The sequence below is a fragment of the Cydia strobilella genome, chromosome 8 (assembly GCF_947568885.1).
Source record: "Cydia strobilella chromosome 8, ilCydStro3.1, whole genome shotgun sequence".
Taxonomy (NCBI): Eukaryota; Metazoa; Arthropoda; class Insecta; order Lepidoptera; family Tortricidae; genus Cydia; species Cydia strobilella.
The window spans coordinates 212972-284256 of NC_086048.1; the positions used below are offsets into that span (position 1 = coordinate 212972).

At 50.3% G+C, this 71285-nt stretch overlaps 3 protein-coding genes across 4 annotated transcripts; 1 reads left to right on the forward strand and 2 right to left on the reverse strand.

Moving 5' to 3' along the window:
• Positions 1–11526: 11526 nt before the first annotated feature.
• Positions 11527–14981, reverse strand: LOC134743427 (NKAP family protein CG6066). 2 transcript variants are annotated; one of them, XM_063676818.1, is made up of 5 exons: positions 14367–14981; positions 14022–14181; positions 13420–13634; positions 12317–12569; positions 11527–12146 (listed from the first exon to the last, which is right to left on the reverse strand). In XM_063676818.1, exons 1-5 carry the CDS (start codon positions 14752–14754, stop codon positions 11972–11974), a joined length of 1191 nt encoding a protein of 396 aa, XP_063532888.1. In that variant the 5' UTR covers positions 14755–14981; the 3' UTR covers positions 11527–11971. The 2 variants fall into 2 exon arrangements, with proteins under 2 accessions (XP_063532888.1, XP_063532887.1); XM_063676817.1 differs by having other exon boundaries at positions 12317–12572.
• Positions 14982–15507: 526 nt separating this feature from the next.
• On the forward strand, positions 15508–17224 carry LOC134743301 (transmembrane protein 138-like). Its single transcript, XM_063676692.1, has 4 exons — positions 15508–15771; positions 15851–15923; positions 16357–16528; positions 17076–17224. The coding sequence occupies exons 1-4, from the start codon at positions 15644–15646 to the stop codon at positions 17186–17188; spliced, it is 486 nt and encodes a 161-aa protein (XP_063532762.1). The 5' UTR covers positions 15508–15643; the 3' UTR covers positions 17189–17224.
• A 2461-nt stretch (positions 17225–19685) lies between these two features.
• Positions 19686–34758, reverse strand: LOC134743368 (E3 ubiquitin-protein ligase listerin). The gene is made up of 5 exons (XM_063676760.1): positions 34554–34758; positions 34285–34517; positions 25390–25563; positions 22994–23161; positions 19686–20797 (listed from the first exon to the last, which is right to left on the reverse strand). The coding sequence occupies exons 1-5, from the start codon at positions 34756–34758 to the stop codon at positions 20738–20740; spliced, it is 840 nt and encodes a 279-aa protein (XP_063532830.1). The 3' UTR covers positions 19686–20737.
• Positions 34759–71285: the final 36527 nt, after the last annotated feature.

The following is a 71285-nucleotide window of genomic DNA, read 5'->3' on the forward strand; positions in this document are numbered from 1 at the left end:
GGCAGTGGACTGCAGGTACTATACTAGGAGTCGGCAGAGACAGAACCGAGGTGGAGCGCACCCCGCTGCACCTCGCCGCCCACGCCGGACACGAAGCCGTCGCCGCAGTGCTGCTCGACCACGGGGCGGCAGTGGACTGCAGGTACTATACTAGGAGTCGGCAGAGACAGAACCGAGGTGGAGCGCACCCCGCTGCACCTCGCCGCCCACGCCGGACACGAAGCCGTCGCCGCAGTGCTGCTCGACCACGGGGCGGCAGTGGACTGCAGGTACTTTACTATACTGCACTCGGACTCGGAAGGTTCATACTCCGAGTCGGAGTCGGCAGAGACAGAACCGACATAGAATATACCCCGCTACATCTAGCGGCCCACGCCGGGCACGAAGCCGGAGCCACAGTACTACTGGACCATGGTGCGGCTGTCGACTGCAGGTATCGGTATTGTTGCACTGGAGGCTGGGACATGTGATAATAAATCTTTCGTATGGTAGAATTATTAAACGATCTCACTTCACTCGCACCCTTAGGTATATCAAAGTAATCGACTGGCGGGCTATGATTTCCCAAATACTAATATAACACTTGGATCGGCCAAGCTACTATTCAATTTGTCTGGATTTGTAGTAAAATGACAGTCGGATCGAGTAGCGGAGCAGATTAGCCAATGAAACAATATTTGATCCAAAAACACAGTTGAATAATGTAATGTAATATTCGTTATCAGGGACATGCTCCGCATGACGCCGCTGCACTGGGCGTGCGCGCGCGGACACGCGCGTGTGGCCGCGCTGCTGGTGACAAGGTGACGTGACCCCAGGGCGCGGTGCAAGTTCCGGCGCACCGCGCTCGCGCTGGCCGGCAGGGACCCTGCTGTACGAGCGGCTGTGGAGGAGGCCATGGCGGACAGGGACCAGGCGGCCTCTGTGCGCGCTATACAAGGTGACGTGACCCCAGGGCGCGGTGCAAGTTCCGGCGCACCGCGCTCGCGCTGGCCGGCAGGGACCCTGCTGTACGAGCGGCTGTGGAGGAGGCCATGGCGGACAGGGACCAGGCGGCCTCTGTGCGCGCTATACAAGGTGACGTGACCCCAGGGCGCGGTGCAAGTTCCGGCGCACCGCGCTCGCGCTGGCCGGCAGGGACCCTGCTGTACGAGCGGCTGTGGAGGAGGCCATGGCGGACAGGGACCAGGCGGCCTCTGTGCGCGCTATACAAGGTGACGTGACCCCAGGGCGCGGTGCAAGTTCCGGCGCACCGCGCTCGCGCTGGCCGGCAGGGACCCTGCTGTACGAGCGGCTGTGGAGGAGGCCATGGCGGACAGGGACCAGGCGGCCTCTGTGCGCGCTATACAAGGTGACGTGACCCCAGGGCGCGGTGCAAGTTCCGGCGCACCGCGCTCGCGCTGGCCGGCAGGGACCCTGCTGTACGAGCGGCTGTGGAGGAGGCCATGGCGGACAGGGACCAGGCGGCCTCTGTGCGCGCTATACAAGGTGACGTGACCCCAGGGCGCGGTGCAAGTTCCGGCGCACCGCGCTCGCGCTGGCCGGCAGGGACCCTGCTGTACGAGCGGCTGTGGAGGAGGCCATGGCGGACAGGGACCAGGCGGCCTCTGTGCGCGCTATACAAGGTGACGTGACCCCAGGGCGCGGTGCAAGTTCCGGCGCACCGCGCTCGCGCTGGCCGGCAGGGACCCTGCTGTACGAGCGGCTGTGGAGGAGGCCATGGCGGACAGGGACCAGGCGGCCTCTGTGCGCGCTATACAAGGTGACGTGACCCCAGGGCGCGGTGCAAGTTCCGGCGCACCGCGCTCGCGCTGGCCGGCAGGGACCCTGCTGTACGAGCGGCTGTGGAGGAGGCCATGGCGGACAGGGACCAGGCGGCCTCTGTGCGCGCTATACAAGGTGACGTGACCCCAGGGCGCGGTGCAAGTTCCGGCGCACCGCGCTCGCGCTGGCCGGCAGGGACCCTGCTGTACGAGCGGCTGTGGAGGAGGCCATGGCGGACAGGGACCAGGCGGCCTCTGTGCGCGCTATACAAGGTGACGTGACCCCAGGGCGCGGTGCAAGTTCCGGCGCACCGCGCTCGCGCTGGCCGGCAGGGACCCTGCTGTACGAGCGGCTGTGGAGGAGGCCATGGCGGACAGGGACCAGGCGGCCTCTGTGCGCGCTATACAAGGTGACGTGACCCCAGGGCGCGGTGCAAGTTCCGGCGCACCGCGCTCGCGCTGGCCGGCAGGGACCCTGCTGTACGAGCGGCTGTGGAGGAGGCCATGGCGGACAGGGACCAGGCGGCCTCTGTGCGCGCTATACAAGGTGACGTGACCCCAGGGCGCGGTGCAAGTTCCGGCGCACCGCGCTCGCGCTGGCCGGCAGGGACCCTGCTGTACGAGCGGCTGTGGAGGAGGCCATGGCGGACAGGGACCAGGCGGCCTCTGTGCGCGCTATACAAGGTGACGTGACCCCAGGGCGCGGTGCAAGTTCCGGCGCACCGCGCTCGCGCTGGCCGGCAGGGACCCTGCTGTACGAGCGGCTGTGGAGGAGGCCATGGCGGACAGGGACCAGGCGGCCTCTGTGCGCGCTATACAAGGTGACGTGACCCCAGGGCGCGGTGCAAGTTCCGGCGCACCGCGCTCGCGCTGGCCGGCAGGGACCCTGCTGTACGAGCGGCTGTGGAGGAGGCCATGGCGGACAGGGACCAGGCGGCCTCTGTGCGCGCTATACAAGGTGACGTGACCCCAGGGCGCGGTGCAAGTTCCGGCGCACCGCGCTCGCGCTGGCCGGCAGGGACCCTGCTGTACGAGCGGCTGTGGAGGAGGCCATGGCGGACAGGGACCAGGCGGCCTCTGTGCGCGCTATACAAGGTGACGTGACCCCAGGGCGCGGTGCAAGTTCCGGCGCACCGCGCTCGCGCTGGCCGGCAGGGACCCTGCTGTACGAGCGGCTGTGGAGGAGGCCATGGCGGACAGGGACCAGGCGGCCTCTGTGCGCGCTATACAAGGTGACGTGACCCCAGGGCGCGGTGCAAGTTCCGGCGCACCGCGCTCGCGCTGGCCGGCAGGGACCCTGCTGTACGAGCGGCTGTGGAGGAGGCCATGGCGGACAGGGACCAGGCGGCCTCTGTGCGCGCTATACAAGGTGACGTGACCCCAGGGCGCGGTGCAAGTTCCGGCGCACCGCGCTCGCGCTGGCCGGCAGGGACCCTGCTGTACGAGCGGCTGTGGAGGAGGCCATGGCGGACAGGGACCAGGCGGCCTCTGTGCGCGCTATACAAGGTGACGTGACCCCAGGGCGCGGTGCAAGTTCCGGCGCACCGCGCTCGCGCTGGCCGGCAGGGACCCTGCTGTACGAGCGGCTGTGGAGGAGGCCATGGCGGACAGGGACCAGGCGGCCTCTGTGCGCGCTATACAAGGTGACGTGACCCCAGGGCGCGGTGCAAGTTCCGGCGCACCGCGCTCGCGCTGGCCGGCAGGGACCCTGCTGTACGAGCGGCTGTGGAGGAGGCCATGGCGGACAGGGACCAGGCGGCCTCTGTGCGCGCTATACAAGGTGACGTGACCCCAGGGCGCGGTGCAAGTTCCGGCGCACCGCGCTCGCGCTGGCCGGCAGGGACCCTGCTGTACGAGCGGCTGTGGAGGAGGCCATGGCGGACAGGGACCAGGCGGCCTCTGTGCGCGCTATACAAGGTGACGTGACCCCAGGGCGCGGTGCAAGTTCCGGCGCACCGCGCTCGCGCTGGCCGGCAGGGACCCTGCTGTACGAGCGGCTGTGGAGGAGGCCATGGCGGACAGGGACCAGGCGGCCTCTGTGCGCGCTATACAAGGTGACGTGACCCCAGGGCGCGGTGCAAGTTCCGGCGCACCGCGCTCGCGCTGGCCGGCAGGGACCCTGCTGTACGAGCGGCTGTGGAGGAGGCCATGGCGGACAGGGACCAGGCGGCCTCTGTGCGCGCTATACAAGGTGACGTGACCCCAGGGCGCGGTGCAAGTTCCGGCGCACCGCGCTCGCGCTGGCCGGCAGGGACCCTGCTGTACGAGCGGCTGTGGAGGAGGCCATGGCGGACAGGGACCAGGCGGCCTCTGTGCGCGCTATACAAGGTGACGTGACCCCAGGGCGCGGTGCAAGTTCCGGCGCACCGCGCTCGCGCTGGCCGGCAGGGACCCTGCTGTACGAGCGGCTGTGGAGGAGGCCATGGCGGACAGGGACCAGGCGGCCTCTGTGCGCGCTATACAAGGTGACGTGACCCCAGGGCGCGGTGCAAGTTCCGGCGCACCGCGCTCGCGCTGGCCGGCAGGGACCCTGCTGTACGAGCGGCTGTGGAGGAGGCCATGGCGGACAGGGACCAGGCGGCCTCTGTGCGCGCTATACAAGGTGACGTGACCCCAGGGCGCGGTGCAAGTTCCGGCGCACCGCGCTCGCGCTGGCCGGCAGGGACCCTGCTGTACGAGCGGCTGTGGAGGAGGCCATGGCGGACAGGGACCAGGCGGCCTCTGTGCGCGCTATACAAGGTGACGTGACCCCAGGGCGCGGTGCAAGTTCCGGCGCACCGCGCTCGCGCTGGCCGGCAGGGACCCTGCTGTACGAGCGGCTGTGGAGGAGGCCATGGCGGACAGGGACCAGGCGGCCTCTGTGCGCGCTATACAAGGTGACGTGACCCCAGGGCGCGGTGCAAGTTCCGGCGCACCGCGCTCGCGCTGGCCGGCAGGGACCCTGCTGTACGAGCGGCTGTGGAGGAGACCATGGCGGACAGGGACCAGGCGGCCTCTGTGCGCGCTATACAAGGTGACGTGACCCCAGGGCGCGGTGCAAGTTCCGGCGCACCGCGCTCGCGCTGGCCGGCAGGGACCCTGCTGTACGAGCGGCTGTGGAGGAGGCCATGGCGGACAGGGACCAGGCGGCCTCTGTGCGCGCTATACAAGGTGACGTGACCCCAGGGCGCGGTGCAAGTTCCGGCGCACCGCGCTCGCGCTGGCCGGCAGGGACCCTGCTGTACGAGCGGCTGTGGAGGAGGCCATGGCGGACAGGGACCAGGCGGCCTCTGTGCGCGCTATACAAGGTGACGTGACCCCAGGGCGCGGTGCAAGTTCCGGCGCACCGCAGTTCAAAAGCACACGCCTGGATCTAGTAATAAAGATAGTAAGATGCAGGGGGGCAATTTGGACTGCGGGAAATTTCAACTAATCGAAATATCTTCCATGTTTAACATTATTAACTTGAGTGCCATATATGTCAAGATAGCGAACTCAAACATCATCAAATCAAAATATTGAAAAAATATACTAAGTAGGACTTAAAATCGACGATTTGCCTTGCCGGAGATCGATCAGTTTACCTATTAAGATATCAGAGAAATAAAAATAACCAAGTCAACGGTTTTTTCAGTGCGTAATAACAAATTACTTAATTTTTTTTGTAACTTTTCAGAAGAAATGGCGGTGGACGACGTGGAAGAATCAAAGACGTACGAAACCGTTCAGATGCAGATCCCCGTCGAGGAGAAACACACACAACCCACCATCAGAATACCACACAAACTTAACAAACTGAATTTAGACAATGAGGTAATTACTTTAACAAACTTTGAACTTTGTATCGTTTTACTTAGTTTACATTCTAAAGCAACCATTGCATATTGCAATAATTTATAGTTTGTCATTGTTTAAAAGTACAAAAGACTCCTGAAAATCTATGTATATATTGAATAGTTTCAGATTTTCATTATAGTTTTTACATCGTAAGGCGTGTGTTTTTTAGCCACTTATTAAAAATTAACCTAACTGGATAATAAATAATACGGAATACCTTCCTCCTGTTTCCAACCGGCCTCACTTTTCTCGCCCATTGTAAGTCACATTTAGGGAAATATTTAAGCTATTGAATGACTTGTGCAGCAACAGCGGCAGCACCTTGGGAACAACGCGCCCTCTCACGCTCACGGCGCTGCAGTGCTGCGGCACCACGGCATCACGCTGCTGCCCGCCGACGACGGCAGCACCGTGCTGTCGGCGCTGCAGAGCGGGCGCACTGTCGTGCTCTCAGGTATCTATAACATTAGGTAGTCTTCGAAAAGTAAAACGATTCCTACGCCAGTTTTCCTCAAAAAAGCTCATTGTGTATTTTTTCCAGACGCCGGCAAGCTGATGCTGAAAGAGAACAGCTCCCCCGCCCCCGCCCCCGCCGTCCCCCCTGCGGCCCCGCGGGCGGGGGTGTTAGTGAGGGCGTGCCCCGCCAGGTCCCCGCCCCGCCCCGGCGTCAAGGTGTTCACCGTCAACAAGCAGCCCGACAAGGACGTGCAGGTATAGCGCTCTCCCTCCCTCCCCCCCCTCCCCGCGGGCAGGGGTGTTAGTGAGGGCGTGCCCCGCCAGGTCCCCGCCCCGCCCCGGCGTCAAGGTGTTCACCGTCAACAAGCAGCCCGACAAGGACGTGCAGGTATAGCGCTCTCCCTCCCTCCCCCCCCTCCCCGCGGGCAGGGGTGTTAGTGAGGGCGTGCCCCGCCAGGTCCCCGCCCCGCCCCGGCGTCAAGGTGTTCACCGTCAACAAGCAGCCCGACAAGGACGTGCAGGTATAGCGCTCTCCCTCCCTCCCCCCCCTCCCCGCGGGCAGGGGTGTTAGTGAGGGCGTGCCCCGCCAGGTCCCCGCCCCGCCCCGGCGTCAAGGTGTTCACCGTCAACAAGCAGCCCGACAAGGACGTGCAGGTATAGCGCTCTCCCTCCCTCCCCCCCTCCCCGCGGGCAGGGGTGTTAGTGAGGGCGTGCCCCGCCAGGTCCCCGCCCCGCCCCGGCGTCAAGGTGTTCACCGTCAACAAGCAGCCCGACAAGGACGTGCAGGTATAGCGCTCTCCCTCCCTCCCCCCCTCCCCGCGGGCAGGGGTGTTAGTGAGGGCGTGCCCCGCCAGGTCCCCGCCCCGCCCCGGCGTCAAGGTGTTCACCGTCAACAAGCAGCCCGACAAGGACGTGCAGGTATAGCGCTCTCCCTCCCTCCCCCCCTCCCCGCGGGCAGGGGTGTTAGTGAGGGCGTGCCCCGCCAGGTCCCCGCCCCGCCCCGGCGTCAAGGTGTTCACCGTCAACAAGCAGCCCGACAAGGACGTGCAGGTATAGCGCTCTCCCTCCCTCCCCCCCTCCCCGCGGGCAGGGGTGTTAGTGAGGGCGTGCCCCGCCAGGTCCCCGCCCCGCCCCGGCGTCAAGGTGTTCACCGTCAACAAGCAGCCCGACAAGGACGTGCAGGTATAGCGCTCTCCCTCCCTCCCCCCCTCCCCGCGGGCAGGGGTGTTAGTGAGGGCGTGCCCCGCCAGGTCCCCGCCCCGCCCCGGCGTCAAGGTGTTCACCGTCAACAAGCAGCCCGACAAGGACGTGCAGGTATAGCGCTCTCCCTCCCTTCCCCCCCCCCCCTCCCCGCGGGCAGGGGTGTTAGTGAGGGCGTGCCCCGCCAGGTCCCCGCCCCGCCCCGGCGTCAAGGTGTTCATCGTCAACAAGCAGCCCGACAAGGACGTGCAGGTATAGCGCTCTCCCCCCCCCCCCCCCCGCGGGCAGGGGTGTTAGTGAGGGCGTGCCCCGCCAGGTCCCCGCCCCGCCCCGGCGTCAAGGTGTTATAGCGCTCTCCCTCCCTCCCCCCCACCCCGCGGGCAGGGGTGTTAGTGAGGGCGTGCCCCGCCAGGTCCCCGCCCCGCCCCGGCGTCAAGGTGTTCACCGTCAACAAGCAGCCCGAAAAGGACGAGCAGGTATAGCGCTCTCCCTCCCACCCTCGGTGCTATGACAGAAATTCTGATAAAAAGGTGCACATGTTATCACAGATTTTTAAATTTCAAATTACGATTTTCTATTCTCCATTTCCACAGATAAAATACGTCCAACTACCAGCAGACGCGACCATCCTCTCCCCACACAAAGCGGCCATGAAAGCCAAGAGCAAAGTCCTCCGTGCCGCCGCCGCCACCGGTACCGTTACCGGAACTGGAACCGGTACCGGGACCACCGGGAACCGGCCTGGCGTTAAGATCATCATGAATAAAGCTAGCTTCAGCAAGTTGTTGGCTACTGCCACGAGGGCACATGGCTCAGGAGATAATGAGGTAAATATGCATGATGTAACAAAAATTGTGGGGGTCCGTGTATGATGGAAAAAAATATTGGGCCCTGGAGGGAAAGTGCCTTAAAACTGCTTGCGGGTGTCCATGGGCGGCGGTAATCGCTTGAAATGATTTTAAGGCACTTTCCCTCCAGGACTCATTATTTTTTTCCAACCTGTTATACTGTGTGAGCGGTGCATGTTTGTGATCTGGATGTATTTTTTTTGTTATGTATAAGGACAAAAATGTAATTGAAATGTATATATTTTTGTTTCAGCCCCTTTCCCTGGGCAATGCCCGCGGCGAAGCGGTCGTGTGCGTCCCGGAACAGTTCGTGCGCTCCATGTCGGCGCGCTACCTCCGCGCACAGCTCCTCGCCGCGCACGCCGCGCTGGCCGAGCTGCAGCGCCAGCTCCAGCACGCCCGCGCACAGCTCCACCAGCCGGGCTAGCTCCACCAGCCGGCCTGTCCGCTCCATGTCGGCGCACAGCTCCACCAGCCGGGCTAGCTCCACCAGCCGGCCTGTCCGCTCCATGTCGGCGCACAGCTCCACCAGCCGGGCTAGCTCCACCAGCCGGCCTGTCCGCTCCATGTCGGCGCGCTACCTCCGCGCACAGCTCCTCGCCGCGCACGCCGCGCTGGCCGAGCTGCAGCGCCAGCTCCAGCACGCCCGCGCACAGCTCCACCAGCCGGGCTAGCTCCACCAGCCGGCCTGTCCGCTCCATGTCGGCGCACAGCTCCACCAGCCGGGCTAGCTCCACCAGCCGGCCTGTCCGCTCCATGTCGGCGCACAGCTCCACCAGCCGGGCTAGCTCCACCAGCCGGCCTGTCCGCTCCATGTCGGCGCACAGCTCCACCAGCCGGGCTAGCTCCACCAGCCAGCCTGTCCGCTCCATGTCGGCGCACAGCTCCACCAGCCGGCCTGTCCGCTCCATGTCGGCGCACAGCTCCACCAGCCGGCCTGTCCGCTCCATGTCGGCGCACAGCTCCACCAGCCGGGCTAGCTCCACCAGCCAGCCTGTCCGCTCCATGTCGGCGCACAGCTCCACCAGCCGGCCTGTCCGCTCCATGTCGGCGCACAGCTCCACCAGCCGGCCTGTCCGCTCCATGTCGGCGCACAGCTCCACCAGCCGGGCTAGCTCCACCAGCCGGCCTGTCCGCTCCATGTCGGCGCACAGCTCCACCAGCCGGGCTAGCTCCACCAGCCGGCCTGTCCGCTCCATGTCGGCGCACAGCTCCACCAGCCGGGCTAGCTCCACCAGCCGGCCTGTCCGCTCCATGTCGGCGCACAGCTCCACCAGCCGGGCTAGCTCCACCAGCCAGCCTGTCCGCTCCATGTCGGCGCACAGCTCCACCAGCCGGCCTGTCCGCTCCATGTCGGCGCACAGCTCCACCAGCCGGCCTGTCCGCTCCATGTCGGCGCACAGCTCCACCAGCCGGGCTAGCTCCACCAGCCAGCCTGTCCGCTCCATGTCGGCGCACAGCTCCACCAGCCGGGCTAGCTCCACCAGCCGGCCTGTCCGCTCCATGTCGGCGCACAGCTCCACCAGCCGGGCTAGCTCCACCAGCCAGCCTGTCCGCTCCATGTCGGCGCACAGCTCCACCAGCCGGCCTGTCCGCTCCATGTCGGCGCACAGCTCCACCAGCCGGCCTGTCCGCTCCATGTCGGCGCACAGCTCCACCAGCCGGGCTAGCTCCACCAGCCAGCCTGTCCGCTCCATGTCGGCGCACAGCTCCACCAGCCGGGCTAGCTCCACCAGCCGGCCTGTCCGCTCCATGTCGGCGCACAGCTCCACCAGCCGGGCTAGCTCCACCAGCCAGCCTGTCCGCTCCATGTCGGCGCACAGCTCCACCAGCCGGCCTGTCCGCTCCATGTCGGCGCACAGCTCCACCAGCCGGCCTGTCCGCTCCATGTCGGCGCACAGCTCCACCAGCCGGGCTAGCACTCCGGCCTGTCCGCTCCAATATAAAAACAATTTTGGAGCGCTCACATTACCCATAGATCCCGAATCAATATTTATGTTGTTTCCAAACAAAAATTCCTACTTTGTCGTTTTAACAGGTTATTCGTATTTCGTATAAATAAAGCAAATCTTGTCCTTATGGTAAGCGACAAAGTGGGACTTTTAACTAGCCTTGACACATTTCTCGGCAAAGAGTGATATTAAATTTCGAGACTTTTTACTGATTTAATATTGAATCGATGTAATTCGAAGCAAGAAAACTCCGATAAACACATAAAAGCAGTCATCAATACAGCAATAAAAAACTCCGCCTCTACATTGGGAATGAACCAAAAGCCACAAAAATATACTCGCAAAAAAGCAGAAAAATAACGAAATAGGCTCTGAAGACGTATATACACAATGATTGAATAGTCTTATATATGTTAATACTTTTTCTTCCTTCCCGTGATTTACAATTTAAACGAAAACAAAATGTATGTGTATTAATGATAACTTTGTTTTCCGCTTACTGCTCCTACACTAGCTACTTTAGATTAGAAATTATTTAATTAAGGTAGGGCACTCAAGGTCTATTAACACATTGCTTATTATTACATCATTTTTGTATATGATGCGGATGTTTGTTGCCTATATAAATAAATAAAAAAATGTAAATAAGATTTAACTATTGCAATAGTTATTTTATATAGAGAAACTACAATATTTTTGGTCATAAATACAATTTCTGGCGCTTGTTTCTAGTTTTAAATGACCTCTCAAACAACGGTTGCATAAAATACTATTTTAGAACGATGGTTTTTAAAGATGTTTGTGAACTCTAGTGAATGTACAACTGTACAACGACCGAAAGAGAATCCAAACTACAGAATTACATCTAGTTTTGATTAAAGGAGTAATGATTATACCATTTGACAATATGTCGCTATGTTAATTTGTGTGAGTGAGACAGTTCTTGGTCTAATGCTCTCTTTCGGATTGCTTTTTTTTAGATTGATTTTAATTGGCAAAAAGTAACCGTACAATCCACTTTAGGTGTACATTTGTGGTACAAACACGTTATAACTTAGAACGAATTAGTGTTTGATAAATACTTTGTATAACGATTATTAGAAAACAAGAATTCGGGTCTGCATTATTTAAAAAAAAAACGCGAAAATCGAATTTTGCATATTGCGGGGATCTTTCTCTTTTACTCCAATGAAGGCGTAATTAGAGTGACAGAGAAAAATGCCCGCAATTTGCGTACTTCGATTTTCGCGGTTATAGCCCAGTCGGGCTGGCACATGATTGGCGCGACAGTATCTCGCCGCGAGATAGACTACCTATCCCTCTTTAACTAATACAGTTAGAAAATGACGGGTAGTCTATCTGTGCTTGGCCTACAGGTATGTTAGTAAATCCAGGCTAGATAAGTAGATAGACCACAATTTATTATAAGAAAAAGAAACCTAATGTTATGTTTTTTATGTTGTTCGTAAGAAAATAAAAATTATTCTTAAAATGTTGTTTAATTCATTTTTACAGATTATATTACATAACTATAAATTATTCACAATTAAGTAACTGATTTTTAACAGATCAGTGAATCTTCTTCATCATACTTAGAATTTATCTGACAAAGCATTTTAAAAGTAACTAATATTAGTTAAGGATGCAGTATCAAAAATTGAGTCCACATTTCACATATCGCACCATTTAGGCCTTCTCTACACTATAGGAAAGGAAAGAGCAACAAAGGAATATATACGTGAATCGTATATTTCAAAAACTTGAAAAATATTTATTCCTCCGTGGCATCATTCATAGAACTGGATTCCCACAGGCTGTTACGTATTATCTTTTCTCGAAGTCCTAGCCCTGAGAACGGTCCTAAACTGCGCTAGTATGGGCAACATTCTCTCTCACTTGGCTCTCTCTGCTAAAGGCGCCGTATACAGCTTCCATATTATGCGTCGTCTCTTCTCGCAGTTCGAGCCCTGAGCACAGTTCTGAATTGAGCAAGTATGGCGCCCTCCCGCTTGGCCCTCTCCTCTTTGCTGAATGCGGCCAAAGCTCGTTTTTCGTCCGCGGAGTAGATCTGGTTCTCCTTGCGGATACGTACGGCTTCCATGCGACGATGTCTGGGGACAAAATGATGTTATTTAAATATTTTGTCGGGTAAAATTCTCGACTTCGACTGACGAAGCTACGATATTGGAGTCTACCGAGGGTCTACACGGTCAAGATGGGAGGATTCGATAGAGGCATCACACAATCAGATGTGAAAATCGTCGAGACAACGGGGACTAACCTGCTCCCACTCATGACGTATCCCACGCTCTCGTAGGCCGCGATCTCGTCACTGGTCAGGCCGATCTCCCCCCTCCTCGGGATCCTCTTCCCGTCCTGCACGAAGGCGGCCATGGCGGCGCCCTCGCCGGGCAGCAGCGCGCGCCCGAACTCGCGCAGCGGGCCCGTGCTGGCGCTGCACGAGTCCACGGCGGGCGAGGGGCCCGGGGTGGCGTCTTCTTCTTCCATGGATGTGCGGGCGATCACTTCGTGCTCTTCTGAAATAAAACGTTTAACCATTTGTATTTTTCCACCAGTGTATAGCTTCCGAAAGTCAAAAGTCCTCCTCTTTCAATTATTGTAAGAATGTAAGGATACAAATATTTAGTTTGACCCTGTTTAAATGAAGACGAGTCCATGAATCAAACAAAAACATTGGTCCCTAACATTCTTACGATTGCCTTTTATACACATTTTCTATTAAAGCTGTAATGATGTTAAAACTCCCCGGAGTAATATTTCTCCTGTCCTATGGTAATATTGTAGGTAAAACAAAGTTTTTAACTTTTAGATAATTTATGTTTCTCCAACGTACAGAAACAATTTAACTAAATAGACTATGATGAAAAACACACCGATAGTTGCAATAATAATAAAAAAAATAGTGACAGGGGTGGAATATAGGTTGTCATTTAGAGGCACCAGTACTAAGAATCCCTTTGTGGGCAACTGAGCCAAAATTCATCCCGCGATGAGGCTTTGGTTTCATCATGCCATTGCCTTTACATGTCCTAATTTTCAAAACAACAGTCTCAAAATGCCTAAATGTCAAATTGTTTCCTTGCATAAAATAGCACTACATAATGTAGGTAAATTTGACATTTAGGTATTATGACACCACATCGATTTGAAGTTTAGGCATTTTGGGAATGTAGTAAATTGAGAAAAAATATTAGACATTCCGAGATTCACACATTTTGGCACAATTTCTTTTTGAGATGTAGTAATTTTGGTAAATGGGTAAAATTAAATTAAAATACAATGAAACCAAAGCAGGATGAGGAGGTGGCAAACAGTTTAAAGATTTATTAAGCAGATAAAGGCAGGACATAAGTTACAACTTACTTCCTTTCTCCACCCAAACCTCTTCTTCACTCGTACTGGAGTCACTGGAGGAACTCTTGGACTTTTTCTTAGCTTTCTTGCGTGCCTTCTTTACTTTCTTCAGTTTCTTCTTTAACTTCTTTAGCTTCTGCTTGGTGTCCCCTTTGTCTTTGGACTTTTTCTTTTTCTTGTCTTTGCTTTTTTTGTTGTTTTCTGGTTCAGATTCTTCATCAGAACTAAAAAAAAGTTCTTGTTTCAATTATATATATAATACACATACAATAATATAAAAATAATTATATATATTATACATTTGAATGCAATAGCGTGTTTTCATTAGCTTATCATCATTTTATAACATTCTATAATTTCAAGTTATTCAACTAACCAAGAACGTTGATACCTATTTGTGTAAAATACAGTTTATGGGCAACCTCTAATTGCCCATGTAACATCAACATTACTTTTTGCTCAACATGCTAATACCCAAGAGTTCATGCACCTCTACTGCTAATGAAGTAAGTTTCAAGTTGTCTGTACTGGGCCAGTTAGGAGCACTCGGACGTCATCATAGATACAATTGTTAGCTTATGCATGCTATTAAGTTGCTATATAGTACTCACTCTGGCCTCTGAGGTGACTTGCCCCATACAACAGGAACTCCTAGCTCGCCGATGCGCTCGCGTTGCACGCGGCGCGCGTCCAAGAAGTCATCTTCTTGTGGTTTGTAGCGTCCACGGCCGCCTACACCACCGCTTGTACCGGTCGCACTGCTACCTAGGCCTGGAACAACATCCACGACATAAGCACTATTTTAAACAAGCAAAATGCTTGAACTAACATTGTTTTACGCAATAAATTCCTAACCTGTCTTAAAAATGAATTGATTGCCACTTTATTCAATACAATACCAATAAAGAAAAGTACATATATACAAATGGTTAGTCCCAAATATAAAATTCTCTTACCTCCTCCAAATCCTCCACCAGAGCCAAAACCCCCGCCTGAGCCCAGCCCTCCTCCACCACCGAAATCTTTGTACGAGCTACGAGCCCTATCATCCCCACGGTGCTCATTTTCCCTGTCCTTATGAGGCATGTGCGATCTTTCCCTGCTGTGACTACGCTCCCTGGGCTTCCGATCTCTCTGGCGCTCTTTGCTGTGTCTGTCTCCGCTACGATCTCTTGTGCGCTCTCTCCGGTCTACACTTTTGCCTCTGTGTCGATCTTTGCTTCGCTCTCGTGATCGGTGCCGCTCCTTGCTACGGTCCCGCCCTCTGTCGCGGCTTCTGCGGTGCTCGCGACTGCGGCTGCGACTGCGGTGCCGCGAAATACTACGATCTCGATCTCGCCCCATGTGTGCTGTTTGATTCACAAATCCCAAATAAACAAACTGTAATCTGTATTACGATCTGTTATAAATGGTCAAAAAGTTTGGTGTAAGAAATATCAGACGCTAGAATTATTTCTTGAATACGAAAATACTGTAAAAGGCTATTTCAGTAGATTTTGGCGATATCCTTTTTAACAACTTTTTAACCACAAAGTTGTGAACAAATATGACAATTGACAACTATGACAAGAACATGACAAGAATCATAGAATACAAGAACAAGATTTTTTTTTTTAATGGCATCGCGCCACCATCGCGCTCCTGGTGCATTCAGAGATTCATTTCATTTCACACAGTTGACAAGACAAATGGCAAAATACATTCTATTTCACGGTGTATAACAAGGTGCGTCAGGCTTTAGATTGTTTTAGATGAAATTATTACAGGCAGGTAAGCCTAAATTATATGCTTAAAGTAAAAATATGTTTTTAAATATATAAACCAAGCAATAAAATATATTACATTATATAATTATGCAGTACATATAATTATAAAGAAATTCTTTATTTAGAATAATGCAGCATGCGTGAAAGGATATGTAATATGCAAGTTCCATTTTGCGTTTTGTTTCACAGTTAAAACCATTTCAATCATCTTTTTTCTACAATATTTATAAAATAAAATAATAGCCATTCATTGTATTAAAGTTTCTATGTATATTTCAAAGACTAAATTAGTAAAACTGCAATAATTAAGTTTATAAATATACCTTCGACGTTTGGTTTCATACTAAAAGTTTCAATCAATAATTTAGACGTTTACGTCACAAATGACGTCACGTTTGTTGATATGTGCGGTTGATTTGATCGCCTCTCAGTGTTAATATTTTAAATACTGATTATAGAATGCAAATATGAAGATATCTACGCCCAGATATACAGTTTGTCTTTTCTTTCAACTAACTTTTTTGCTCTGTGACTTAATATTTAACTGCGCCAGCCTTTTTCCTAGAAGTCGCGATGGGCTCCTCGTATTATTTATGTAAGAATAAGAAGTGAAGCAAATACTGTGAATATTTTACAAGGGAAGTGACGAGAAACAATAATTTGTATTTATTCAGCTTTCAGGACCTGTTCCTTGTGCTGTCCATCACGTTGCTGCTGATGACTTTCTTTTCCACCTATTTATTTCAGGTAATATGAACAGTTTCAATAAAATTTGCATAATGAATTATATGTGTCGTTTTCAAGCAAAAGGTACCACATTGTCGCCTTCTATAAGGACGCTCTGACAGGTTTTTCGTATAAAGATACAAGCAATTTTCGTCCTTGTAAGCGACAATGTGGTACCTTTTGATTGAAAACGTCACATATTTTTTATGCATTATAACCGATATGAACTTGTATTGGTGCGAGTGAAAAAGGCAGGATTTAAATTTTTCTTCATTTATTTGAATACTCTCATTCAAGACTTTCTTAAAATTTCTTTATATTTATTTATTTATTTTATTTATTTGGGGCATCAACAGCAATACAAAAAGTAATACAAAGCATAGTGAACAGAAAACATAGCCAATAACAGATGTCCACAAAAGTTTCATTAAATTATTGTATTTAACCTATCCAGGCAGGTCTGGTGGAAGTTCTCGCGCGTCGTTTCCGCGCAGCAGGGTGCGCCTGTGCTATATACGCGGGTGTGTGTGCAGCGCTGCACGCTGCATGTCTGTTGCATGCTTCTTCCACTCCCGGTCCGAGCTCATCACCAACATTAATGCTGCTGTTCACACTGCAGCGGTGTTGTGAGTATAGATTTTACCGATACTTTACCATGGCAAGCAGCTTTAGAATTTTTTCTGTAAAGGTTTTTTTGAATTTAACAAACAGTGGTGTATTTTAAGATTTAGCACCCTAACTCTATAATGGTTTGCTCCCCTCACAGCCTGGCGCCGCGAGTCATATCCCTTTTTAGGTCTAGATTTATACCCCTATTTATCAAGTGTGTATTCAGACTATTCAGAGGCAAACTCGTCTTGAAGACTCCAACCTTAAGAGGGACAAGATTTAACCTTTTAAGGTTTAAAAAAATCTACAATTCAAGCCAAGCTACAGTCTGGCAAAAAAGAGTAAAAATTAAAAAGTGGCAACACTAGTGTCATTCCTTTCAAATCAATCTAAGAAAAACGGGACTACACTACAGTGTTGCCACTTTTTAATTTCTACTCTTTTTTGCCAGAATGTAAAATGTTGATAAGCATCTGCCGAATAATTATTTTTAGCAAAGTAAAATCAAGTTGTTACTATCATAGTATAATAAAAATCTACATTGTATAATGGTTTGTTTGGCAGTATCTCCATGGTACTACTTCCTATACAAGCGCGCGGCACTGCGAGTTAGCGATCCGCGGCTGTATGAAGACGTGGACTGGCTGCCGCGCCCGCAGGCCAGGGACCCGCCCTAAACTAACACTAATTATACAACTCATAATAGCTAGCCATACACGAACGGATTTGCCCGTCGGATCTGTCTGAAAGATGTGTCTGGCGGACATATTCGTCAATGTGTGGCGAGAAAACACAGATGGGCAGTAGACGGGCATCCGGTGGACAAATCTGTGTCTATATCTTGCCACACATTGACGGATGTGTCCGCCAGACACATCTTTCAGGCAGATCCGACGGGCAAATCCATGCGTGTATGGCTAGCTAATACCAACTGATCATTTGTAAATCTAATTGCAGTGATGGAAGGTTTAATAATGATCAGTTGAACATGTTGAAGTACAATCGCCATCAGATATATCGGAGCGGCTAAGGCGCTCACAAATATCTGTACACGCCTCTATTGTCAAGGCGTTAGACTGCGTGTTTAAATATTGTGATTGATTGGCCGTACTAAAGCGCTTTGTTGTTTTGTGCGGCAAACGCGTACGTTAAACACCGCAAGCGCATTGTCATTTTTCCTATGTTAAAACAACAAGAGCTATATTGTAGGCCTAGACAGAATTAACTTTAAATAATTGTGTTTATGTTTTGACTTATGGTCCAATTTACGAGGACCGTCTTAACGGAGACACGACACGTCACGAAACATGTCGAGCTATTCGACTTAATAATACGTGAGTGACCCGGTTTAAAATAATCTAATATATAAATATAACTTCAATTTATTGTACCTATATGTGTTTTTTAATTCACAAGTCTCAAGTTCTCGATGCAATAGTCAGAAGCATAATTTATATTTAGTTAGTCAAAGATATTAAGAAAGGTCTATGCACAAATGATAAAATAGTTATTTACGATACAAGTGCGGAAAAGAGGAAATTCGAAACGAGTGGCGATAAATTAAAACACGACCGCAGGGAGTGTTTTAAATCGACACGAGTTGCGAATTACCTTTTCGCACATGTATCGTACAACATTTTACAGTACATATGGCCCTTTAAACTTTCGACATATGCACGAAAAGTGCTCATTCCCGCACTAGTGCGAAAAAGTAGCACCATATATACTGTAAAATATATTTGTTATTGATCGTCAAAGCAGAGTTATTAATAGTTGAAGAGTTGTAAAGTTTAAGAATATTTATTCCCTCAAATTGGCAGCTGAAGTATGTGCCGAACTGTACAATTTTCTAATTAACTTTTCTAAATTAACCTTTATAGCCCTTAACTTGTGGGTATGTCTACAGGAAAGACTCGAACACAGTTTTGTGTTTGACCCACACTAGAGAACAAACATTTGTGTCGTTTTCAAGCAAAAGGTACCACATTGTCGCCTGCTATATGGACGCTCTATGACAGGTTTTTCGTATAAAGATACAAGCAATTTTCGTCCTTATTGTAAGCGACAATGTGGTACCTTTTGATTGAAAACGTCACATTTATAGGTCGACTATTTAACTGAGACGGGTGGTAAAAAGTTGTTATGGTTAGCTATTGGCCTGTCCAATTTTCCAAGATTAAGTTCGCCAGTCTTACTATGGCTATGGCGAACTTGTTCTGAGAAAAGCGGACAGGCTATTGAAACCAATTGAAAGTTGTATTAAAGTAACTAAATGAAGTAAAAAGATTGTCCCAAAACTACTATATTCTGCCAGAAAACAGAAAAAATATGCTAGCGCCCAAGCACACACCACGCAACTACTTTATTAACCACCTGAGTTAAGTGGAGGTAACTTAGGGGCCAATATACATGAAAGAGTAAGGGAAATGATTTAAATCTTGTCTATAAGTTTATTGTATAAGTTTCTTCACATTAATGTCACTCGAGACGGGCGCCTTTCGTAAAATGATTTTGGTGGAGGAATTGATCTCATATCTTTAATTATAATTAATAACATAGATAGGTTGTTAACTGTGTCTAATAAGATTCTATTTGATGTGAACGATTTTCATGTTGTATTGAATAAAGCAAGGCATATATTTCTTTTACTATTCCTAATGATACACACTACACCTACTTAACACATTCAGTGCCAGCGCGAGCTACGCGCTACGAGTGTAGCCGACAACATGGGAAAACCCGTATGTAGCGAAAAGCGCCTACGAACAGAGAACCTGCCTAGAGGGTCGCTGGCAGTGAATGTGTTAAACCCCAAAAATCCCACATAATTTTTTTATAACACATTTTTTTTTTACTAGCCTAACTTAGTGTCCCACTGCTGAGCAAAGGCCTCCCTTCGTTTCCTCCACTCGACCCTGTCGTTTGTAGTGTCCCGCCAATCCGGATAAAATGCGTCCAAGTCGTCCCGCCATCTCCTTTTCGGCCTGCCTGCACCCCGGCCAGCACCATCTATGGTGTTCCGTGGGTCCCACTCGGTAACCATTTTGGCCCACCTTTCAGGGTGCATGCGGCAGACATGCCCAGCCCAGTCCCACTTAAGCTTAGCGGTCTGGACACCTACATACAGAATAATAAAAAGGGTCTAGTTTTTAATAAATTCAATATGTATTTTGTTTGAATCCATACTTTATTGAAACAGACTTATTTATTATTTACAACATTACTTAATTATTTAATTTAGCACATTTTTTTATATTATTACGATCAAAATTTCTCAATAAGTCAATAGCCGAAAGATTTGAATTATTGCTCGTTTTTTTCCCATCTTAATTTACTCTAATCAAAGATAGATATAACTCCGTAATAGATAGATACAGTCTAAGGAAAAAACGTGCCTCGGAAATCAAGAAAATTTGATTCTCGTCCAGAGGGCGCTACTAGTTTTGGCCTACAGTCGTATAGATGGCGGTGACGATTTCGTTTGTTATTTAACAATTTTAACGCATATCAGTGAAAGAACATGGGTCAAAATCATACAAATAATTAATGCAAATAAAAAAATAATTTATCTATATTTAAATACATTCTATCGTATTTTTATAAATCTTCATTTTTAGTTTTAAAGTGTGTCGACAGATGGCAGTGAATTTACTAGGGTTACAAAATTTACTATGACAGTACCGCTCTAGTATAAGTTACTCTATGCTTGTCAGTAAGGCGCTATTTCCATATAGCTTCAATTAAAAATCAACTTTATCGACAACCGACAATGTGGTACCTTTTGGTTGAAAATGTCACATTTTTTCGCTGGCGAGGCATCTATAGTCAAAGGTGAAAATTTTGGAAATCAAATCCTAGACTGTAGGTATAGATTCTTGAGAAACCAACAGTCACTATGCAGGCTTAGTATGATTTATCGACAGATATTTACGATGTAAATAAATTCAATCTGTGACCTTTGCTTTAATGCCAAATCGGATTGCACTTTCGCAAAAAATCACATTTCCTTGATTTTTGTAAAACCATCTACACCTTTTCGACCTGAAAAAGGGTTAACACGAACGCGATTGTTGAAACATGATGATTTTAAAAGTGTCTCGATGGTGTTAGCTCAGACGACACTAAGTTCCAAAACCCGGGTTGGAGTAAGCATGTAAGTGAAGTGATGAGCGGGCCTCACAAAGACCTTGTGCACTTGTACAGGCCTCATGCAGGCCTCGTGGGGCCTAGAAGTTGGCGCGACACAGCGGGCAGTTGGATTTGCTCGACGTTTGGAACCACTTGCGCTGCGGGTACAAACAGAATATGTTAGAATACAATAATCCAGGAACCGGCCCGCTATTCCTTATCGGGGTTTTATAAGGGTATTGCATAAGGCTTAACTCACCATACCCTTTGCCAGACGAAACCCTTTGTTTTGGTTTTAAAAACCCTTATATAAAGCTACCACATTTGAGTAATCGGTAGCCCAAATACCCTTACAAAACCCTTATCATCCGCTCACCAACACCTTGCATATTGCTTATAAGGGTTAGCCTTATAAAGGGCTTCCCTTTTAGCATATAAGCGTGCTAATTTAAGTCGTCTACCTTGTTCATAAAGCACACATTACTTCGAATCCGAGCGATCGTCGGCGGCGACGGCGGCGTTCTTTGACTAGGCACGTATTTTCTTTCCTTTTCATACACTACCGTAGATATATACTAATCCTGTCTCTTTCATGCAAAGGGAAACCTTTATAAAAAGCGCTTAGGGTAACCCTTATTAAGAGCTAGCCTTATTTTTGGTTAGCTTTTCGGTAAGGGTTAGTCAAAGGTAAGGGTATGAATGGGCCTGCAGTTCAAAAGGGAAAGTTTCAATGTGTTAGCCGTGTTTAAGTGTCGCCCATTGAAAGGGTTTTATCGCGGAAAGGGTTGTCCGGTCCCTGCAATAATCACTACAATAAGTTTGAAAACGTCTTATTTATGACATACTGTACACTGCTGCTGCTGTACAGTCGAAGGCAAAAATAGCGATCCAGAGAAATGGCTCAAAAATATGTGAACACGACTTTATTATCTAAGGTGTAAGAACGTACACATATTTTTGAAACTGGGAATGTATATATATTTATGCCCTTGATTGTACAAGGCTAACTGACTGCTACCCAGCTGGAGGTAAATTTGACCAAAGATAGATATAACTCCGTAATAGATGGATACAGTCTAAGGAAAAAACGTGCCTCAGATGGCGCCACTATGGCCTGCTCTCGTATAGAGGGCGTTGACGGTTTCGTTTGTTATTTATTAATTTTAACGCATATCAGTGAAGTAACATGGGTCAAAATAATTAATGCAAATAAATAAATAAAACATTTATCCATATTTAAGTAAATTTTATCGTATTTTTATAAATATTCATTTTTAGTTTTAAAGTGTGTCGATAGATGGCAGTGAATTTCCTTACAAAATTTACTATGACAGTACCGCTCTATCCTATTATATCCTCTTTGATTTGACTTACAATCAATGCCCCTCTACCCTTCCCCTAGGCCTCCAAACTTGCCCCCCCACCCCCCCCCCCTTCCCGTGGTTTATTGACTGGCTACGCCCTGGATAGTGCGAGATAAACGAACAACCGGATATATATAATAAATAAAAATAATAAAAGAATTTTATTTCGGACATAAATCCATAGTTGTTAGTTACATATTATATTAACTTATAAAATATTTAATCTTTAAATCAAATCAAATCAAAATTTATTTATTTGTAAACATAGGTTAAATATAGTTCTTATACAATAATTTATGTTTCACTATGTTTTGCCATTTGGCATACAAATATAAACAAGAAGAGATGGAGCATGCACTAATTATAACAGATGTCAAACGAAAGTAATATGTTAAATGTCAAACAAAATAAGAGTGTACTAAATTGAAAATTAAATTAATTGAATTATAAACTAAGAGTGTACTTAAAACTAAAACAACTTAAATTCAAAATATGTCGAGTAAATATTCCATTATCGAATAGTATGCTTTTTGTACCAAAAAGTCATACAGGCATTTCTTAAATTCAGTTACATTATCTATTGCAATAATATGTTTTGGCAACTTATTGTATATTTTGGGTGCCATCCCAAAGATACTTTTAGCAAGCTTTTTAACAAGCAGAAACGTCTGCGATCGATGCTATTAAGCTTAGAATAAATTTAAAAGTGGAAAAATTAACCAAGGCAGTAATTTTTCCACTTTTAAATTTATTCTAAGCTTTATAAAATAGTGTTAGAAGGATTACACAACTAATCTTAACCTACATACCTAAGTATAAATGAACCTATTTTACTGCAGTGTGGTGTTTTGTCCACTGCTGCAGCAGAGGGGAGTCCCACCTATCCAACAACGCCATCACGATACTGTTAGCGGCTAAGTAAAGAGGCGCACCCCGGAACAACCCCGAAACATCCCGGAGGCGCTACAGGGACGACATGCATACACTCACCAGGCATTCGGCGTGGAACTTGTTGCGGCACTGGTGGCAGACCACCTTGGGCAGGCGGCCTGTGGAGGGCTGCAGGCGGCAGTAGCAGATGTAGCACTGCGGGGAGGCTTCCACGCGCTTGGCGACGGTGTCCATCCACATGCGGATCGCGTTTAGGACGGTGCCATTCTGTAATTTAATGGTTAATAACTTTTATTAGACTTTTATTTTGTAAAAGGACTTTAAAGGTGGTTGAATCTGTAGTCTATGTCACCTTCGCCATTAATCTATGAAATTGACGTTTCATTCATCCAAATTGGCTTCGTAGTTGCGAAGCTATTGTAGTTATTGATGGGTCGTTACCAGTAAGTTACTCAAAAGTGGGAATATTCCCAGTAATGCTATACTATGTTACTGAACATTACCCCGATCGCTAACATAGAGATACTATAAAAAAATTATTTGAAATGTATATGCTTTTTTCGTGTTAAATACTTAAATTAATAATAATGCTATTATTTATAGTCATAAAACAGTTAAGGAATCTGTGAGAGAGTAAATTCCCAATGTTACCGGTAACATTCTCAATATTACCAGGTATTTTTCCAAAGTTACTGGGAACATTACTATCTGGAACTAATGATTAAAATAATGCTTAACTGTGTAAAGTAAAATAAAATATGTTTATAAAGTAGTTTAATTATGAAAATATAACAATAAACATTTTGTATAACCTTTCAAGTGGCATACGTAATATTTGAGTTGTTGGAATTTAGATTTTATATATAGTTAATCAAATTTGAAATTAGAGTAGTAGTAGTACAGTAAAGGGATAATAAATAATGATCACAGGTTCATATAAAATACTAGCTTTTGCCCGCGACTTCGTCTGCGTGAAATTAGTAAATTGGGTAGCTTATTTTAAAGGATGAGTTCTGGGATAAAAAGTATCTATCCTATGTCCTTTCCCGGTATACAAACTGTTTGTTTACCAAATTTATAAAATTTATATGTTAGCGAATTAAGAACTATGGGACATATTTTTGAGTAAGTTGTCTACACCCATATTTTTACACTTGACTTAATTTGAAATAACTTGTTGTACTAAAAAAATAACTTTGAACCTTATTTTATCCCATATATGTCATCACTCATCAGTTTCGTATGTTACCATCTTTTGGGAATGTTACCGGTAACATTGGTAACTTACTAGTAACATTCCCAAATGGAAACTTACTGGTAACGGGAATGTTTCCGCTGCCCATCACTAGTAGAACATAAACAATATAAACATTCCTATATTCACACTTAATAATGTTAAAATGATTGGGAAAACATTACATCTTTATTATCACTGAGTTATTATAACTATAGAGACGACATACCAAACAATGAAATTGTCGCAGTTACAACCTGTACCACGCGACCGAAACGTCATAAGCGCCGTATAATTCATGGCGCTTACGCGTTTAGCAGCAGCTTACATAGCAGTTCCACTATTAAATAGTTTCGGAGTGTAACTCAAGGTGACAATCGCTATCGCTTCGACAACGAAACGCTTCGTGTCTCTATCACTCTTCCATATTAGTGCGACAGTGACAGTTGCGTTTCGATCGCTACGGAGCGTTAGCGATCGGCGTGTCGGCTACGCGGCCAGTTGAGCTCGAATACAAACCGATGCTAAAAAGCGATTGTAGGAAAACAAAGCACGGAAGCGAACCGACGGCCAAGTGAAAGCGAGGCTGAAGGCCGACCTCGGCATAAAGCCGAAGACCCGAAGGCCACCTGAGGAGGAAGCGGGTGCATTTAGCGACACGGACTACAGTAATAATATGGCAGATGGTAGTGGCCATCGCCTTCGATCGAGTGCAAATCTTGCACTGGCAACACCTCATCACAAATCTAGTGCGTATGGTAAATCTTTTGCGGTACGAGCGGTTCAGCTTTGGAATGAGTTGTCTCCCTCCTTAAGGAAATCGCGGTCCGTTGCATCGCTTAAGGGGCAGTTAAGGAAACTGTGGCTATCGGACCAGAATTAACTGTTTGTGACTATGGATGTATATTTATTATATAAAACGTAGGTATTATATATATTTGTTATACTGTTACTTAAATTTTTTATCTTATTTTATTTATTTTCGCCCCCCTCTTTTATAAATTTATTGACTTTCCTCTAGTCTATTGTACGCAGTGCTATATTTGTCTGCCGTTCTTCATCAATTCTCATCTACTCAAAGGTTAACTGGAAGAAATCCCTTAAAGGGATAAGTTCGCCTTTGTACTGCCTATTTCTGTGCCATATTTGTGTTCTATGTCTTTGTACAATAAAGAGTTTATACATACATACATACATAATAGCAACATTCCAAACTTATCATTACCGGATTTCACTATAAATAGAATGAGTGATCAGTTACCTGATAGGCCAGATACACGGCCAGCCAGTGCGTGGTGTGTTGCGGCGCGCGCGCGGCCGTGACGCGCGGGGGCGGCAGCGGGTGCGCCGCGCCCAGCGACACCGACAGCTCCAGAGGACGGTCCTCCACCAGGTACGTCACCACCACCTCGTTGGTCGACGGGTGGACGGTCACCTGCGGAAACTCTAGCGTTTGTATTGTAACGTTGCACGTACATGTTTTAATTATAAGCTTTAATTATTTTATTTTTACATTTTAAATTACTAAAATTTTAGGATTTAACTTAATTATAACAGATTTTAAATTATTATTGCATGAATTATTATTTTATTTTAATCCTAATCAATTATTATTTTTATTAATTATTTACATCAATTAATTATTTATTTATACAATTTTATTAATCAAATTTTATATTTACATTAATGGTCTTATTCTACTTTACTATAGTAAAGTAAGATTAGGAAAACATGATGATTAGGTATTGCATGTTTTCGGGCGTTCGCACTTTATCCGTACTGACTATACTCGCGACTGGTTTATTGAGTGACGTCATGGAAAGATCGAGAAGCCGGTCTGTCGATCGCTGCCTCCGCGCCGTCGTCCGCGGGCCAGTCAGTCCGCGCCACCCACCTTTGCATACGCACGTATCGCCGCGCACACGGGCCTCCGTGTCGTCTAGCGCGCCGTACGAATTTAAATTCTTTTAATTTAATTCAGGTGGGCGCGGACACCTATTAATTATAATTTTCATTTGCGACGTTTTCGTTATAAGTGTATTCCCGCACCCACGTACTGGTAAGTGAAAAGTGTTGAACGTTTTAATATTAGGATAAATAGTTTAGTTTTAGGATAAAGTAGCTCTCTTGTAATTCACTTATTATTCAGTCTTTAACGTTTTAAATCATACATTCCCATTTTATGCTAAATGCCTTTGCCAGCAAGATATTGCAAATTCCTTTGTTCTATAGTGGCGGGTACGACTAAGTATGTATGCGTACCCCCCAACTTATTTAAAGTTCACTTCTTTGTTCTTCTTACTTTCTTTACTCTGTGCTTTTCCTTCGCTTTTGTAACTCCGCTCTGCTTGTGAACACAAACACGCTTTCTGCTCATGGTGCACCGGCTTTCCCATGGTCCCATCATCATCATCACAGGGTGTTCACAAAAGCAGAGCGAGCAGGAACACATTTCTAAGACGTCTGGAAATTCACAGGGTGCGTCGTTATAATTACAAGAAGACCGTCGGCCGACAACAAACACGCCACCTACCACCTCGACGGCAGGGTTGGAGCCATAGTCGTTCGCCCGCCGTCGCCCCCCTGTTCCTCTAAAGCGCTGCCGAGTGTGAACTACCTGCTCCGGTTCCGGACCTTCGGCCAGCCAGGGCAGTACCGGATCTCGGGTGCAAATTTAGACGGGCCTTGACCACCCACGACCCTATTCAGTTTTAGTTGTTTTTTTTTTTAAATAAATTAATTTGTTAACGAGTTGGTAATTACTTATTTACTTTCCCTACCAACTTAGGGACATAACTGCCCGTAACGTTACATTGGCGCCTTAAACGTGGTCTAAATGGTCTAAATTTGCCCCGCAGAATTATGTGTGTTTGCTGTTTTTATTTTTGTGAAACGTTGTTTTTTTTTGGTTGCATGTAACTAAGGTGTACCCCAATAATAATAATAATTTTAATTATTTATTAATAATCAAATTGTAATTTTAATATTCTATAATAATTTAATTTGTTCTGTGTTTTAATTTATTCTGAATTTTTATATCACCCTGTGCTAGTGCAGTGTAACTAGTACAGTCAATCAAATAATTTATAAATATTTTTTTATTGTGCAATAATTTATTTTGTAGTTTTGTGGTACACACTAGTTGCAAATATTTAACGTTTTATTTTTATTTTTGTGCTTGTTATTTTTATTTTTAATTTGCGTTTTTTTATTTGCCAACCAGAACGTTACGTAGTTTATTATTGTAACAGGCGGAGTAGTGTTATTTAAAACCAAGCGTTCAACACTTTACACGGTTGCCATTTTGCACGTTATTATTATTAGGTAATTTTTCTTTATTTTTTTATTTAAGTTTAAACAAAATGGAATTTCCCGTGAAATTTTTGTCACTTACAAAACCGGAGTTGGAGTATGAAGTTAGCATACGTGGTGACACGCCGGCTTCCACTGTCCAGGACTTGCGGAAACAAATTGCGAAATTAGGGCTTTTGTTTCCTTCCGAGGACATTTTAGAAAGCAATTTCTCGGTCTCCGCCGACTTGAAGGGTGTCAGTGATGCTCTCGCTAAAGTTCAGTCGAATTTAGATTCACGACCAGATAGGAACGCTTTGCTTCGCACACAAAACCTTTTAAATCATTTGCATCACCGCCTCAACCGAATAGTATGTGATGAATCGACCAAGCCCATGTATGAAGTTTGCGACCAGGAATTTCGAGCTCTTACAGCTAGATTTAATTCCATCAAGGACACGGCTGCCGCGACCGTTTTGCGTGCTCCGAACGCAGAACCTGTTGTTGGCACGGCGCCGATAAGCGTTAATGTTACTTGCGACCGTGGTAGTCACAATGAGCTTTGCAAGATCAAGTTTGATGGCAAGTCTTGCGTCCGTGCTTTTGTGGTACGCATAACGGAATTTTGTGAGGCTAGGTCTATTTCGGACTCAAAACTTTTGTCGTATGCCACAGAGATTTTTACTGGTGATGCACTACACTGGTACCGAAATATTAAGGGTCAGGTGTCAAGCTGGGTCGAACTCGCCACGTTGCTTAAACAAGATTTTGGTCACAAGGACTATGATTATAGGCTGGGTAATGAGATTCGGTCACGCACGCAGGGTGAATCTGAAAACATTACCGTGTACCTATCAATCATGGCTGGTTTATTCTCGCGTCTCTCAAAACCTTTACCGGAGGACGAGAAATTAGAGATCCTCCTCCATAACATCAGGCCTTGCTATGCCAGTACTTTAGCGTCAGCGGCCGCGATTACTGACATAGATACGTTACGTAATCACTGTCGTAACTACGAAAGTATCCAGGCACGTCTTGCTGACTTTCGCGAACCACCCAGGCGGACAGCTGACACCTTGGCACCTGAGTTTGCCTATACTAGTAATAGTTGTAACAAAAGTAATAACAACAATAATAACAAGAATTTCACATTCAGGAATAACAGCAACAAACAGTATAATCAATTTAATTCTAATCACAATAACAATAATAAGTCTTTTACTAATACCCATAATTTTAATAAATATAACAACAACATAAAACAGGTACATGCAGTTACTTCTACACCCTCTTCCAAACCCTTGTTTTGCCCTAGATGTCGCAACAATAGCCATAACTTGCGTCAATGCCCAGCTAGTAAGGATGAAGTTTATTGTTTTAAGTGTGGCCATAAAGGTGTTAGGTCTCCAGATTGCCCTAATTGCAAAAAGGTTAAGCCCTCCACCTCAAAAAACTAAATAAACAGAATTGTGCCTACCATCTAGTTAATCATTTTGATCCTGTAGATTGGAGCAATTGGCTGAAAACTATTAACTTCTTTTTCAGTTCGTATAAGATCGACGCAATTCTGAATGATGATCCCAGTATTGATAATCGTCCTTACGTAACGGTACAAGTTAATGGTATTAATATGACAGGTTTACTCGATTCTGGTGCTGCTATATCTGTGTTAAAAAGTGAGGCTCATCAAGCGCTCCAAGGTTTACCTATTCATAAGGACCAATTTATTTCAGCCATAGGCGCTGGCAAGCGTGTTATGCGGAGCAGGGGTTACATTGTCTTGCCTGTACATTTTCAAGATAAGTTCCGTTTCATTACCGCTCATATCGTACCAGATGTAAACACGGATTTCATATTAGGCATAGATTTTTGGCGTAAATTTAATATTCTTCCTAACTTAAGTAGCATTACTTTTGCTAAAGCCACAGTAGTTGAAGAGGAACCAAAGCCAAATAACCCTACGTTTATTCATGGATATGATCATTTAAGCGTTTCAGAGAAGTCCATTGCTGACAACATCATTGCACAGTTCGAGGATATTTCTGCCGAACGCAAAGGTTTAGGTAAGACCAGTCTCATAGAACACCGTCTGGATACCGGGGATGCGCAGCCGATCCGGCAACGGTATTATCGTATGTCACCGGAGAAACAACGGATCCTCGTCGAACAGGTTGACGAAATGCTTAGTCTCGACGTTATCGAGCCCTGCGAAAGCGCCTGGTCTTCACCTGTCCTGCTAGTCACAAAGAAGAATGGTCAGCCTCGTTTCTGCCTCGACAGTCGCAAGCTGAATTCCGTTACTCGAAAGGATGCGTATAATTTACCTTATGTAACGGAAATATTGGACAACCTGCGTGACGCTCGTTACCTTACGAGTATCGATTTGTCCAAGGCCTTTTGGCAGATACCAATTGCTGTCGAGGATAGAGACAAAACTGCATTTTATGTCCCTGGTCGTGGTACATTCCGCTTTAAAAGAACCGCATTTGGCCTCACAAATGCGCCAGCAACGCAGCAACGTTTAGTTGATCTTCTCTTCAGAGAATTTGACTTAAAAGTCTTTGCCTACTTAGATGACATAATTATAATTTCCGAGGACTTTAATTCTCATGTGTCTCTTCTTCTCCGGGTATTAGACAAACTTCGCCAAGCAAACCTGACTGTGAACTTGGAAAAGTGTCAATTCTTCAGAGGTCAACTCAAATACTTAGGATACGTTGTTGACAGCCAAGGTCTTCGGACGGACCCAGGTAAGGTAGACGCCATCGTAAACTATCCGACACCTACTAGTGTGAAAGACATCAAGAAATTTTTAGGAACTGCCACCTGGTACCGCCGGTTTGTGCCACAGTTTAGTACGATAGCGGGTCCTCTTAATCAGCTCACATCCTCGAGGAAGGGTAGACCGCCTTTCAAGTGGACTCCTGAAGCCGATGCTGCCTTTAGTAAGCTGAAAGAATGCTTAGTTTCAGCTCCAGTGTTGTCTTGCCCTGATTACAGCAAGCCATTCGAAGTACATACGGATGCGAGTAATTATGGCGTAGGAGGAATGCTGACACAAACAATTGACGGTAAGGAGCACCCGGTAGCTTACATGAGCAAATCGTTGACACCGGCTGAACGTAATTACAGCATAACGGAGCGTGAAACACTTGCAGTGATCATAGCTCTTGAGCATTGGAGATGTTACTTGGAGAATGGACAGCCGTTCACTGTCATTACAGACCACAGTGCTTTAAAATGGTTCCTCTCTCTAAGTAACCCTACTGGTCGTCTGGCTCGCTGGGGAGTGCGTTTGTCGTGTTTTAACTTCGAGCTGAAACATCGTCGAGGCGTGGATAATGTGATTCCCGACGCTCTTTCCAGAGTTGTCCCTATAAGCGCTATCGATTTGTCAAATTCTTACCTTAATACGTCAGATGCATGGTATAAAAATATTTATAACTCTTGCCTAACAAAGCCTCAAAATTTTCCTAATTTTGTTATTAAGAGCGGTTCTTTGTATAGATTATGTAAAAATAAACACGAGCAAACCTCCGAGTTCTCGTGGAAGGAAGTCGTCCCGAGCGAATTTCGTCACGATGTTTTGAAACAAAATCATTCTGAACCCATGGCTGGACATCTAGGTATCTTTAAAACGTATCGTCGATTGGCGTTGAGATACTTCTGGCCAGGGATGCATAAAGACGTCGTAAAATTCGTAGGCTCGTGTAATAAGTGTTTAGAGTATAAACATCAAAACCATCAGGTGCTTGGTGAAATGGGTCGTCCCAAACAATGTTGTCGACCTCTTCAAATGGTTTCGATTGACCTCATGGGCCCTCTGCCTATCACTCGAAAACAGAACCAATATATCCTGGTCATAACTTGCTGTTTTTCAAAATTTTGTTTAATTTACCCTATTCGTAATGCGACTTCAACTATAATCACAAAAATTATTGAGGACCAACTTTTTTTAGTTCATGGGGTTCCTCAAACGATTTTTCTCGACAACGGTAGTCAATTTACTAGCGGCATGACTGTAGATTTGTTTAAAAAATATAATGTACCCAATGTATTCTATACGCCTAGATACACACCGCAAGTTAATCCCGTCGAGCGTCAGAATCGAACAATTGTCACTTGCTTATCAACATTTGTCAATGAAGATCACAGGACCTGGGATTTGTTTATACCAAAAGTACAATTTGCCATTAATAACTCTGCAAATGAAGTAACAGGTTACACTCCTTCGTTCCTTGTATATGGCAGAGACCTTGTGACTTGTGGTACGCATTACGTGGATAATGACCTCGGTAGAGACTTAATATTTTTACCACGTGACATTTACGCCGAAAATCTAGGTTGCATGTCCGAAATATTTGATAATGTACAGGCAAAGTTATATCAAGCTCATGCAAAGAATACCGCTCATTACAATCTACGTCGTAAACATGTCGAATTTAATGTAGGAGATATAGTCATGAAACGTGCTTATGTTTTAAGTGACAAAGATAAGTACTTCAGTAAAAAACTAGCTCCGAAGTTTTTACAGTGTCGTATTCTTGAAAAGAAGTCACCTTTGGTATATGTTTTAGAGGACATGTCCGGAAAGAATTTAGGGACTTGGCACATAAAAGATTTAAAAATAACAGGTTTGAATAAATAATACATTGTAATCAATAAATTGTTGCATTGATTCCCAAATCGCGCTCTTAACACCTATCTCAGTGCACAAAATGTATTTGTTTTGGTTTCCGGTTGAACGATAACTGGTTACCTACAAAAGTCTGGGCGCATTAGCATCTATAGTTAAAATACTAGATACTAATGTTTTTTACGACTGCGTGATGTATGATAGATAGATAGATTGAAATAGTAAATGCAAATACGCAAACGTATATTGCGCGGATTTTATTCTGAGGAACAAAATCCTTTTTCCGGCGCGAGGGGGTAATGTAACGTTGCACGTACATGTTTTAATTATAAGCTTTAATTATTTTATTTTTACATTTTAAATTACTAAAATTTTAGGATTTAACTTAATTATAACAGATTTTAAATTATTATTGCATGAATTATTATTTTATTTTAATCCTAATCAATTATTATTTTTATTAATTATTTACATCAATTAATTATTTATTTATACAATTTTATTAATCAAATTTTATATTTACATTAATGGTCTTATTCTACTTTACTATAGTAAAGTAAGATTAGGAAAACATGATGATTAGGTATTGCATGTTTTCGGGCGTTCGCACTTTATCCGTACTGACTATACTCGCGACTGGTTTATTGAGTGACGTCATGGAAAGATCGAGAAGCCGGTCTGTCGATCGCTGCCTCCGCGCCGTCGTCCGCGGGCCAGTCAGTCCGCGCCACCCACCTTTGCATACGCACGTATCGCCGCGCACACGGGCCTCCGTGTCGTCTAGCGCGCCGTACGAATTTAAATTCTTTTAATTTAATTCAGGTGGGCGCGGACACCTATTAATTATAATTTTCATTTGCGACGTTTTCGTTATAAGTGTATTCCCGCACCCACGTACTGGTAAGTGAAAAGTGTTGAACGTTTTAATATTAGGATAAATAGTTTAGTTTTAGGATAAAGTAGCTCTCTTGTAATTCACTTATTATTCAGTCTTTAACGTTTTAAATCATACATTCCCATTTTATGCTAAATGCCTTTGCCAGCAAGATATTGCAAATTCCTTTGTTCTATAGTGGCGGGTACGACTAAGTATGTATGCGTACCCCCCAACTTATTTAAAGTTCACTTCTTTGTTCTTCTTACTTTCTTTACTCTGTGCTTTTCCTTCGCTTTTGTAACTCCGCTCTGCTTGTGAACACAAACACGCTTTCTGCTCATGGTGCACCGGCTTTCCCATGGTCCCATCATCATCATCACAGGGTGTTCACAAAAGCAGAGCGAGCAGGAACACATTTCTAAGACGTCTGGAAATTCACAGGGTGCGTCGTTATAATTACAAGAAGACCGTCGGCCGACAACAAACACGCCACCTACCACCTCGACGGCAGGGTTGGAGCCATAGTCGTTCGCCCGCCGTCGCCCCCCTGTTCCTCTAAAGCGCTGCCGAGTGTGAACTACCTGCTCCGGTTCCGGACCTTCGGCCAGCCAGGGCAGTACCGGATCTCGGGTGCAAATTTAGACGGGCCTTGACCACCCACGACCCTATTCAGTTTTAGTTGTTTTTTTTTTTAAATAAATTAATTTGTTAACGAGTTGGTAATTACTTATTTACTTTCCCTACCAACTTAGGGACATAACTGCCCGTAACGTTACAGTATGACCTGTGCTTCGACGAGTTACGAATCACCGACAGTGTTAATATGAAAATGCATGCAATTAGCTCCATGCATGAATTTATTTTTATTTTTGGATTCATAATTTATATCGTCGGAACACCGGTAGTGATAAAAATACTTTTGTAAACCTTAACATTATTTTATTAAAAAATATTTAAAATGTTGAAAATTTTTGAACGGTCGAAACGCTCATAATTTTTGGCGCGAATTCGACAGAGCGCGATGACGTCACACGTCGGGCGGCCCGACTGACGTTTGCTACTAATGACACTAATCTGTCGAACGCGTGACGTCACGTGGCGTTTCGAGCGTTTCGCTCGCTAGCTTTTCGCGGGCAAATTTTTGTACTTTTTATTTATAATTTTAAGTAATTAAATGGTAATTTAAATACGGAAATGCATTTGTAACATGATATAACGGTAACAAACATCCGAATAAAACATATTTCGTTCAAATATAAACTTCATGCATGAGGCTAATTATTTTCGGGGCGTATAAATCGGCCTCGACGCCCGATGTCCAGGGCCGAGGCGGGGAGCCGGGGGGAACGTACCTCGGCATCTTCTAAACCTTCAGCTCCGGCACTGACGGCGGACAGCTGCTCCTTGATGAGATGCGGCGAGACGTAGGCCTTCAGCAGCCGCTCCAGCGCCCGCGCGGCCCTCGGGGGCGCCGCGCCCCACCACCCGCGCAGCGCGCCGCCCGCCCGCCGCGCGCTGTGGTACACCGCGCGGCACGACACGCGCCCGATGTCCAGCGCCGAGGGGGGAGCCGGGGGGAACGTACCTCGGCATCTTCTAAACCTTCAGCTCCGGCACTGACGGCGGACAGCTGCTCCTTGATGAGATGCGGCGAGACGTAGGCCTTCAGCAGCCGCTCCAGCGCCCGCGCGGCCCTCGGGGGCGCCGCGCCCCACCACCCGCGCAGCGCGCCGCCCGCCCGCCGCGCGCTGTGGTACACCGCGCGGCACGACACGCGCCCGATGTCCAGCGCCGAGGGGGGAGCCGGGGGGAACGTACCTCGGCATCTTCTAAACCTTCAGCTCCGGCACTGACGGCGGACAGCTGCTCCTTGATGAGATGCGGCGAGACGTAGGCCTTCAGCAGCCGCTCCAGCGCCCGCGCGGCCCTCGGGGGCGCCGCGCCCCACCACCCGCGCAGCGCGCCGCCCGCCCGCCGCGCGCTGTGGTACACCGCGCGGCACGACACGCGCCCGATGTCCAGCGCCGAGGGGGGAGCCGGGGGGAACGTACCTCGGCATCTTCTAAACCTTCAGCTCCGGCACTGACGGCGGACAGCTGCTCCTTGATGAGATGCGGCGAGACGTAGGCCTTCAGCAGCCGCTCCAGCGCCCGCGCGGCCCTCGGGGGCGCCGCGCCCCACCACCCGCGCAGCGCGCCGCCCGCCCGCCGCGCGCTGTGGTACACCGCGCGGCACGACACGCGCCCGATGTCCAGCGCCGAGGGGGGAGCCGGGGGGAACGTACCTCGGCATCTTCTAAACCTTCAGCTCCGGCACTGACGGCGGACAGCTGCTCCTTGATGAGATGCGGCGAGACGTAGGCCTTCAGCAGCCGCTCCAGCGCCCGCGCGGCCCTCGGGGGCGCCGCGCCCCACCACCCGCGCAGCGCGCCGCCCGCCCGCCGCGCGCTGTGGTACACCGCGCGGCACGACACGCGCCCGATGTCCAGCGCCGAGGGGGGAGCCGGGGGGAACGTACCTCGGCATCTTCTAAACCTTCAGCTCCGGCACTGACGGCGGACAGCTGCTCCTTGATGAGATGCGGCGAGACGTAGGCCTTCAGCAGCCGCTCCAGCGCCCGCGCGGCCCTCGGGGGCGCCGCGCCCCACCACCCGCGCAGCGCGCCGCCCGCCCGCCGCGCGCTGTGGTACACCGCGCGGCACGACACGCGCCCGATGTCCAGCGCCGAGGGGGGAGCTGGGGGGAACGTACCTCGGCATCTTCTAAACCTTCAGCTCCGGCACTGACGGCGGACAGCTGCTCCTTGATGAGATGCGGCGAGACGTAGGCCTTCAGCAGCCGCTCCAGCGCCCGCGCGGCCCTCGGGGGCGCCGCGCCCCACCACCCGCGCAGCGCGCCGCCCGCCCGCCGCGCGCTGTGGTACACCGCGCGGCACGACACGCGCCCGATGTCCAGCGCCGAGGGGGGAGCCGGGGGGAACGTACCTCGGCATCTTCTAAACCTTCAGCTCCGGCACTGACGGCGGACAGCTGCTCCTTGATGAGATGCGGCGAGACGTAGGCCTTCAGCAGCCGCTCCAGCGCCCGCGCGGCCCTCGGGGGCGCCGCGCCCCACCACCCGCGCAGCGCGCCGCCCGCCCGCCGCGCGCTGTGGTACACCGCGCGGCACGACACGCGCCCGATGTCCAGCGCCGAGGGGGGAGCCGGGGGGAACGTACCTCGGCATCTTCTAAACCTTCAGCTCCGGCACTGACGGCGGACAGCTGCTCCTTGATGAGATGCGGCGAGACGTAGGCCTTCAGCAGCCGCTCCAGCGCCCGCGCGGCCCTCGGGGGCGCCGCGCCCCACCACCCGCGCAGCGCGCCGCCCGCCCGCCGCGCGCTGTGGTACACCGCGCGGCACGACACGCGCCCGATGTCCAGCGCCGAGGGGGGAGCCGGGGGGAACGTACCTCGGCATCTTCTAAACCTTCAGCTCCGGCACTGACGGCGGACAGCTGCTCCTTGATGAGATGCGGCGAGACGTAGGCCTTCAGCAGCCGCTCCAGCGCCCGCGCGGCCCTCGGGGGCGCCGCGCCCCACCACCCGCGCAGCGCGCCGCCCGCCCGCCGCGCGCTGTGGTACACCGCGCGGCACGACACGCGCCCGATGTCCAGCGCCGAGGGGGGAGCTGGGGGGAACGTACCTCGGCATCTTCTAAACCTTCAGCTCCGGCACTGACGGCGGACAGCTGCTCCTTGATGAGATGCGGCGAGACGTAGGCCTTCAGCAGCCGCTCCAGCGCCCGCGCGGCCCTCGGGGGCGCCGCGCCCCACCACCCGCGCAGCGCGCCGCCCGCCCGCCGCGCGCTGTGGTACACCGCGCGGCACGACACGCGCCCGATGTCCAGCGCCGAGGGGGGAGCCGGGGGGAACGTACCTCGGCATCTTCTAAACCTTCAGCTCCGGCACTGACGGCGGACAGCTGCTCCTTGATGAGATGCGGCGAGACGTAGGCCTTCAGCAGCCGCTCCAGCGCCCGCGCGGCCCTCGGGGGCGCCGCGCCCCACCACCCGCGCAGCGCGCCGCCCGCCCGCCGCGCGCTGTGGTACACCGCGCGGCACGACACGCGCCCGATGTCCAGCGCCGAGGGGGGAGCTGGGGGGAACGTACCTCGGCATCTTCTAAACCTTCAGCTCCGGCACTGACGGCGGACAGCTGCTCCTTGATGAGATGCGGCGAGACGTAGGCCTTCAGCAGCCGCTCCAGCGCCCGCGCGGCCCTCGGGGGCGCCGCGCCCCACCACCCGCGCAGCGCGCCGCCCGCCCGCCGCGCGCTGTGGTACACCGCGCGGCACGACACGCGCCCGATGTCCAGCGCCGAGGGGGGAGCCGGGGGGAACGTACCTCGGCATCTTCTAAACCTTCAGCTCCGGCACTGACGGCGGACAGCTGCTCCTTGATGAGATGCGGCGAGACGTAGGCCTTCAGCAGCCGCTCCAGCGCCCGCGCGGCCCTCGGGGGCGCCGCGCCCCACCACCCGCGCAGCGCGCCGCCCGCCCGCCGCGCGCTGTGGTACACCGCGCGGCACGACACGCGCCCGATGTCCAGCGCCGAGGGGGGAGCCGGGGGGAACGTACCTCGGCATCTTCTAAACCTTCAGCTCCGGCACTGACGGCGGACAGCTGCTCCTTGATGAGATGCGGCGAGACGTAGGCCTTCAGCAGCCGCTCCAGCGCCCGCGCGGCCCTCGGGGGCGCCGCGCCCCACCACCCGCGCAGCGCGCCGCCCGCCCGCCGCGCGCTGTGGTACACCGCGCGGCACGACACGCGCCCGATGTCCAGCGCCGAGGGGGGAGCCGGGGGGAACGTACCTCGGCATCTTCTAAACCTTCAGCTCCGGCACTGACGGCGGACAGCTGCTCCTTGATGAGATGCGGCGAGACGTAGGCCTTCAGCAGCCGCTCCAGCGCCCGCGCGGCCCTCGGGGGCGCCGCGCCCCACCACCCGCGCAGCGCGCCGCCCGCCCGCCGCGCGCTGTGGTACACCGCGCGGCACGACACGCGCCCGATGTCCAGCGCCGAGGGGGGAGCCGGGGGGAACGTACCTCGGCATCTTCTAAACCTTCAGCTCCGGCACTGACGGCGGACAGCTGCTCCTTGATGAGATGCGGCGAGACGTAGGCCTTCAGCAGCCGCTCCAGCGCCCGCGCGGCCCTCGGGGGCGCCGCGCCCCACCACCCGCGCAGCGCGCCGCCCGCCCGCCGCGCGCTGTGGTACACCGCGCGGCACGACACGCGCCCGATGTCCAGCGCCGAGGGGGGAGCCGGGGGGAACGTACCTCGGCATCTTCTAAACCTTCAGCTCCGGCACTGACGGCGGACAGCTGCTCCTTGATGAGATGCGGCGAGACGTAGGCCTTCAGCAGCCGCTCCAGCGCCCGCGCGGCCCTCGGGGGCGCCGCGCCCCACCACCCGCGCAGCGCGCCGCCCGCCCGCCGCGCGCTGTGGTACACCGCGCGGCACGACACGCGCCCGATGTCCAGCGCCGAGGGGGGAGCCGGGGGGAACGTACCTCGGCATCTTCTAAACCTTCAGCTCCGGCACTGACGGCGGACAGCTGCTCCTTGATGAGATGCGGCGAGACGTAGGCCTTCAGCAGCCGCTCCAGCGCCCGCGCGGCCCTCGGGGGCGCCGCGCCCCACCACCCGCGCAGCGCGCCGCCCGCCCGCCGCGCGCTGTGGTACACCGCGCGGCACGACACGCGCCCGATGTCCAGCGCCGAGGGGGGAGCCGGGGGGAACGTACCTCGGCATCTTCTAAACCTTCAGCTCCGGCACTGACGGCGGACAGCTGCTCCTTGATGAGATGCGGCGAGACGTAGGCCTTCAGCAGCCGCTCCAGCGCCCGCGCGGCCCTCGGGGGCGCCGCGCCCCACCACCCGCGCAGCGCGCCGCCCGCCCGCCGCGCGCTGTGGTACACCGCGCGGCACGACACGCGCCCGATGTCCAGCGCCGAGGGGGGAGCCGGGGGGAACGTACCTCTGCATCTTCTAAACCTTCAGCTCCGGCACTGACGGCGGACAGCTGCTCCTTGATGAGATGCGGCGAGACGTAGGCCTTCAGCAGCCGCTCCAGCGCCCGCGCGGCCCTCGGGGGCGCCGCGCCCCACCACCCGCGCAGCGCGCCGCCCGCCCGCCGCGCGCTGTGGTACACCGCGCGGCACGACACGCGCCCGATGTCCAGCGCCGAGGGGGGAGCCGGGGGGAACGTACCTCGGCATCTTCTAAACCTTCAGCTCCGGCACTGACGGCGGACAGCTGCTCCTTGATGAGATGCGGCGAGACGTAGGCCTTCAGCAGCCGCTCCAGCGCCCGCGCGGCCCTCGGGGGCGCCGCGCCCCACCACCCGCGCAGCGCGCCGCCCGCCCGCCGCGCGCTGTGGTACACCGCGCGGCACGACACGCGCCCGATGTCCAGCGCCGAGGGGGGAGCCGGGGGGAACGTACCTCGGCATCTTCTAAACCTTCAGCTCCGGCACTGACGGCGGACAGCTGCTCCTTGATGAGATGCGGCGAGACGTAGGCCTTCAGCAGCCGCTCCAGCGCCCGCGCGGCCCTCGGGGGCGCCGCGCCCCACCACCCGCGCAGCGCGCCGCCCGCCCGCCGCGCGCTGTGGTACACCGCGCGGCACGACACGCGCCCGATGTCCAGCGCCGAGGGGGGAGCCGGGGGGAACGTACCTCGGCATCTTCTAAACCTTCAGCTCCGGCACTGACGGCGGACAGCTGCTCCTTGATGAGATGCGGCGAGACGTAGGCCTTCAGCAGCCGCTCCAGCGCCCGCGCGGCCCTCGGGGGCGCCGCGCCCCACCACCCGCGCAGCGCGCCGCCCGCCCGCCGCGCGCTGTGGTACACCGCGCGGCACGACACGCGCCCGATGTCCAGCGCCGAGGGGGGAGCTGGGGGGAACGTACCTCGGCATCTTCTAAACCTTCAGCTCCGGCACTGACGGCGGACAGCTGCTCCTTGATGAGATGCGGCGAGACGTAGGCCTTCAGCAGCCGCTCCAGCGCCCGCGCGGCCCTCGGGGGCGCCGCGCCCCACCACCCGCGCAGCGCGCCGCCCGCCCGCCGCGCGCTGTGGTACACCGCGCGGCACGACACGCGCCCGATGTCCAGCGCCGAGGGGGGAGCCGGGGGGAACGTACCTCGGCATCTTCTAAACCTTCAGCTCCGGCACTGACGGCGGACAGCTGCTCCTTGATGAGATGCGGCGAGACGTAGGCCTTCAGCAGCCGCTCCAGCGCCCGCGCGGCCCTCGGGGGCGCCGCGCCCCACCACCCGCGCAGCGCGCCGCCCGCCCGCCGCGCGCTGTGGTACACCGCGCGGCACGACACGCGCCCGATGTCCAGCGCCGAGGGGGGAGCTGGGGGGAACGAAACATAAACACACCTCAAATAATGTTACACTTCCCTGATCAAATTCCCATTTATGATACACACTTCAGTTAATACTATTCATATGTTGGAACTAGGCTTTTTGACAAATTACCAGGTGACATAATACAACCTAGCTATTCAAGCGTGTCTACTCAAAATAATCAAAGTTACATAAGTAGGCTAAATAAAAAAACTAAAGTTTTTCTTTTACTGAATTTAAAGACTTCTACGCAAAAATATTTCCTCAGTGAATAGATTGCTATGTAACTCCGTCTCATATTTCTCTATTTTTCCATATAATATGCATGTATGTATGTGTATTAGATAGCAAATAATATATATATCTACTTACATAATTATAAAACCCAATATACGTATATTAAATACGTACATAAAAATAAAAAATACCAGTAATGCATGTTTATTTATTTAAGCTTTTTTAATTGAATTAAGTAAACTTTATATTATAAGAAAATTGTTTATCCAAAATCCGATCGCTCTCTAAAAATTGTGTCACATATATTGTAACTAGCCCTAGCACAGGCCCCGGTCTTTTTGGGCTGTTACTGCACACTATGTCTTTAAATGCTGGCTTAAATTAAAACGTATAATTAGAAATAGTGAAAAGTTTGTTGTATATATTTAATGAATAAAAATATATAAAAAAAAATATAAATTAAAACATAATATATATTAAAAAATATCCCACCCAGGCCAGCATGGCCGGCACTGGGACTGCTGACGGGCAGGACCGGGGGGGCTGACGGCGCGCCTCGCCTTGCATTACAACACCACGCCGCCGTCACGTGACAGACGGCGGCGCTGCCCGTCACGCCGCACCGCGCACCGCGCACCGCGCACCGCGCACCGCGCACCGCGCACCGCGCACCGCGCACCGCGCACCGCGCACCGCGCACCGCGCACCGCGCACCGCGCACCGCGCACCGCGCACCGCGCACCGCGCACCGCGCACCGCGCACCGCGCACCGCGCACCGCGTAACAATCAACATTTTATATAACCTTTCAAGTGGCATACGTAATTTTTGAGTTGTCGGAGTTGTAACGTTATGGGAATGTTACTGGTAACATTGGTAACTTACTAGTAACATTTCCAAATGGAAACTTACTGGTAGCGGGAATGTTTCCGCTGTTTATTGAATAAAGTTTCAAGTGTTTCCCAAATACAAAGGAAACTACTCGAATGAGAAAGATCCGACCCTTATAGCAGGGGAGGCGACGTTGCCTAATGTGTAATAACTCGAGCGTCGTAGAGACCTATCGGAATCGAAAGATTGGATGATGGGAAGAAAAGAATGTTATATAATATTTTCTTTTTTAGCGACCAGGAAAGCGTCTACAGATTTTTTTAAATGTAAAGAAAAAACCACCATGTCTCGAGCGCGTCAGATATTGGTAGTGTAACAATACAAATTCTCACGGCGCGCGGGCTCGAATACTTTCTCGCTCGCACAGTACTGCGTCTCACCGGCCAGCCACCGAGGAGCACCGAGCGCGCACGACGATCGCCGACCGGACCGAATAAAAGCCGCGTCCGCGCCGCATCAGATCAGACACATTCAGCTAGCGACTGCCTTAGCGATAGGTACACCCTCTGTCCTTTGGCTAGTCTCAGTGGAACGGGAGTTCGATAGCCACTTGCAGTCTTCTCCCTGACCTCCGTAGGATTTAGCTAGTGCCTTGGCGATAGGTTCCCGACTGTCCCTTGGCTCTTTGCAACGGAAGTAGGCGTGCTCAACCTTGCCGACTACTTCACGTTTTAATTTAGTTAGGAAGTAAACCCGTTTTTTTGTATGAACCCGTAATGTACTTATAAGTCAATAAAAAAGTATTGTTGACATTGGCGTTTGAGTGATCAACCCTAAACCCTACAGTAGTATCAGTCGCGCAACATGTCTCTGATAACAAGGGTATGTTAATCTGCCGGTTTACATAATAGGCAGGGTGGTCATACGGAAGGGTAGAGAACTAGCGGACGCGGCGGCACACAACAGTCGGACGTTAGGCACAGCCATCTATTTGTAAGGTTCCCTATAAAACTAACCCCTGACGGAGAATTCTGGCGGGTGGCGGAACATGGCGGCGTACTGCGCGGGAGCCGGCGCCGCGCCGCTGTCCTGCGCGTGCGCCGCCACGGCCGCGGGCAACAGTCGCAGCGCGCACGTCACCAGGATCTCGGCGTGACGAGGCTCCCTGTAACTAACCCCTGACGGAGAATTCTGGCGGGTGGCGGAACATGGCGGCGTACTGCGCGGGAGCCGGCGCCGCGCCGCTGTCCTGCGCGTGCGCCGCCACGGCCGCGGGCAACAGTCGCAGCGCGCACGTCACCAGGATCTCGGCGTGACGAGGCTCCCTGTAACTAACCCCTGACGGAGAATTCTGGCGGGTGGCGGAACATGGCGGCGTACTGCGCGGGAGCCGGCGCCGCGCCGCTGTCCTGCGCGTGCGCCGCCACGGCCGCGGGCAACAGTCGCAGCGCGCACGTCACCAGGATCTCGGCGTGACGAGGCTCCCTGTAACTAACCCCTGACGGAGAATTCTGGCGGGTGGCGGAACATGGCGGCGTACTGCGCGGGAGCCGGCGCCGCGCCGCTGTCCTGCGCGTGCGCCGCCACGGCCGCGGGCAACAGTCGCAGCGCGCACGTCACCAGGATCTCGGCGTGACGAGGCTCCCTGTAACTAACCCCTGACGGAGAATTCTGGCGGGTGGCGGAACATGGCGGCGTACTGCGCGGGAGCCGGCGCCGCGCCGCTGTCCTGCGCGTGCGCCGCCACGGCCGCGGGCAACAGTCGCAGCGCGCACGTCACCAGGATCTCGGCGTGACGAGGCTCCCTGTAACTAACCCCTGACGGAGAATTCTGGCGGGTGGCGGAACATGGCGGCGTACTGCGCGGGAGCCGGCGCCGCGCCGCTGTCCTGCGCGTGCGCCGCCACGGCCGCGGGCAACAGTCGCAGCGCGCACGTCACCAGGATCTCGGCGTGACGAGGCTCCCTGTAACTAACCCCTGACGGAGAATTCTGGCGGGTGGCGGAACATGGCGGCGTACTGCGCGGGAGCCGGCGCCGCGCCGCTGTCCTGCGCGTGCGCCGCCACGGCCGCGGGCAACAGTCGCAGCGCGCACGTCACCAGGATCTCGGCGTGACGAGGCTCCCTGTAACTAACCCCTGACGGAGAATTCTGGCGGGTGGCGGAACATGGCGGCGTACTGCGCGGGAGCCGGCGCCGCGCCGCTGTCCTGCGCGTGCGCCGCCACGGCCGCGGGCAACAGTCGCAGCGCGCACGTCACCAGGATCTCGGCGTGACGAGGCTCCCTGTAACTAACCCCTGACGGAGAATTCTGGCGGGTGGCGGAACATGGCGGCGTACTGCGCGGGAGCCGGCGCCGCGCCGCTGTCCTGCGCGTGCGCCGCCACGGCCGCGGGCAACAGTCGCAGCGCGCACGTCACCAGGATCTCGGCGTGACGAGGCTCCCTGTAACTAACCCCTGACGGAGAATTCTGGCGGGTGGCGGAACATGGCGGCGTACTGCGCGGGAGCCGGCGCCGCGCCGCTGTCCTGCGCGTGCGCCGCCACGGCCGCGGGCAACAGTCGCAGCGCGCACGTCACCAGGATCTCGGCGTGACGAGGCTCCCTGTAACTAACCCCTGACGGAGAATTCTGGCGGGTGGCGGAACATGGCGGCGTACTGCGCGGGAGCCGGCGCCGCGCCGCTGTCCTGCGCGTGCGCCGCCACGGCCGCGGGCAACAGTCGCAGCGCGCACGTCACCAGGATCTCGGCGTGACGAGGCTCCCTGTAACTAACCCCTGACGGAGAATTCTGGCGGGTGGCGGAACATGGCGGCGTACTGCGCGGGAGCCGGCGCCGCGCCGCTGTCCTGCGCGTGCGCCGCCACGGCCGCGGGCAACAGTCGCAGCGCGCACGTCACCAGGATCTCGGCGTGACGAGGCTCCCTGTAACTAACCCCTGACGGAGAATTCTGGCGGGTGGCGGAACATGGCGGCGTACTGCGCGGGAGCCGGCGCCGCGCCGCTGTCCTGCGCGTGCGCCGCCACGGCCGCGGGCAACAGTCGCAGCGCGCACGTCACCAGGATCTCGGCGTGACGAGGCTCCCTGTAACTAACCCCTGACGGAGAATTCTGGCGGGTGGCGGAACATGGCGGCGTACTGCGCGGGAGCCGGCGCCGCGCCGCTGTCCTGCGCGTGCGCCGCCACGGCCGCGGGCAACAGTCGCAGCGCGCACGTCACCAGGATCTCGGCGTGACGAGGCTCCCTGTAACTAACCCCTGACGGAGAATTCTGGCGGGTGGCGGAACATGGCGGCGTACTGCGCGGGAGCCGGCGCCGCGCCGCTGTCCTGCGCGTGCGCCGCCACGGCCGCGGGCAACAGTCGCAGCGCGCACGTCACCAGGATCTCGGCGTGACGAGGCTCCCTGTAACTAACCCCTGGCGGAGAATTCTGGCGGGTGGCGGAACATGGCGGCGTACTGCGCGGGAGCCGGCGCCGCGCCGCTGTCCTGCGCGTGCGCCGCCACGGCCGCGGGCAACAGTCGCAGCGCGCACGTCACCAGGATCTCGGCGTGACGAGGCTCCCTGTAACTAACCCCTGACGGAGAATTCTGGCGGGTGGCGGAACATGGCGGCGTACTGCGCGGGAGCCGGCGCCGCGCCGCTGTCCTGCGCGTGCGCCGCCACGGCCGCGGGCAACAGTCGCAGCGCGCACGTCACCAGGATCTCGGCGTGACGAGGCTCCCTGTAACTAACCCCTGGCGGAGAATTCTGGCGGGTGGCGGAACATGGCGGCGTACTGCGCGGGAGCCGGCGCCGCGCCGCTGTCCTGCGCGTGCGCCGCCACGGCCGCGGGCAACAGTCGCAGCGCGCACGTCACCAGGATCTCGGCGTGACGAGGCTCCCTGTAACTAACCCCTGACGGAGAATTCTGGCGGGTGGCGGAACATGGCGGCGTACTGCGCGGGAGCCGGCGCCGCGCCGCTGTCCTGCGCGTGCGCCGCCACGGCCGCGGGCAACAGTCGCAGCGCGCACGTCACCAGGATCTCGGCGTGACGAGGCTCCCTGTAACTAACCCCTGACGGAGAATTCTGGCGGGTGGCGGAACATGGCGGCGTACTGCGCGGGAGCCGGCGCCGCGCCGCTGTCCTGCGCGTGCGCCGCCACGGCCGCGGGCAACAGTCGCAGCGCGCACGTCACCAGGATCTCGGCGTGACGAGGCTCCCTGTAACTAACCCCTGACGGAGAATTCTGGCGGGTGGCGGAACATGGCGGCGTACTGCGCGGGAGCCGGCGCCGCGCCGCTGTCCTGCGCGTGCGCCGCCACGGCCGCGGGCAACAGTCGCAGCGCGCACGTCACCAGGATCTCGGCGTGACGAGGCTCCCTGTAACTAACCCCTGACGGAGAATTCTGGCGGGTGGCGGAACATGGCGGCGTACTGCGCGGGAGCCGGCGCCGCGCCGCTGTCCTGCGCGTGCGCCGCCACGGCCGCGGGCAACAGTCGCAGCGCGCACGTCACCAGGATCTCGGCGTGACGAGGCTCCCTGTAACTAACCCCTGACGGAGAATTCTGGCGGGTGGCGGAACATGGCGGCGTACTGCGCGGGAGCCGGCGCCGCGCCGCTGTCCTGCGCGTGCGCCGCCACGGCCGCGGGCAACAGTCGCAGCGCGCACGTCACCAGGATCTCGGCGTGACGAGGCTCCCTGTAACTAACCCCTGACGGAGAATTCTGGCGGGTGGCGGAACATGGCGGCGTACTGCGCGGGAGCCGGCGCCGCGCCGCTGTCCTGCGCGTGCGCCGCCACGGCCGCGGGCAACAGTCGCAGCGCGCACGTCACCAGGATCTCGGCGTGACGAGGCTCCCTGTAACTAACCCCTGACGGAGAATTCTGGCGGGTGGCGGAACATGGCGGCGTACTGCGCGGGAGCCGGCGCCGCGCCGCTGTCCTGCGCGTGCGCCGCCACGGCCGCGGGCAACAGTCGCAGCGCGCACGTCACCAGGATCTCGGCGTGACGAGGCTCCCTGTAACTAACCCCTGACGGAGAATTCTGGCGGGTGGCGGAACATGGCGGCGTACTGCGCGGGAGCCGGCGCCGCGCCGCTGTCCTGCGCGTGCGCCGCCACGGCCGCGGGCAACAGTCGCAGCGCGCACGTCACCAGGATCTCGGCGTGACGAGGCTCCCTGTAACTAACCCCTGACGGAGAATTCTGGCGGGTGGCGGAACATGGCGGCGTACTGCGCGGGAGCCGGCGCCGCGCCGCTGTCCTGCGCGTGCGCCGCCACGGCCGCGGGCAACAGTCGCAGCGCGCACGTCACCAGGATCTCGGCGTGACGAGGCTCCCTGTAACTAACCCCTGACGGAGAATTCTGGCGGGTGGCGGAACATGGCGGCGTACTGCGCGGGAGCCGGCGCCGCGCCGCTGTCCTGCGCGTGCGCCGCCACGGCCGCGGGCAACAGTCGCAGCGCGCACGTCACCAGGATCTCGGCGTGACGAGGCTCCCTGTAACTAACCCCTGACGGAGAATTCTGGCGGGTGGCGGAACATGGCGGCGTACTGCGCGGGAGCCGGCGCCGCGCCGCTGTCCTGCGCGTGCGCCGCCACGGCCGCGGGCAACAGTCGCAGCGCGCACGTCACCAGGATCTCGGCGTGACGAGGCTCCCTGTAACTAACCCCTGACGGAGAATTCTGGCGGGTGGCGGAACATGGCGGCGTACTGCGCGGGAGCCGGCGCCGCGCCGCTGTCCTGCGCGTGCGCCGCCACGGCCGCGGGCAACAGTCGCAGCGCGCACGTCACCAGGATCTCGGCGTGACGAGGCTCCCTGTAACTAACCCCTGACGGAGAATTCTGGCGGGTGGCGGAACATGGCGGCGTACTGCGCGGGAGCCGGCGCCGCGCCGCTGTCCTGCGCGTGCGCCGCCACGGCCGCGGGCAACAGTCGCAGCGCGCACGTCACCAGGATCTCGGCGTGACGAGGCTCCCTGTAACTAACCCCTGACGGAGAATTCTGGCGGGTGGCGGAACATGGCGGCGTACTGCGCGGGAGCCGGCGCCGCGCCGCTGTCCTGCGCGTGCGCCGCCACGGCCGCGGGCAACAGTCGCAGCGCGCACGTCACCAGGATCTCGGCGTGACGAGGCTCCCTGTAACTAACCCCTGACGGAGAATTCTGGCGGGTGGCGGAACATGGCGGCGTACTGCGCGGGAGCCGGCGCCGCGCCGCTGTCCTGCGCGTGCGCCGCCACGGCCGCGGGCAACAGTCGCAGCGCGCACGTCACCAGGATCTCGGCGTGACGAGGCTCCCTGTAACTAACCCCTGACGGAGAATTCTGGCGGGTGGCGGAACATGGCGGCGTACTGCGCGGGAGCCGGCGCCGCGCCGCTGTCCTGCGCGTGCGCCGCCACGGCCGCGGGCAACAGTCGCAGCGCGCACGTCACCAGGATCTCGGCGTGACGAGGCTCCCTGTAACTAACCCCTGACGGAGAATTCTGGCGGGTGGCGGAACATGGCGGCGTACTGCGCGGGAGCCGGCGCCGCGCCGCTGTCCTGCGCGTGCGCCGCCACGGCCGCGGGCAACAGTCGCAGCGCGCACGTCACCAGGATCTCGGCGTGACGAGGCTCCCTGTAACCAAAGAGGATATATTAAAATAGAGCGGTACTGTCATAGTCAATTTTGTAACCACTGTAAATTCACTGCCATCTATCGACATACTTTAAAACTAAAAATATTTTTTTCTTTTTTATCGCGTATATATATATATATATATCTTTACTTCAAAAATAATTATAGTGTATAACTAGCCTTATGAACCGATTTTGCATGTACAACCAGCCTTAAAGTTTGTAGTCTATGATTGTTTATTATTTTAGTATGTGGGTATTTTTGCACTTTGTAATTTTTCCTCAGTCACCCGTTGACCACGAACGCTGTAAAGAGTTCGAAACGTCGGGATGTATTATAAATTCAATATACGCGATATAATCCGTTTTCATAGTTTTATTTCATGAGTAACTATCGCGGTAACCGAAGACAATATTAAAAATAAAGATTTATAAAAATACGTTAAAATGTATTTAAGTATAAATAGATGATTTTTTAATTTGCATTCATTATTTTTATATGATTTTGACCCATGTTCTTTCACTGATATGCGATAAAATTATAAATAACAAACGAAACCGTCAACGCCCTCTATTCGAGAGTAGGCTAAAACTAGTAGCGCCATCTGATCGAGAATCAAATTTTCGTGATTTTCGAGGCACGTTTTTTCCTTAGACTGTAACTATCTATTACGGAGTTATATCTATCTTTGCTGTAACGAAACATTATTTAGAATGACCGGCAATTCGTGATTACATCGCTAAATACATGAAAATCCCAGGTGGAAATTCAATTTGCGAAATTTTGCACAGTCTATTCTGCATTTCAACTATTTCAAGGCACCTAAAACTGATCGAAGGGTTCGGCTTGCGCTCCGACAATCGATCACGCCGTTACATTTCTTTGAAAGACTTTTAAAGAAGGGAGGTTCGGTTTGCGTATGAGATTGAGATTTAATTGTAATGGGTTGATTTACGAAATATCTTGCGCCTTAGCCGTAATTAAGAATAAAATTACTAGGGTTCGCGGTCGCGTCCGGGTTTCGTGTATTACGGGTTCCGTCGCCGAGGCCCCGTTCTCGTGTTACACGAAACCGGATTTGTGGCCAGTTCGGAACGGGTAATTGGGGTCCGTGTACCCGTGTTACCCGTGTGTCCGGATGCACGGATATTAATTACACACGGGTCCGGCCCGTTCTCGACATATAGTGACGATCGGACGGGTTTTTTATAAGAGCGAAGAATCACAAGTTTAATAGAATCTACTGCGGATGATGTACCGAGACATACCTTACTGGTTTACCGGTACTTTTGTAATTAAGTTGTATATTATGTGTATTTACCTGAATAAATAAAAAAATATCGAACAATAACACATTAACAATAACAAGCAAAACAAAAAAAAAACAGAACCGCGAGGACCGCGGCTCCGGAGCCAAACGGACTCCACGGGCACGGGCTCGACGGGTTCGTGTAGTTCGGACGCTTAGCACGCCGGGGCTAAGAACACGAATGCACGGGTTGGCGTGTAGTACGGATACCGGGAGCCCTAAAAATTACCTGAAGATCTCAATGTAGTGATGCACTAGGTCACCACGGGCAAGCTGGCAGATGGTGCAGACCGCGTCTCCGAGCAGCAGGTAGCCGAGAGCCAAGCTGTGGCTGTCAGTGCCCGGCACCATCTCGCACGTCTCCTCTCCCACCCTGTGGACAATGTAAGTGTTAAAAGTGCAATATAAAATACCATCAAAAGTTAAGGTTAAAATGCAGAGGCAGATTTTTTCGTGACAATGCAAATTCAATAGTAGATTGTTAACCAAGGGATGAAAGGCACTCATTTCTGCCGAGGTAGTTTGGCGCTCGAACGCAGTGAGAGCGCCAATAGGCCGAGGCTGAAATGATGCCTTTCACCTGAGTTAAACACTCTACTTTTCATTTCGAATACGAGGAAAGTAAAATGCATGTTTTTTTTAAAACATGACAGTATAATTTTTTATAGTATTTCTTGAGGGTACTTTCAATTAACAATCTAGGCAAAAGTATCGTTATTTATGGAATGAGGAGTCAAATATCAGAATGGAAAATGTATAACAAATCCATTTAAACCCAAATTTCAATTGCTTATCGTAAAAACATTCAAAAAATAATGCTCTCGTGCATACACGTATCACATTTACACATTTTCTGCACACCTTTTAGAACAACAATGACCCACTTTTAGAGCATGAGAAACCAAAAATAATTTTATAATTCAACGAAGATCATATTGATGCTGGCTCTGTTATTTTTGGGGTTTCCCCTTTTTAATTCTTTATCTTTTTCTTCTTCTTCGTCGTTCCCTCATGACTGAGGATCGTGACCAAGAACTATATCCCTCCATTTAACGCGATCAAGGGCTATGTGGGCTGGCCTCTGCATGGAACCACATGCTTGTCTAATGGAATCCGACCATCTTGCCGGGGCTCTTCCTCTAGCGCGCTTGCCTTCAACTTGCCCCAGTATGATGTCACGTTCGAGGCTGTGGTGCGGCGATCGCATTATGTGCCCAAAGAATCTGAGAGCCCTCTCCTGGCAGATTGTTGAGAGTCGTTTGGTGATTTTTAGTTCTCTCAGAATGGACTCATTTGTTCTCATTGCGGTCCGTGGGATTCTTAGCATCTTTCTCCAACACCACATCTAGAAAGCATCGATTTTGCTCTTGTCCAAGCTTTTGATGCACCAGGTTTCTGCACCGTACATAAAGATGGAAAATGGAAAGTTTAATTCTTTATACACAGAACAAAAGGGAGTAGAGGCACATATTATTAACTTCCGAAGCACGTTTTCTAACATTAACTATATAAATCAAACTCACTTGAGCGTGTGCAGCGCTGCATCGACAAGTTCTTTTTTTAGGGTTCCGTACCCAAAGGGTAAAAACGGGACCCTATTACTAAGACTCCACTGTCCGTATGTCTGTCTGTCACCAGGCGTATCTCATGAACCGTGATAGCTAGACAGTTGAAATTTTCACAGATGATATATTTCTGTTGCCGCTATAACAACAAATACTAAAAACAGAATAAAATAAATATTGAAGTGGGGCTCCCATACAACAAACGTGATTTTTTGCCGTTTTTTGCGTAACGGTACGGAACCCTTCGTGCTCGAGTCTGACTCGCACTTGGCCGGTTTTTTATGATATAGGAGGCAAACGAGCAGACGGATCATCTAAAGGTTAGCGATTACCGCCGCCCATGGAAACTTGCAACACCGGAGGAGTTGTAAGTGCGTTGCCGGCCTTTAAGATGGGAGTACGCTCTTTTCTTGAAGGTTTGAAGGTCGTCTTGTAACTTGGTGAGCGCTGGTTGTAAGCCACATATCGCGAGCTGTGAACGCGGAGATTCAGAGCCGTCGTTGGAATCATCGTTGCTCCAAGCTGCTAATTTCTTCACTATTAACCAAAGATAGATATAACTCCGTAATAGATGGATACAGTCTAAGGAAAAAACGTGCCTCGAAAATCACGAAAATTTGACTCTCGATCAGATGGCGCCACTAGTTTTGGCCTACTCTCGTATAGAGGGCGTTGACTGTTTCGTTTGTTATTTATAATTTTAACGCATACCAGTGAAAGGACATGGGTCAAAATCATATAAAAATAATTAATGCAAATAAAAAAATCATTTATTCATATTTAAATACATTTTAACGTATTTTTATAAATCTTCATTTTTAGTTTTAAAGTATGTCGATAGATGGCAGTGAATTTACAGTGGTTACAAAATTTACTATGACAGTACCGCTCTATCTTATTATATCCTCATTGCTATTAACAGACATGTGCAACTCACTTGTACATTAATCGTTAAAATCTCCCTCATCGAATCCATCGTCAAATCCGTGCTGCTCTTAGGCTGTGAGACATGGAGAGTGACTAAGGGGCTGACACACAAGCCACAAGTGTTCGTCAATAAGTCCCTCCGGTCGATCCTCCGCATTTTCTGGCCGAGGACCATTAGAAGTGAGGATTTGTGGAGTGTGTGCCGACAATCTCCGAACGCCAAAGAAGTAGCGCTGCGGAAATGGAGATGGATCGGACATACACTTCGAAGAGGAGCTGCGAACAACGCCAGTATCGCGTGAGTGGCGCCCTCAGGAGTCAGGACGGAAGGCGCGCCCGCACACGCACACGCACACGCACACGCACACGCACACGCACACGCACACGCCCGTACACACCTGGAGAACGAGCTGCGAGCTGGAGCGAGGCCAAGAAGGTTGCAGAGAACAGAAAGGCGTGGCGGGATCTTGCGGAGGCCCTATGCACCTCCGGGGTGCCCTAGGACATACAACAACAACAACAACAACTTACTTGAGCGTGTGTAAGGCCGCATCGACTAGTTCTTGTAACTTAGTGAGTGCTGGCTGCAAACCGCATATCGCGAGTTGAGAACGCGGTGATTCGGAATCGTCAGAGTCGTCGTTGCTCCATGCTGCTAGTTTCTCCGCTAGTCAAAGAAAAAAACAATTTGTAAATATACCCTAGTTGGTTGACTAATTTATATATACTCGTGGACAAGAGGAACGCAAAAAAGGTTTAATTACTGGATTACAGTACCTAAAGTAATTTAAAAATTTGTAATTAATTTTTTTTTGCGTTCCTCTAAATTTGTCCAGCAGTGTAAAATCGAGCAAATTATTGCTAGAATTTGCAAGTATCATCCAGTAAATTTAAGGAGCATGTTTAAATTATTTCCTTAAATTTTTTTTACCGATACGAGATTCAAGCTCACGCCTTGAGGCGACGGCCTCTCGGTCTATCAATTGAAGTACTCGGGTTGTTTTCAAGTTATATGACTGCGCCCAGACTCAACTCCGTCAAGATTTTCATACATTTAGTATGGTTCGACGGAGTTTATACGCTGGCACAAACCTGGAGAATGACCCACCCGATTATGGCGAATATTTTCATCCGTTGTTTTTTACACGCGCATAAGTCACGTTTGGTGATCTATATCGTAAGAAATTTAGACTATTTGAACGGCACTGACTATCAAATCGGTTTTTTTTTATTCGTAGTTTTAGTTAGAAGAGGTTTTTGCTAAACTTGTGAATACAATGATAACGTACCGTCAAGCAGCACTAGGGGCTTGGCCAGCGCGCTCAGCAGTCCGTGCGCGAGGTACTTGTAGGCGGGGTGCGCGGGCGCAGAGAGCGCGTGCACGCCGGCTTCCAAAAGTTTCGCCACAGAGAGGTCACCGTTCTGGAAGATACTTATGGTAAGTATGACACTTTGTAATATATCTCAAATAATAACACTTTTTCCGTAAAAAAATTTGTATGGAATGAAAAAATAAAGTTATCTTTTAAGCGACTAGAATTTCGAAGGAGTTCTCAATTCGTTGGAATTGTTTCTCTTATATGTAATATATGTATATGTATGATCCCCGATTAAGATGACAGAATACTGGATTGAAATTCTATATATATATATATATATATACATATTGGATAGTCTATGGCACTTCCGACTCGAGCATAAGAATTTTATCGATACGCTTTAGTCAATTATAAAATTATGAAAATAGAACTTTATTTCTTGTTTAAGGAGACTCGATTCAATGCAAATTAGCCTAACTTAAACACGCTGCTGCGTCGCATCTGTTTTGTGATCGGTTGGCCAACAAAAACATTTTATTTTATGTTATAGTAGAAACAATTGCTTCATAAGTCAGAAACGCGCATGTGACACCCTTCATATAGCAACATTCATACCCTACGAAAACCGCTTAGCGTTGCTTGTTAGTCTCCATAGGCTACGGTGGCCAAAATCGAGAAAAAAACTGTCTTAAAATTGAATTTAGCTTGAGCAGGTACCAGGGCCTCATGAGTTACGAGGAGGTGTCGTCGACCACCCCGCCGGGGCGCGCACGAGTATGAAGGTATCGCGGGCTGCGGCAGCTCAAGTATCGCGGGCTGTATAGCTTGAGCAGGTACCAGGGCCTCATGAGTTACGAGGAGGTGTCGTCGACCACCCCGCCGGGGCGCGCACGAGTATGAAGGTATCGCGGGCTGCGGCAGCTCAAGTATCGCGGGCTGTATAGCTTGAGCAGGTACCAGGGCCTCATGAGTTACGAGGAGGTGTCGTCGACCACCCCGCCGGGGCGCGCACGAGTATGAAGGTATCGCGGGCTGCGGCAGCTCAAGTATCGCGGGCTGTATAGCTTGAGCAGGTACCAGGGCCTCATGAGTTACGAGGAGGTGTCGTCGACCACCCCGCCGGGGCGCGCACGAGTATGAAGGTATCGCGGGCTGCGGCAGCTCAAGTATCGCGGGCTGTATAGCTTGAGCAGGTACCAGGGCCTCATGAGTTACGAGGAGGTGTCGTCGACCACCCCGCCGGGGCGCGCACGAGTATGAAGGTATCGCGGGCTGCGGCAGCTCAAGTATCGCGGGCTGTATAGCTTGAGCAGGTACCAGGGCCTCATGAGTTACGAGGAGGTGTCGTCGACCACCCCGCCGGGGCGCGCACGAGTATGAAGGTATCGCGGGCTGCGGCAGCTCAAGTATCGCGGGCTGTATAGCTTGAGCAGGTACCAGGGCCTCATGAGTTACGAGGAGGTGTCGTCGACCACCCCGCCGGGGCGCGCACGAGTATGAAGGTATCGCGGGCTGCGGCAGCTCAAGTATCGCGGGCTGTATAGCTTGAGCAGGTACCAGGGCCTCATGAGTTACGAGGAGGTGTCGTCGACCACCCCGCCGGGGCGCGCACGAGTATGAAGGTATCGCGGGCTGCGGCAGCTCAAGTATCGCGGGCTGTATAGCTTGAGCAGGTACCAGGGCCTCATGAGTTACGAGGAGGTGTCGTCGACCACCCCGCCGGGGCGCGCACGAGTATGAAGGTATCGCGGGCTGCGGCAGCTCAAGTATCGCGGGCTGTATAGCTTGAGCAGGTACCAGGGCCTCATGAGTTACGAGGAGGTGTCGTCGACCACCCCGCCGGGGCGCGCACGAGTATGAAGGTATCGCGGGCTGCGGCAGCTCAAGTATCGCGGGCTGTATAGCTTGAGCAGGTACCAGGGCCTCATGAGTTACGAGGAGGTGTCGTCGACCACCCCGCCGGGGCGCGCACGAGTATGAAGGTATCGCGGGCTGCGGCAGCTCAAGTATCGCGGGCTGTATAGCTTGAGCAGGTACCAGGGCCTCATGAGTTACGAGGAGGTGTCGTCGACCACCCCGCCGGGGCGCGCACGAGTATGAAGGTATCGCGGGCTGCGGCAGCTCAAGTATCGCGGGCTGTATAGCTTGAGCAGGTACCAGGGCCTCATGAGTTACGAGGAGGTGTCGTCGACCACCCCGCCGGGGCGCGCACGAGTATGAAGGTATCGCGGGCTGCGGCAGCTCAAGTATCGCGGGCTGTATAGCTTGAGCAGGTACCAGGGCCTCATGAGTTACGAGGAGGTGTCGTCGACCACCCCGCCGGGGCGCGCACGAGTATGAAGGTATCGCGGGCTGCGGCAGCTCAAGTATCGCGGGCTGTATAGCTTGAGCAGGTACCAGGGCCTCATGAGTTACGAGGAGGTGTCGTCGACCACCCCGCCGGGGCGCGCACGAGTATGAAGGTATCGCGGGCTGCGGCAGCTCAAGTATCGCGGGCTGTATAGCTTGAGCAGGTACCAGGGCCTCATGAGTTACGAGGAGGTGTCGTCGACCACCCCGCCGGGGCGCGCACGAGTATGAAGGTATCGCGGGCTGCGGCAGCTCAAGTATCGCGGGCTGTATAGCTTGAGCAGGTACCAGGGCCTCATGAGTTACGAGGAGGTGTCGTCGACCACCCCGCCGGGGCGCGCACGAGTATGAAGGTATCGCGGGCTGCGGCAGCTCAAGTATCGCGGGCTGTATAGCTTGAGCAGGTACCAGGGCCTCATGAGTTACGAGGAGGTGTCGTCGACCACCCCGCCGGGGCGCGCACGAGTATGAAGGTATCGCGGGCTGCGGCAGCTCAAGTATCGCGGGCTGTATAGCTTGAGCAGGTACCAGGGCCTCATGAGTTACGAGGAGGTGTCGTCGACCACCCCGCCGGGGCGCGCACGAGTATGAAGGTATCGCGGGCTGCGGCAGCTCAAGTATCGCGGGCTGTATAGCTTGAGCAGGTACCAGGGCCTCATGAGTTACGAGGAGGTGTCGTCGACCACCCCGCCGGGGCGCGCACGAGTATGAAGGTATCGCGGGCTGCGGCAGCTCAAGTATCGCGGGCTGTATAGCTTGAGCAGGTACCAGGGCCTCATGAGTTACGAGGAGGTGTCGTCGACCACCCCGCCGGGGCGCGCACGAGTATGAAGGTATCGCGGGCTGCGGCAGCTCAAGTATCGCGGGCTGTATAGCTTGAGCAGGTACCAGGGCCTCATGAGTTACGAGGAGGTGTCGTCGACCACCCCGCCGGGGCGCGCACGAGTATGAAGGTATCGCGGGCTGCGGCAGCTCAAGTATCGCGGGCTGTATAGCTTGAGCAGGTACCAGGGCCTCATGAGTTACGAGGAGGTGTCGTCGACCACCCCGCCGGGGCGCGCACGAGTATGAAGGTATCGCGGGCTGCGGCAGCTCAAGTATCGCGGGCTGTATAGCTTGAGCAGGTACCAGGGCCTCATGAGTTACGAGGAGGTGTCGTCGACCACCCCGCCGGGGCGCGCACGAGTATGAAGGTATCGCGGGCTGCGGCAGCTCAAGTATCGCGGGCTGTATAGCTTGAGCAGGTACCAGGGCCTCATGAGTTACGAGGAGGTGTCGTCGACCACCCCGCCGGGGCGCGCACGAGTATGAAGGTATCGCGGGCTGCGGCAGCTCAAGTATCGCGGGCTGTATAGCTTGAGCAGGTACCAGGGCCTCATGAGTTACGAGGAGGTGTCGTCGACCACCCCGCCGGGGCGCGCACGAGTATGAAGGTATCGCGGGCTGCGGCAGCTCAAGTATCGCGGGCTGTATAGCTTGAGCAGGTACCAGGGCCTCATGAGTTACGAGGAGGTGTCGTCGACCACCCCGCCGGGGCGCGCACGAGTATGAAGGTATCGCGGGCTGCGGCAGCTCAAGTATCGCGGGCTGTATAGCTTGAGCAGGTACCAGGGCCTCATGAGTTACGAGGAGGTGTCGTCGACCACCCCGCCGGGGCGCGCACGAGTATGAAGGTATCGCGGGCTGCGGCAGCTCAAGTATCGCGGGCTGTATAGCTTGAGCAGGTACCAGGGCCTCATGAGTTACGAGGAGGTGTCGTCGACCACCCCGCCGGGGCGCGCACGAGTATGAAGGTATCGCGGGCTGCGGCAGCTCAAGTATCGCGGGCTGTATAGCTTGAGCAGGTACCAGGGCCTCATGAGTTACGAGGAGGTGTCGTCGACCACCCCGCCGGGGCGCGCACGAGTATGAAGGTATCGCGGGCTGCGGCAGCTCAAGTATCGCGGGCTGTATAGCTTGAGCAGGTACCAGGGCCTCATGAGTTACGAGGAGGTGTCGTCGACCACCCCGCCGGGGCGCGCACGAGTATGAAGGTATCGCGGGCTGCGGCAGCTCAAGTATCGCGGGCTGTATAGCTTGAGCAGGTACCAGGGCCTCATGAGTTACGAGGAGGTGTCGTCGACCACCCCGCCGGGGCGCGCACGAGTATGAAGGTATCGCGGGCTGCGGCAGCTCAAGTATCGCGGGCTGTATAGCTTGAGCAGGTACCAGGGCCTCATGAGTTACGAGGAGGTGTCGTCGACCACCCCGCCGGGGCGCGCACGAGTATGAAGGTATCGCGGGCTGCGGCAGCTCAAGTATCGCGGGCTGTATAGCTTGAGCAGGTACCAGGGCCTCATGAGTTACGAGGAGGTGTCGTCGACCACCCCGCCGGGGCGCGCACGAGTATGAAGGTATCGCGGGCTGCGGCAGCTCAAGTATCGCGGGCTGTATAGCTTGAGCAGGTACCAGGGCCTCATGAGTTACGAGGAGGTGTCGTCGACCACCCCGCCGGGGCGCGCACGAGTATGAAGGTATCGCGGGCTGCGGCAGCTCAAGTATCGCGGGCTGTATAGCTTGAGCAGGTACCAGGGCCTCATGAGTTACGAGGAGGTGTCGTCGACCACCCCGCCGGGGCGCGCACGAGTATGAAGGTATCGCGGGCTGCGGCAGCTCAAGTATCGCGGGCTGTATAGCTTGAGCAGGTACCAGGGCCTCATGAGTTACGAGGAGGTGTCGTCGACCACCCCGCCGGGGCGCGCACGAGTATGAAGGTATCGCGGGCTGCGGCAGCTCAAGTATCGCGGGCTGTATAGCTTGAGCAGGTACCAGGGCCTCATGAGTTACGAGGAGGTGTCGTCGACCACCCCGCCGGGGCGCGCACGAGTATGAAGGTATCGCGGGCTGCGGCAGCTCAAGTATCGCGGGCTGTATAGCTTGAGCAGGTACCAGGGCCTCATGAGTTACGAGGAGGTGTCGTCGACCACCCCGCCGGGGCGCGCACGAGTATGAAGGTATCGCGGGCTGCGGCAGCTCAAGTATCGCGGGCTGTATAGCTTGAGCAGGTACCAGGGCCTCATGAGTTACGAGGAGGTGTCGTCGACCACCCCGCCGGGGCGCGCACGAGTATGAAGGTATCGCGGGCTGCGGCAGCTCAAGTATCGCGGGCTGTATAGCTTGAGCAGGTACCAGGGCCTCATGAGTTACGAGGAGGTGTCGTCGACCACCCCGCCGGGGCGCGCACGAGTATGAAGGTATCGCGGGCTGCGGCAGCTCAAGTATCGCGGGCTGTATAGCTTGAGCAGGTACCAGGGCCTCATGAGTTACGAGGAGGTGTCGTCGACCACCCCGCCGGGGCGCGCACGAGTATGAAGGTATCGCGGGCTGCGGCAGCTCAAGTATCGCGGGCTGTATAGCTTGAGCAGGTACCAGGGCCTCATGAGTTACGAGGAGGTGTCGTCGACCACCCCGCCGGGGCGCGCACGAGTATGAAGGTATCGCGGGCTGCGGCAGCTCAAGTATCGCGGGCTGTATAGCTTGAGCAGGTACCAGGGCCTCATGAGTTACGAGGAGGTGTCGTCGACCACCCCGCCGGGGCGCGCACGAGTATGAAGGTATCGCGGGCTGCGGCAGCTCAAGTATCGCGGGCTGTATAGCTTGAGCAGGTACCAGGGCCTCATGAGTTACGAGGAGGTGTCGTCGACCACCCCGCCGGGGCGCGCACGAGTATGAAGGTATCGCGGGCTGCGGCAGCTCAAGTATCGCGGGCTGTATAGCTTGAGCAGGTACCAGGGCCTCATGAGTTACGAGGAGGTGTCGTCGACCACCCCGCCGGGGCGCGCACGAGTATGAAGGTATCGCGGGCTGCGGCAGCTCAAGTATCGCGGGCTGTATACTTTTGGTTTGTTTACCTATACGATTCTACTAGTTAAAAGTATTATTTTTTTGTCTCGTAGAAAAAGTATTGTATACAATAGTGGTGCTCCTTCAATTAGGAAAGACCCGACTGAGCATGGTAACCAGTGTCATAACAGGTCATGGACTATTTAACAAACATCTTTTTATAACAGGTGTCACAGACAGTCCCCTATGCAGAGGACGCATGGAGACAGAAGAAACAGCCTCTCACGTGGTGCTGGAGTGCAGCGGAGTGGCCCCATACAGGGCAAAACATCTCGGATCCCCGAGAGACCTCCCCGAGGTCCTACTCAACATCAAAGGTTTGATAGGTTTCCTCGAGGAGCTGGGCTGGCAGGACAAGCCCACCCCCATGTCACGCAAAATAGGCGCCAGTCGTCGAGTTGCGGAAAATCGCCCGAACTACAATACAATACAATACAATAGTGATATAATCAAGCTTTTCAATCTCGTACCTTACTTAAGCAACGAAGCTTGCTGAATTGCTTAAGTAACTCAGCAAGATTCTAAACACGGTACTCGACTGAAAAGCTCTCTATTATATCACGATTGTATAAAATACTATTATAGCCGTGAATTTACCTGATATTGTTGCGGTAACGCGTGCCAATCCAGCGTTCGCACGACGGGCAGCAGAGCATCGATGAAGGCAGCATGCGGCGCCGTTAGGGACGCATCTGCGTTACCTAAAACGTACAATTACATACATTATAATACATTATAATATTACCGGTCACTTTAACGACGATAATACTACCGCAAACCAGGAGTTACACTATATACAAGTGCGACAGAGAGGCAACACATCGAACGTGGTTCGCGGTAGGCCTTCAGAGGGCCTCGCACATCGAAGCTCGCAAGTCGCGGACATATTTCTCCGTCACTCTAATTACGCCGTAATTGAATTAAAAGAGTAAGATCCCCGCAATTGGCGACCTTCGGTGTTCGCAGTAAACTTTCTGATCTGAGGGCCTGCCGCGAACCACGAATAAATTTTTCCTTCTCTGTCGCACTTACGTACGTACTTAGAAGTGCGACACAGGCAAAACAAAAAAAGTTGCACTGCAGATCGGGTGAGAATATGTCCTTCCACTCCGTGGGCAGTTCAGCGACGTGAAATAAAGGTTCCCGTTAGTGATACTTACCTAGTACTTTAACTACGATAGAGAACAAGTTGCACTGCAGATCGGGTGAGAATATATCCTTCCACTCAGTAGGCAGTTTTGCGACGTGAGATAAAGGTTCCCGTTAGTGATACTTACCGAGCACTTTAACAACGATAGTGAACAAGTTGCACTGCAGATCGGGTGAGAATATGTCCTTCCACTCCGTGGGCAGTTCAGCGACGTGAGGTAAAGGTTCCCGTTAGTGATACTTACCCAGTACTTTAACTACGATAGAGAACAAGTTGCACTGCAGATCGGGTGAGAATATGTCCTTCCACTCCGTGGGCAGTTCAGCGACGTGAGGTAAAGGTTCCCGTTAGTGATACTTACCCAGTACTTTAACTACGATAGTGAACAAGTTGCACTGCAGATCGGGTGAGAATATGTCCTTCCACTCCGTGGGCAGTTCAGCGACGTGAGATAAAGGTTCCCGTTAATGATACTTACCCAGTACTTTAACTACGATAGAGAACAAGTTGTACTGCAGATCGGGTGAGAATATGTCCTTCCACTCAGTAGGCAGTTCAGCGACGTGAGGTAAAGGTTCCCGTTAGTGATACTTACCCAGTACTTTAACTACGATAGAGAACAAGTTGCCCTGCAGATCGTGTGAGAATATGTCCTTCCACTCAGTAGGCAGTTTTACGACGTGAGATAAAGGTTCCCGTTAGTGATACTTACCCAGTACTTTAACTACGATAGAGAACCAGTTGCACTGCAGATCGGGTGAGAATATGTCCTTCCACTCCGTGGGCAGTTCAGCGACGTGAGGTAAAGGTTCCCGTTAGTGATACTTACCCAGTACTTTAACTACGATAGAGAACAAGTTGCACTGCAGATCGGGTGAGAATATGTCCTTCCACTCCGTGGGCAGTTCAGCGACGTGAGGTAAAGGCTCCCGTTTGAGGCACTCGCCGCGGATGGAGTTGACGAACCGTTGGACCGCCAGGAATAGACGCAGGACTGCACGCGCCAACATCGTTGCCTGAGAACAATCACTTTTATAATTACATCTCCGAACTTAATGTATTAACCGTGGAGAATATAGGTACGTCTCCGTAATATTGACTTTGGATACATACGTGCACTATATAGTTATGTATTCTGTAGTGTTCGTTTAAGACTGTTAGCTTAACAGGGCGCGTAGCCAACGTGCCAATCGTTAACGCTCCGTTAAAATTGTCCGGTCTGTGTTGTCGTGTTCAAGTGATACGGTAAACGGTGTATTCCCATTTGTCCCCGCCACACGTGACCGCCGCGGGGACAAATGAATACATGCGATAAACGTGCCCCGTCAAAAAGATTTTTCTATCGATAAAACACTCCATTGTATTGATTTTCGGAAGAATTAAATACAAAATGTGTTTCTTGTTCGTGTCGACGGTCGTATCGTATTAATGATTGTCGTTATGCCTTTATCTTAAATATCCATCTACTGTGATTGCTGGCGTGATTAAAAACATTAAAATTTTGCTCAATATGCAAACATTTATCATGTTAATCTTTATGGCCTTTTTTCAGTACAATACTAACTTAAATAGCAAGCGTACGTGAACTTAAAGTAATGTTAACAAATATCGTGTATTAAATCAAAATGCAACTGAATTTACGAAAATACTACGAAAAATGGTTTATTCCGGTGCTAATACTTCTATTTTTGCTATTATGTTTTCTTATGAAGATCAGAAAAATTAACAGCAATATACCGGACACAGTCAACCTTTTTATACCGAGAAATAAAGTACTGGTGATACCTATTTTGGTAATGACTTGTAACGAAGAGGTTTTAAAACGAACTATGAATAGGCTAAGGCTGCTCAGACCGAATAGAGAAACCTTCCCTATTATTGTTGCCCATATTTGTTCCAGTACAACGACGTATGTCCAGAATTTGATGAAATGGGACCTTAGTATCACCTATTTGAAAGTACCAATACTTGCTATCGGTCGCCAATATAAGTATGCTCTAAACTATGTCTTCAGGATACTAAAGTATAAAGCTGTTATTGTTTTAGAAGACGATTTGAGAATTTCTCCAGACTTTTTTGAGTATTTTCTCGGGACTTATTCGCTTATGAAGAAAGATTCAAGCATCTGGTGTGTATCAGCGTGGAATGACAACTGTAAAAAAGGTCTGGTGGAGGAAACTAAACCTTCTCTTTTACACAGAACGGATTACTTTCCAAAGAATGGTTGGATGATCTTATCCGAAACATGGGAAGTATTAGAACCGAGAATAGATGATCTTTATAACTCGCGAATTCCGATGATTAATATACTCATTGATCGTGTTTGCATCAGGCCCGAGATATCCAGGACTTACCAATTAGATTTCTACGGTAAACCATTACTAGATGAGGAGCCAAGATTATTAAATACAAAATTTGTACAATTTACCCAAGTAAATCTATCATATTTGTCTAAACAATACGAGCATTTATTCATAAGATTTGTATACTCATGTCCAGAAACCACAGTGTATGATGTCAAAATGGGAAATGTAAATAGTAGTTCAAAATTTCTCCGTATAACGTATTCTGATAGTGAATCATTTACGCAAGCTGCGAGAAAGTTGGGCCTGATGTACGATTTGAGACATGGTATTCCCCGAACGGCTTTACATGGAATAGTACAGTGCTATATCAACGAGCGTCGCATATATTTAGTGTTTCAAGCACATAAGAAATAAAATACATTTAAGTGTTAAATACTAGATTTAAAGACACAAACATAATGGTTTATACACTAGCGATTTCGGAAGAGCGGGGTTTTCTGTCACAAGCATATCTAATAATCGCACTTAAACTATCGTGAGACATATTTCAAAATATTTATCAGTACGGTTTTTACTCACTATTAACTGAACGTGCACGACGTACAACCGCCGCGGACACTCGTGCCTGAGGATGGATTCCCAAAGAATCCGAAACATGTCGCCAAAAGCGACTAAAAATAATAGTGAGTAAAAACCGTACTGATAAGCATATCTAATGCTTAAAAGAAGATCCCATCCCATGCTGTAAACTACTTGTAAGGAACTAATAAACATTTTTTCATTTTCATTTTCATTTCTCATGCTGTGAAAGGTCATTGTTGTTCTAAAAGGTGTGCAGAAAATGATACGTGTCTGCACTAGAGCTTTTATGTTCGAAGTACCCGGACCCGGGTATGTCCTTAAACTACGTCCAAAAGGACCCGGGTATGTCCTTAAACTACGTCCAAAAGGACCCGGGTATGTCCTTAAACTACGTCCAAAAGAGAGGTATGGGCACTGTGAATGACATCTCACTTTGTGTGGTAGGGCACAGGACAGCGGATGTCATTCCAGATCTAGAGCAGAACCTAACTGGGGAGGTACCTCCACCTTACAGAAAACCGCAGCCAAATAACACTAGACCCTACTCATAGTGTTGTGTTCCTGCCGGTGAGTAAGGTTGCCAGAGCTCGGGGGAGAGGAGTGTTAGGGTCGGCAACAAAGTTACAAGTATTAAATGGACTTGTTATACAATTTCTATTCTGATATTTGACTCTCCATTCCATAAATAACGATACTTTTGCCTAAATTGTTAACTGAAAGTACCCTTAAGAAAAAAAAAACATTTATTTTACTTTCCCCGGGTGAAACTGGTGAAAGGCATCATTTCAGCCTCGGACTATTGGCGAAATTCCTTGGCAGAAATGAGTGCCTTTCATCCCTTGGTTAACAATCTACTATTGCACCCGTGTGTAACACAAAACTTTTCACCTTACTATAGCGAGGAAAGAGCAACATTATCTTCATAACTGGAATCACTCATTTTTTTACGATATTATAACAGAAAACTCTGGAAGTTGTGTATTTTTACGTGAGACGGAGTCGGTCAGAAAAATTTAAATTAAAATGCAGGTTGTATAATGAAAAGTGTATGAACGCGGATATATTTGGCAGTTCGTTAGGGTTATTTAAGAAGAAAGTTTATTCTCTATTAAATTAGTATTAAAGCTAGGTTAAGTTATATCATTATTTGTTAATTTCACTGTTGTCTCAGATAGCATTTCATAGTATTAAGTTTTATTACAAATTTACATACAGGAAACTATAGGTCTACATTGTAATAAATTCTAGCTGTCAGCTTATTCACCTACATGTTTTATAAGACTGTTTGTTTCTAAATAAAAAATAAAAAAAATGTTTGATGTTGACAATGTTGATATTTCTGACTATGCGTTTTGAAATTGCATCGACTCAACTTGTGCGTTCAGAATTATATTCAACATCATTATAAAAAAACAAATGTTTCTTATGTAATTTTAAGGTGCATGACTTAAAATCATAAAAGGAAGCCAAATTTGGTATTTTGTATTAAATTCTCAAACCATTTATTTACGATAATTAATATCGAACGAACCATTATTATGAGCGTTTTACGTTTTGTTATCTGTCAAAAGCTACTTAAACACGCTCCATCCAAGGTTCTAATTACTTTACACTAGTGGATAAAATGCGTTTTTACCCGCTTGTTTTAAAGGATAAAAAACGGTTTTCCGAGCTAGTGAGGGGAAAATAAATTTACAAGGAAACACACATAAATACTTAGGCATAGACAGCAGACGTAAACAAAGGCGAAGAGGCAAGAGAGCTGTGTTTAATTTTTTAGGAGACATCTGTTTATGTGTGTGTGTATGTTTAACTGATATGTAAACTGATATGTTTTCATAAATCTAGATATCTTCTCATTGTCTTTCGGTAAATATAGTAGTGGTCTGCGGAGCTTACTTTTTCCATAGCAGTCTTGGCTTTAAAAAAAAAATTAATTGTAATTGTTCTATAGTCTTATGTAACGTATGTATGTTTGTAAGCATGTTTGATACTTAGGTACTTTATTAGTTGTGTATCCAATTGTTACTTCTGTGTATCTTGCTATTTATAGGCAGTGCCGAACAAGCCCTGTTTCTACTTGTCAACAATATCAGTATGTTATAATTAATGGAACTATAGGTCTTATTGTATATCTGCAAGTTTAAACTTATCTGTATGTGACTGTTTGTTTCCTAAATAAATTAAAAAAAAAAAAATGTAAATATGTAATATTTAATATATATAAGAATCATTTTATGATTACTTTGTTTATTTACCCCGAACCATAGAGTAACTTATACTAGAGCGGCACTGTCATAGTAAATTTTGTAACCCCAGTAAATTCACTGCCATCTGTCGACACACTTTGAAACTAAAAATGAAGATTTACAAAAATACGATAAAATGTATTTAAATATGGATAAATGTTTTTTTTTATTTGCATTAATTATTTTTATGATTTTGACCCATGTTCTTTCACTGATATGCGTTAAAATTGTTAAATAAAAAACGAAACCGTCAACGCCATCTATACGACAGTAGGCCAAAGCTAGTAGCGCCCTCTGAACGATAATCAAATTTTCTTGATTTTCGAGGCACGTTTTTTCCTTAGACTGTATCCATCTATTACGGAGTTATATCTATCTTTGCCCCGAACCAATGTTTTGTCACATTAAATAAAATGAAATACCATCATGCTGCTTCACTGCTTCCTCGTTTAATTTCTATTAGCATGTTGCCACTTGTGCGCGCGTGCGTGCGTGCGTGCGTGCGTGTGTGTGTGTGTGTACGCGTGTGTGTGTGTGCGCGCGCGCGTGTGTAAATGTGCGTGCGTAACTGTGTGCTTCTGTGCGTGATTGTGTGCGCGTGTGTTTTTACCTTAGGGCAGTTGGAATGAAGTCTCCCAGCGAGGGAACACAGCGAGATGGTGGTGAAGTCCCAGCTGGCGGGCGCAGCCTCCCACCCCACCGCGTCCACCATCTCCGTGAGATACTCCACGATGGCCGTGTTGCTGACTACTTGACGCCATGACGCTTTCGATATGTCGCTGAAATAATATTAAGTTTTTATTTATATGTCTGTCGCATACACCCGGAAAGGTGGGCCAAAATGGTTACTGAGTGGGACCCACGGAGCACCATAGACGGTGCAGGCCGGGGTTCAGGCAGACCAAAAAGGAGATGGCGGGACGACTTGGACGCATTCTACCCCAAATGGTGGGAAAATGCCGATGACAGAGTCGAGTGGAGAAAACGAGGGGAGGCCTTTGCCCAGCAGTGGGACTCCAAAATAGGCTAAAATAAAAAAATAAAAATATAAACTGAAGGAGGTGTTTTCTTTGATGTAACATGACATCTATTCCAGTCACTCACAGTCGCTGAACAGTTTACTTATAATATAACAGTTGTAACACGCTTTGTCACGTTAATTGACGGAATGAAGTTAGGTCTTTAGGTCAACTAGACGCACTTTTCATGTTTGTTTTCAAATTCCTAAAAATCTAAATCAAAATATGTTTATTTCTCGAAAAGAACATAGGTAATACAAGAGGAAAAACACAATGATTTCTATACTAAGCACAGCCTGTACATATTGGAGGGAATCTGGATCTAAGAAATACCGAAATGTTGCGGCTCTTAATTTAACAGGTTAGGTTATTTTGAGTTTTTTTTTTTACCAATTTTAGCAAGAAAGTAGTCCAGTCACCTTTAATAATATGTTATATATGGTATGTATGGCCGCAAAAATATGTGACGCTCTTATGGCTCTACAAATAAGATCGTGTCAGATATTCTTGCAGATGACTGTCCAAATAAATATCATTTTAAAGTCAGATTATAACGGATCGGCCTGGAGGTTAAAGAGTTAGAGAAATCAAAATGTATGCATGCGTTGTAATTCGCGAGGCAAGGTCTCTTTGGGCATACCAGGAAATAGAGAATATCCAACTCAGTGTCACAAATAACGGACGAGGGAAGCGAGGCCGTTTAGAAACTCGAGGCGAGCGTGTTAGAATAATATGAACGCAAGCCCCTACGAATATTTGCCGAGCAAAGTTTCATGCTCGCCGCGTCTACACTCATCTGATATAGGCTCTCTCTCTTGTGCCTACGCATGTTGCCGCGTCACTATCACTTGTAATTTATTTTCTATTTTCTTTTAATATACTTACTTATAAAAAGTCTGCTTGTGTTATTTCATCAGGTTATGGGCTTCTCCCTACCTGTTAACGTTAGTTTCGGGAAATATTAAGTGATTAAAGTAAAATATTAAGATTTAAATCTCGGGAACTTAACCTCAAAAGTCGAGTTTAGTTTCGGTCGCCGGAGTTTATTTTTTTCAGCTTTTCAGCATAAAAGTTGTAAAAGATGGCATCAAACAGTCATATGATGGCCATAGAAAAGCTCACAGGCCGTGACAACTGGACAAGTTGGAGTTTCGCCGTCAAAGCCTATCTTCAACATGAGGAACTTTGGAACTGTGTTCAAGGTACGGATACAGATGCTAAGAAAGACTTAAAGGCAAAATCAAAGCTTATACTCTTAGTGGATCCCATGTTATATGTTCATATACAAGAGGCGAAGTCAGCGAAAGAGGTATGGGACAATTTAACACAAGCATTTCAAGACTCAGGTTTGCTACGGAAAGTTGGTTTATTAAAAGACTTGATAAATACAACCTTAGAAAATAGTAGTAGCGTAGAAGATTACGTGAATAAATTAATGTCTTCAGCGCATAAGTTGCGTAATATATCATTTCAAGTAGATGATGAGTGGCTCGGGACACTGATGTTAGCAGGCTTGCCGGATATTTACAAGCCTATGATAATGGGAATAGAGAGTTCCGGTGTGAAAATTAGTGCAGACTTGATAAAAACAAAGCTCTTGCAAGAGGTGACAAAAACTGACGCTACCGCTTTTTACACAAACTCCAGAAATAAATATACCAAAAGTAACCCGTCTCCGTCCCAGACTAAACCTAAGGGTCCGCGTTGTTTCTCATGCAACAAGCACGGGCATTTGAGCAAGAATTGTTGGCACAAGAAAAATAAATCAGATGCTAAAAATAATAAAGATAATTGTGGTTTCATCGCAGCATTTTCAGCCATGCAGTCGAATAATGATATGAACTGGTATGTCGACACTGGATGTTCACATCATTCAACACCGCACCGAGAATGGTTACAAAATGTCAGAGCTCCGCCTATTAAAAGCATAACAATTGCTAACAACCAAGACTTACATGTAGAATGTTGTGGCGATTTAACAATACAGGTACTGGACAAAAATGGAGGAAGTAATGCAATTCTGGTGAGAGAAGTATTATTTGTACCTGAAATGGCTACTAATTTGTTATCTGTGGGTATGATAATAAAAGCTGGCTGTAAAATAGATTTTCATAAAAAAGGCTGTAACATTAAAAACCAGACCGGGCAATTAGTAGCTACATGCACTGAGATGAACAATACCTATAAGCTTAATGTTTTTAATAAGGAAGTTAAGGCGATGACAGCTACCACAGCGACAGATACCTACTTAATGCATCAGAGAATGGGGCATTTGAATTTTAATGATGTTGATAAAATACCAAACTGTGCTACCGGTGTTCAATTAGTACAGCAGTCTGAAAGTTGTGTATGTGTTTCATGCTTAGAGGGAAAGCAAACAAGACAACCTTTTCCAAGTAGTGGCTCCCGGGCAAAAGAGTTGCTAGAGCTAATCCATAGTGATGTATGTGGTCCGCTACAAACCGCATCAGTTGGAGGTTGCAGGTATTTTACAACTTTTATTGATGATTATTCAAGGAAAGTTTTTGTGTATTTTATCAAGAGTAAAGCCGAGGTATTCGATAAATTTGTAGAATTTAAAACTCGTGTAGAAAATGAGTTGAATAAAAAGATAAAGGTAGTGCGCAGTGACAACGGGAAAGAATATATAAATAAAAACTTTGATGTTTATTTGAAGAAAAATGGCATAATGCACCAGACATCCACTCCATACACACCCGAACAGAATGGGTTATCCGAACGAATGAACCGTACGCTTATTGAACGTGCTAAATGTATGATCTTAAATGCTGGTTTACAGAATGACCTGTGGGCTGAGGCAGTGGCGACTGCGGCGTATATTGTAAATCGCTCGCCAACTCGTGCACTTGCCTACATCACACCTGAAGAAGTATGGACCGGAAATAAACCAGATTTGAGCCATATGAGAATATTTGGATGCAAGGCAATGGTGCATGTACCAAAAGAAAAACGACAGAAACTGGATGCAAAATCAAGTGAGTTTATTTTTGTTGGTTATTCGGAATGTACTAAAGGGTACCGGTTTATGGATCCTAAAACCAAGAAAATGATCATGAGTAGAGATGTCGTGTTTCTTGAATCAAGTGTGAAGCGAAATATAGTTCCTGCCACGCCTGAAAACTCTGAAACAAAAAGAAAACAAGGTAGAAACAAAAATTTAAAAAATGAAGTAAATAATGTAAAGAAAGATGTGATATACTTACCTTTAACGGAACAGCCTGAAGTGAGGTCTGAAGATGATGATGATGATGACGATGAGACTACACTGGAAACTTCAGATACACAAAGCTCAAGTTCTACTGTGTGTGATCTTGCAGACGTTCTAACTACACCGAGGACTCCGATAGAGACCGAAGAATCAATCTCAAGTCCTATAGTAGATGAAGATCCCAACGATGAAACATACGTACCTGATCATAATGAGAGCTTTCATACTCCTCAGTCGTACAAAATAAAACTCAGACCACGCCGTGACAAGCAGGATACTGATTTAAAACCGACTTCTTATATATGCATGAACGCTGAGTCTACACCAAGTTTGCTCAACAGCGATCCTCAGAGCCTTGAAGAGGCGCTTAAAGATGATAAGGCGACAGAGTGGATAAAAGCGATGCATGAAGAATATCAATCGTTAATAAAGAATAATACCTGGTCTCTAGTGGATAAACCGGCTGGTAAAAAAGTTATACCATGCAAATGGGTGTATAAAACAAAGATGAACGAAAATGGAGATATAACACGTTATAAAGCCAGGCTTGTTATTAAAGGTTATAAACAGACAAAAGGAATTGACTACCATGAGATATATGCACCTGTTGTAAGATATTCCTCTATTAGATATCTCATTGGGTTAGCTGCAAAATATCAGCTAAAAATACACCAAATGGACGCTGTTACAGCGTTTCTTCAGGGTGACGTTGAAGAAGAAATATATATGTCTCCGCCGCCATACTTTGAACAAGGAAACAAAGTATGCTGTTTAAACAAAGCCATCTATGGGCTAAAGCAAGCAAGTAGACAATGGAACAAGAAGTTAAACAGTGTTTTATTGGAAATTGGGTTGATCAGATCAAAAGTAGACCCATGTATCTACTATAGAATATTAGACAAAGAAGATATATTTTTTGTAACTGTATATGTTGATGACTTGCTATGCTTGTTCAACAATGACAGCACTGCTAGTATGATCAAAGAAAAATTGAAAGAAAAATTTCATATGAAGGATTTGGGAAGAGCGACCCAATGTATTGGTTTCAAGATTACCGAAAGCAAGAATAAAGAAATATCACTTGACCAATCTATTTATATAGAGAAAATTTTAAGTCGCTTTGGAATGTTAGATAGTAAACCAGTATGGACTCCAAGCGAAGCAAATATACAGTTGAAGAAAGCTGAAAGTAATGAACAGATACTGGCTGATATACCTTATCATGAGGCCGTTGGGTGTTTATTGTATTTGTCTCAAGGGACAAGACCTGACATAGCATACATTGTCAATTCATTGAGTAGATTCAATGGCCAGCCTACTGCTCAACACTGGACAACGCTGAAGAGGGTCCTAAGATATTTGAAGGCCACAATCAATTATAAATTAACCTTCAATGGTAATAATGAA

Excerpts from the sequence above, each read along its gene's own strand:
- LOC134743427 (XM_063676817.1), bottom strand. The coding sequence starts at position 14,754 with ATGGGGCGAGATCGAGATCGTAGTATTTCGCGGCACCGCAGTCGCAGC. Across the intron at positions 14,182-14,366 it reads TGGTGGAGGATTTGGAGGAG|GCCTAGGTAGCAGTGCGACC; the intron begins GTAAGAGAATTT and ends ATGTTGTTCCAG. Across the intron at positions 12,147-12,316 it reads TACGTCATGAGTGGGAGCAG|ACATCGTCGCATGGAAGCCG; the intron begins GTTAGTCCCCGT and ends TTTTGTCCCCAG.
- LOC134743301 (XM_063676692.1), top strand. The coding sequence starts at position 15,644 with ATGAAGATATCTACGCCCAGATATACAGTTTGTCTTTTCTTTCAACTA. Across the intron at positions 15,772-15,850 it reads GGGCTCCTCGTATTATTTAT|CTTTCAGGACCTGTTCCTTG; the intron begins GTAAGAATAAGA and ends GTATTTATTCAG. Across the intron at positions 16,529-17,075 it reads GTTCACACTGCAGCGGTGTT|TATCTCCATGGTACTACTTC; the intron begins GTGAGTATAGAT and ends TTTGTTTGGCAG.
- LOC134743368 (XM_063676760.1), bottom strand. The coding sequence starts at position 34,758 with ATGCCGAGGTACGTTCCCCCCGGCTCCCCCCTCGGCGCTGGACATCGG. Across the intron at positions 34,518-34,553 it reads TCAAGGAGCAGCTGTCCGCC|GTACGTTCCCCCCGGCTCCC; the intron begins GTCAGTGCCGGA and ends GAAGATGCCGAG. Across the intron at positions 23,162-25,389 it reads CCGTGTATCTGGCCTATCAG|AATGGCACCGTCCTAAACGC; the intron begins GTAACTGATCAC and ends ATTAAATTACAG.